Source organism: Lacerta agilis, chromosome 13, assembly GCF_009819535.1.
Source record: "Lacerta agilis isolate rLacAgi1 chromosome 13, rLacAgi1.pri, whole genome shotgun sequence".
Lineage (NCBI taxonomy): Eukaryota > Metazoa > Chordata > Lepidosauria > Squamata > Lacertidae > Lacerta > Lacerta agilis.
In genome coordinates this window covers 21772293-21844381 of record NC_046324.1, presented here as the reverse complement: position 1 = coordinate 21844381, position 72089 = coordinate 21772293, and the positions used below count along the sequence as shown (strand labels likewise).

Sequence of the window (72089 nt, the reverse complement as noted above, 5' to 3'; positions counted from 1 at the left end):
CACCCTCTTAAAAGATGTTGTTTAATCTCTCCTGCTGTTCCTTGTACAAGGAATACATGTCTGTGTAATGCCACCTCTCTCACTTATTTCATGTCCATCTTAAAACCCACCTTATCCAGCGAAGTCTCTGGCTTAATCCAGCCTTCCCTGAGCTTGCTGCCCTTTGCCCAGATCTTTTGCATTAGGATGCCCATCAGCTCCAGCCAAGATGGCCTTGTTAGCTGGGGTTGATGGGAGTTGTAGTCTACATCAGTTTGGAGAGCAGCAGCTGGGGAAAGCTGGCTTGGCCATTTTCCCCAACCAAAATCACTTATTTCCCTTGACCCTCTAGTAGTTCTTGTCTTCCACAGCATTGTAAGATTGTAAACAAGTGTTATGCCAACTTGTGGTGCTATAGAAATAATGGTTGATCATCAGCTTTTCTAAGGATGAAAATAGGGTGTGCTTTATGTCTCTACCCCAGTTCCAAATCCCCTGCTTTTGAGCCTCCAAACTTGGGGTGCAAGGTGCTTGTGTTAACTTTTCCAAAAGCTTGTCACCTGCTTTCAGCTCCATGAGTAATGCTGAATATCAGTCTCAAATAAATCAATGTTCTCTACAGCAAAATTTTGCCTAGAAGGGATTCCATCCAGACTCACACAGCCCCGGGCTACAATGGAATTAATTTGTTATTACTTTCTACAGGAGCCACACTGAGCTCACTTTAGAGTCTCCACCAGCTCCATGGATTCAGTGGGTGAATCTGACCCCAGTTTTACCTTTCTAACACAAATGGAGGAGCTGAATTTAAATTAAAATGATTTCATCCACATGGCAGAGACTTCTTGTGTGTGTAGTACCTTTTTTCCATACTTCCCAGAACTGTCAATTCAGGCTCAACTGATGAGGAGGGTTATAATTTCTCGGATATATGCAGGAGAAACTTAGAGCTTAACTCTTCCAGCTCCAAACAAAGAATTTTGGTAATTGTTGTGACCAATACCTGTTAGAGTTCCCTAGTCCATCTTGAGAACTTATCAGAAATCCTAGTGGAAATGGAATGTCTAAACCTTAATACTGTACTAAAAAGATGTTCACATAGCAATAGAGGGCTGGTGGAGCCTTCTAATAAACTTTCCAGAATTAGGTAGACACATTTATTGTCAATTTGTCATTGGAATTTTTTATCACTAGGTCATTAATGGAATATCCCCAAATAGCCTATTTTGGCTCTGAATGAAGATACGCTTTTTCCCAGGGGCACAGTTGGCACAGTATACCTGAAGGAGCGTCTCCATCCCCATTGTTCAGCCTGGACACTGAGGTCCAGTTCCGAGGGCCTTTGGTGGTTCCCTCACTGTGAGAAGTGAAGCTTCAGGGGACCAGGCAGAGGGCCTTCTCGGTTGTGGCGCCAGCTCTGTGGAACGCCCTCCCATCAGATGTCAAGGAGATAAACAACTATCTGACTTTTAGAAGACATCTGAAGGCAGCCCTGTTTAGGGAAGTTTTTGATGTTTGATGTTTTATCACTTTATTATTATTATTATTATTATTATTATTATTATTATTATTATGATGTTGGGAGCCACCCAGAGTGGCTGGGGAAACCCAGCCAGATAGGCAGGATATAAATAATAATAAATTAATTGTTGTTGTTGTTGTTGTTGTTGTTGTTGTTGTTTAAATGGGGCTTTGAATAGGGAGGGTCCCACTGAACTCAATATGTCTTACTTCTGAGTAGATATGGCTAGGATTGTGCTCTCAATAACTCAGCTTGGGTACATTGTATAAGAAGAGTCCCACTGGGTAAGACCAAGGGCCCATCCAATCCAATAGCCTGCTCACACAGTGGCCAACCAGATGCCCATTACGGAGAAACCCACAAGCAACAGCACTCTTATCATCTGCAGTTCCCAGCAACTGGTACACAGTGGCATTCTACTTCCAAGAGCTGAGAAAGAACACATCCATCTTGACTAGTAGCCACATGAAGAAAGATGGGTTCAAACTAACATAAACAAACCCTGATACTTACAAAACTGCCTTGATCCCTCATACACCCAGTAGACTGCTGTGATCGGCAGAAGAGTTTCTCCTGCAAGTTCTAAAGATTTCAGGAGCCCTCTCTGTAGCAGCTTGGAGCAGGGCTTTAAGTGTGGCTGCCCCTCTTCTGTGGAACAGCATTGCCGTAGAGTTACAACGGGCTCCCACTATGCACACTTTCTGGAAACAACTGAAGACATTTTTGTTCTGACGGGCTTTCCCAGCTGGATAAATGGGTATTTGCCAGGAGTGCCCACTCATTAGGGTTTTAGTCTTCCTTTAAATTTCTATGCTGCTTTTGTATTTAATTGTTTATTGTTTGTCTCTGACTGCTGTTAAATACAATAACTGTTGTTAATTGTTTGCATTTAACTGTTTTTAATTATGTGTAAATTGCCTTGAGGCAGCGGTTTAGAAGGCATTTAATAAAGCAATGGTAAAAAGAACCGTTAATAATATTGAGAGGTATGGCTGCGCATAGGCTGTCATCCTCACCTCAGACCACCCTCTTGGCTCGACCTATCGCAGATAGCATCCTTTTCTGCTTGAAAATCGGCATACTGGAAAAGAGGGCCTAACAACCCCCCCCCCCCCTTTTCACGATCAATTCCTGTTACGGTTATGTTTGTTTTCCGCAGTGCCTTTTATTTTGCTGCTGCTGCTCTTCTCTCTCTCTCTCTCTCTCTCTCTCTCTCTCTCTCTCTCTCTCTCTCACACACACACACACACTGTCACTCCCCACTCTGTTCCGACCCCTCTTCCCTCTGGCTTCCTTCTTGAACCATGTGCGCAAGGCCTGAGGTCCCCAGTGTCAAATGTCAGACCTTGTACTGAGCTGTCACAGAAAGAGAATAGGCCAAGATGATTGATGACTGGAAAGCCCGAAATCCAAACCGCGGCTGCAAGTGCTGCTTTGACAAAAAGGGGGGGGGGGAGAGAGAGAGATACCCACCATGGCTCTAGTCAAGGTCAGCTCACATTCCATTACACCCACTGCTTTGGGGCGTCTAACAAGCCAGCACATTCACAGAGACTTTGCTTCTCTCCCCCCCACAACCATCGCTTGTCCACACCCTCCCCTTTCTTAAATTTTCCTGCCAAATCTTGCAAGCACTTAATCCCAATTTTTAAAGAGAGAAGACAAGACTGGTTCTCTCCCTCCACCAACCTCTCTCTCTCTCTCTTTCCCCACACCCTTCGCTCCCCCCACCCCCCGGCTGCATTCACTCTGAGATGCCACAGGCTGTGTTTTTATGCCGCACAAGTCAGATGACAAGATTATTAATGGGAGCGGGGCAATGTCATATCTGATTTCATGCATATTCATGAACGGTGTCATGCAGCTGGGACCATGCGCCACGGGAAAAAGAAGGGGGGGGAGAGAAAGTTTTCCACCCTCTCTCAGCCGTGGAGAATCTGATGGTGGAGACTTTAAAGTTACATTTATTTATTTTATTTATTTCTTAAAAAAACAAAAGGGTGAAATCAGCAACAAAGGGGGCAATTTCTTGGAAGTGCCAGTGCTGCTCTGATTGCTGCAATTTGTGGGTTATTTAATTGATAGAGCTGCCCATTGATCAGTCTTCCTTGGGCAGCTCATATATGAGACAATGTTGAATATCACACACACACACAAACACCAAGAAAAAGCAATAAAAGACAACAACACACACACTTTCCCTTATTTCTTTTAAGTACTGCATTTCTATCCCACCTTTTTCTCCAAGTACCTCAAGGTAGTGGACATGGTCCTCCCCTTCCTCATTGAATCATTTAACCATCACAACAACCCTGTGTAGTAGATTAGGCTGAAAGATAGTAAGTGGTCCAAGCTCACCCACTGAGCATCATGGCTAAATTGACCTTTGAGCCCTGGTCTCCCAGGTCCTAGTTCAACCGCTACACCACAATGGCATCAGAGATAGGATAAACAATTGGTAGCCCATATTTTAAATGCAATGGTCAGCACAATCCTTCACATGTTTACTCTGAGGTAAGCTCGTTGAGTTCAATGGGACTTACTCTTAGGGAAGTGTGTATAATAGCCTAAAGAGCTTGGGGTCCAAAGGCTGCAATCCTAACTCCACTCACCTGGGAGTAAGTCCCATTGGATTCAATAGGACTTCTGGGTGCACATGGTTAGGATTGCACTATTTAAAGGTATTCATCTGACACCAAAATGAACATAGAGGAGGCACCAGGCAAATTCCTGGAGAGGTTATTCCATAGTGGGGATGCCACTACAAAAAAGGCCCTGTCCTTTAATTGATTGCTTAATTAATTTATTAATTAAGGCCCCATCCTTAATTAATTAATCCAAGAACAATGTTCTTAGGAGGAATAATGGTTATAGGCTCCCTTGTTTATTTTGCTTTAGGTTATTTTATTTCTGATGTGAAAGAAGAAATGAGAAAGAAATTATTCAAGATAGCATTCCTTCCTTGGTGATGCTGTGTGGCAGCTCCAAAGCTGACTAAATGACAGGTTACTTTATTCATTCTTCAGCAACTCAAAACATACCCAACAAGGAAATAACCCCATAACTGGCAAAAGCATTTCCACTGACGTTTGGGTCCTATGCAAAGTTTAAGTGATCAGTCAAATTATCAACTGGCAAAAAGTCAGCTGGTTAATCAATTACAAATTATTTAATTTATTGAGAGTCTGGGGGTGGGCATGAGAGGTGAATGAAGGAGCATCTTGGTGCTTCATCTTCACCCAAAGCAAATATACACTGTAGTGTAGGGGCAGAAGGTAAAGGTAAAGGACCCTTGGACAGTAAAGTCCCGTCAAAGGCGACTATGGGGTTGCAGCGCTCATCTCGCTTTCAGGCCATGGGAGCCAGCATTTGTCCACAGACAGCTTTCCAGATCATGTGGGTTTAGCATGACTAAACCACTTCTGGTGCAACAGAACACTGTGATGGAAGCCAGAGTGCACGGAAATGCCGTTTACCTCCCCGCTGCAGTGGTAACTGTTTATCTACTTGCTCTGGTGTGCTTTCAAACTGCTAGGTTAGCAGGAGCTGGGACAGAGCAACAGGAGCTCACCCCATCATGGGGATTCGAACTGCCGACCTTCTGATCAGCAAGCCCAAGAGGTTCAGAGGTTTAGACGTAAAGAAGGTCTCAGGCTCAGTTCCCAGCATCTCCTTATAGGGCTAGGAAGGTCCCTTGTCTGAAACCCTGGAGAGTCGCTGCCAGTCAGTGTAGAGAATGCCAAAGTAGATGGACAAATGGTCCTACTCGATACAAGACTGCTTTTTATGTTCCTGCTGAATATCAACCCTTGTTTTAATTTTGGCGATTTGGCACATTACATTGTATCTGCGATCATCCCTCCAGTAGCGGGTAATTTAAAGCACTAAAAATGCCATTTTTCTCATTCAGGCAAGCAAGGAAGGGAAAGGGGGGATTTCCTAACCAACAGATTAGAGCAAGGGGAAGAACATGACAGCAATATCAGAACAGAGGAAATAACATGTTAATGGCATTCAATATTCTCCGGGCGTCGCGTCATCAGCATTTTTATTGCCACTTTCCCTCTGAATAGAGTATCAGAATTTATTGAGCCAATATGTCTCCATCAGCTTTTATAAAATATATTTTATTCAATAAGATATGGAATAATATTTGTCTATGAACTAAAAAAAAAAAGGTTGCTGCCATGTGCAAAGATATTAAGAGATGGGATGCATGTGTATTCTAAAAACTAGGATGATGTGGTGGTTGCCACATGAACATGAAAGTTACTGTATATACTTGAGTATAAGCCTAGTTTTTCAGCACATTTTTTGTGCTGAAAAAGCTGCCCTCGGCTTATACTCGAGTGAGGCGGGCGGTGGGGGCGGCGAGAAAGAAGCCCTTTCTCTCCGCTCGTGCCGCCACCCGCTCTCCCCAGTCAACCATTCCTTAAGAAGCGTACAAGAATGGCGGTTCTTTACTCTCCCCAGGCAGCTTGTTCCATTCCTGAACTGCTCGCATAAATGCAAACTTGGCAAAGGAGGAAGAGGAAGGAGCAGCCCAAAGGGCTGCTTTTGGGCTGCTCGTTCCTCCTCCTCCTCCACAGCAGCAAAGGTGAACCGGCTTATACTCGAGTCAATAAGCTTTCCCAGGTTTTTGTAGGAAAAGTAGGTGCCTCGGTTTATATTCAGGTCGGCTTATACTCGGGTATATACGGTACCTTATACTTGGACAGTTGTCTGTGACTATGCAAGCTTTTGGGCTGTCCTAAGTTCCTCAGAACGCATAGGAGCTGCACACCACGATTTTCCAGCTCTGAGAAGCTGGACAGCAGAGGGACAAGAAAATGCCATTTCCTTCAAGCGCACCACTGCTATGTGTCAAAGGGTGGCCCATCCCATTTCACCACCTGAGGCGACATGGGAACATGCTGCCCCCACCACGCTCCACCCCCACCCCACTTCTAGCACACGCCAGAATGCTTCCCCCTCTCGCTGAACTTGACGAGGGGTGGGAGCATTCCACAAAAAGCAGGGGTGGGCGGGGCACCATCTCTTGTGTTTCTGCCGCTTGAGGTAGGTGCTTCACCCTGCCTCCTTAGTGGGCCAGCTCTGCGAGTGTCATTCCCAAGCATGCCATTGGTCACATCTCTCTAAACCAAAGGCAGGAACCTACGGGCCAGAGGACAAAGACAGCCCTCCAGGCCTCTCTGTTAGGGCAGCTTTGCTTCACACATTCCTTGAGGTTTTTCGTCTGGCTGGAATGTGTCTTAGAACTCTCATAATCAAGGGTAGAGAGGGGTGTGGAAGTGAGAAGAAAGCAGTCCACTGTGAAAAGGCAAAATTAGCATTTATTGATTTGTCCTCTGGCCCTTTCCACCTCTGGTATGTGCCCCTACTCCAAGGTTGTCCAGATAGGCATGTGGCCCTCAGGGTGAAGTGTTTCCTCACCTCTGCTCTAAATGCATCTGCCAGTTAATTCCCTCTAACCAAATGCCCCATCGCTGAATGGCAAATCAAAATTTTACATTTGTGACATTGGTCTTCACATATGCCACATTCATGGGAATGTTTGTATGCTCATCTCATGGTCTAAATCTTACAATATTATGACTGCCTTTTGCATCCCATCAGTGTCCATTAACCCAACTAAAGGAGCCAACTCTTAGGGACCGAGGTCCCTTCACCACTCCAATAAAATATTTGAGGAGGTCGGGCATCCAAAAAGCCAAGTAATGTGTACAAAATGCATTAACTAGGCTAATATGCACATAAAAATGCATGTGTTAGTGGAAAGATCCTCCAAAAATGCATTGTACTGGGGGAAATTGCTCTGCAAAAATATGTTTATTAGGAGAATTTTGCTCTAAAATGCTGGTGGACTGTAAAAAAAAAAAGTAAAAAACTGGGGGGAAAAACACATGAGGACTGTAAAAAACAACAACCATAAATTGATTTTGAAATGTGGGTACTGGAGTTTAAAATTGGAAAAATTAAAAAAAAAGTAGAGAAACAAAATTTGATAAATTTATTCATCCCTACATACACACACAGAAATATTTCCCACCCCAAATATATTTGGTCCAGTCACTGAAATCAGACATGTTGGCCCTACCTAACCTCCCTCACGGGACTATATTATTCAGAATTCCTTGGATGTGTGTGACTAAACCAGTCCAAGGGCCAAACTAAAAATGATGATGGGTGAATTGTGACCAAATCTTCCGTATATTTATTTTAAAGGTGGGGCAAATAGCATATTGGGGAGGGGGATTCAGGAAAATGGCGTAAGGGTACAAATTAAGCTCCAATATACTCCAGCAGTCCACTTATGGTGGAATCTTTACTTTCTCTCTCTTTCTCCGTTTTCAACCACATGGCTCCTTCCCAAAGTATTTCAGTGCCTCTGGGTCTTTCCACACCCTTTCTTGGCTGACTCCTAACTTACCTGGCCATGCCAGAATTCCCCCCCCCTCCCTGATTCCACTGACTTCCCTGAAAGCACCAAACTTGTCATTACAACACTTTCTACACCCTGCTGACCTTAGGCTGTGCTTCCTGCAAACAAATTTCAGAGGTGTTTTGGACAAACACACACACTAGATTTCATGGAAAGAAAAGCTTGAATAGATGTGATGTGATGTGTATGCATTGGAGAGAAGCACATCCCATGCTTCTCTCCAATGCATATGTGCTACATCTGCATGTATCGGATGTGGTATCTTCTAAAGATAAAATCATGTACCAATTGCTTGCTTCTCTCCCATCATGCTCCAGGCTGGGACATGCCAGCCCTCCTGCTGTTTTCCATCCACTTGTCACCAGGGTCCCCCTGTCTATCAAAACGTGTAGCAGAATGAAGCTCCTGGCACAATTATTGTTGAGGGGCTTTTTTTCATTACTCCATTAGAACAGAAGATAAAGTGCTTTTCACCCCAACCTTGCAATAACTCCTCTGCTGGTTTGTAAGCATCGGAGATCACTGAACAGATTTCCCATCACATGCAAAGTATTCTCAGAACAACTATGGGATTTCTGAAATGGGTCGGGATGGTGGCAGTTGGTGAGGAATTGATCAACTCTTCCCCCATTCTGCCACTTAAAAAAAATGTAAATCCCTACAAAATATTATTTCATGGTTCTCCCCTTCTTCAGTCAGTCTTCACAATAACTGTGTGAGGTAAGTTAAATTGCAAGTCCATGGCTGGCCCAAGGTCAACAAGTAAGCTTCATGACCGAATGAGGAATTGAACCCTGATCTCCCATGTCCTAGCTCAATACTCTAACCATGAAACCACACAGGCTCTTTTTGCCCCACTGGTACATGCATTCCCCCCCCCTAAGGGAGCAAATAACAGTGGGGATAGGAACAGTTTATAGTGGTGAAATGGCATGATGCAAAAGATTAACACCCTCCTCCCAACATTATGGTTCTGTCAACTTGAGAAGCCCTCACAGATGCTTTTAAAACAAATGTTAAGAATCAGGATATCTAGACATGGATTCCAACATCTAATTTAGCACCCAGAAATGTTAGGAACAATGGTTGTATTCAAAAAAAGTTATGCTGAAATTGATAGTTTAACTGAGTTATACCAACCCTGATTAACCCAAGTTAATAAGGTCCTTTAATTTCAGTGTATCTGCTCTGAGTAGTGCTCACTTTGGACACAACCCAATATATATTGTTTAGTATTTTCGCCGCCCCCTTATCTTCAGTTTACTTGAAGGATTGCCTTATCTTATATGTGCCTGCTCAACTGCTTCAATCTGCAGAACTGGCTCTTTTACAAGTCTCTCTTTTGAAATGCATGTTGATTGGCTTTTTCAGAACTGTGTTGGAACATTTGGGGAAATTGTTGAATGACTGAACTGTGATCTGCTCATTCGTCAGGGACATGAAATCAGGTCAGATCATACTGGGATTTGCAAAGATTAAATCCACAACGGATATTTAGACTGATCTTCTTGCTGCCTCCTTTTCGGTCAAAGGCAGGTGATGGTTCTTCAGGTTAAATGTAAATCTTCTCTCATCTTGCAAGCCTGTTGTGAGTTTCATTCCTGACACACCAAACAGAGATATGAGGGGAGACAAAACCCAGCTAGGTTGCCTTGGGACACAGCTTTGTTTATGCTTTGTTTTAGAAGCTCCTGACAAATTAACCATACTTCCAGTGGACACAAGTACCTATTAGGCTGACTCTTGAAAGGAACTCAGGAAGCTGCATTGAATTGAGTCAAACTATTGGGCCACCAAGCTCACTATTGTCCACACTGACTGGTAGCAGCCCTCCACAGTTTCAGACAGGGGTCTCTCCTAGCCACACCTGGAGAAGCTGCAGATTTAACCTGAAATGTTCTGCATGGAAAGCAAATACTCCATCACCAAACTAAGGCCTCTCCTCCAAAGATTGTCACCACAGGGAAAATAAAATGTCTCCCATCTAAACCAAAACAGAGAGAACGAGGATTGGCCAGGAAGGAGACAATTGACTTGAGGTAGTATAATTGTTTTCTTTAGTTGGAGAAGGAGCAACTGTTTCTTCCAGGAGTAGGAGAAGCATACGGATCAGGGCAAACAGGTCATACCCTGAAGAAACATCTAAATCTCCTCCGAATAGTGGTCGATGCAATATGCCACCTCGTACTATAAAAGAAAATAGATTTGTACAGGCAACTACATCCTTAGTTGTTTGACAACTTACCCTCAGTGTCACCACATTAATGTCCCTCTTCCCCTGAGGCAACAGTACCAAAGAGGATCCCACCTTCCTGATGAAGGCGAAGGCTAACTAACAGAGCAAGCGGCTGGAGTATGAAGGTCTTGTTGGTGCCAACTGGCAGACACACCCTGGAAGCAGCTGAATACACTAATCCTTTCTCAAAAGATGCAAATTGCTAAGTTGATTCCTAATGCCAAGTTGACTGATTCCTCCAAACCAAAGAATTTAATATAGCACCAGTCCCCTGAGAAGGAAAAAATAGATTAAACCCCCCTCTTGAAAACTTTGGTAGTTGGGTTTTACATACTGTGTGCCTCGGGCTTGCTACTTGAATTTCACTTCAAAGATTCACTGCAAAGTATCTGCTAATTTCCTCCACCACCCCCTTTCCTATCTGCCTGGTTAGCCTTTAAAGGAGAAAATTTCATTAACAAATACCATGGATATAAAATATGAAATCAGAGATCAGCTCCTGCAGTGCCGGAGCCAAACATTACTAAAAAGGATTAGTTTCTTTCACTGTCGAGAAATTTCTCATGGAAGACCTTGGCTGCCCTTTCGATATTAAAACTTCCCAACAAGTATTACACAGGAGTTTTAAATTAGAACACACTGTCATTGGGACAGTTATAAACTGTTAAATATGTCCTTTTTGCAGGCTGGTCTCCAGCAAAATGCAAGCCCACCATGTTGCGTGATCTGAAGTAACAGGGATATCAGTGGACATTTGTGGATGGAACCATTCACTGACTTTGCTGAGGGTGGTAGGCTCTTAGACTTAGGTAGTGTTGTGCTGAAATCTGTCCTCCAAATTCTCTCCAGTTTTCTTCCTCTTCAGAAAAGGTTTTCATTTTTCTTCCTCATATTCAGGGCATGTCAGATTTTCTTTAGAATTCTTTGGACTGTCTTTAGAATTCCAGTCAGTATGGGGTTTTGAGCTTACCTTACACAGTTGCCAAGGCTGTTTTGTATATTCCCTGATGTCCCAGCAAGCATTTCTCCTGCACACTTAAGTTTCCCTGGCTGCCCATACTTCTTGAACCAAGAAAGCCCCTCAGAAAGCTAAGCAATATCACCTCAACGTACAGCAAGAAAAATAAAGTATAAAGTAATAAAGTTTGTATGAGTGCCTGTAGGATGTTACAGTGGCTGTAAAACAATGTTCATCAACCTTGTGACCTCTGATGTAGCTGGACCAAAAGTCCCACCATCCTCAGCCAGCTTAGCCAATGGTCAAGGATCATGGGAGTTGTAGTTCAACATCTGGGGACCCTTGGTTAAAGATTACTGCTATAAAACATGGATTAGATAAATTCATGGAGCATGGGTCCTGCAATGTGTATATGCCACAATTATTAGTAAAACAACTTCCATGCTCAGAAACTGGATATCTTCAACCTATGAGTCTGGTTTGTGGCAGTCCTTTATCAGGCATGTTGGAGCATTTAGCTGAAAATGGAAATAGGAGCAGAATTTGCCTATGCTCGCTTATTCGTACCATGTCTGGAATGGAACTCAACCCAGCAAATAAAATCAACATTTTCTATTGTTGTTGCTGCTTTCAGTCCACAAACAATACATAACTGATTACATTCCCCTCCCTGATTTAAGTTGTGTTTCCTTTGCACCGAAATGAATAGGGTTTGAATGATGTAATGACAATGTCGGTGACGTAATTAACTACATAAATTATGCAGTGAATGAACTGCAGTGGAATGGAAACAGTACTGCCAACAAAGTTTGCAGAGTGGAACAGAAAACAATTCCTTCTTACAACCCTTAGGCCCTTATTTGCTCCTGTGACAGCTGCCTCCCTCCAACTCTGCAGCTCCTCTAGATGCTGACAACCAACAGACCAACTTAATGCCAAGGTGTCTCACCCACCACCTCTCCTTCCCATCGTCTCTGTTCTTTCCCTTTGTAATTGTCTACAAAGGCAGAAACTCCAGACTCACAAACAGAGCAAAACATACCCTACTCCGTTGCAAACCCCTCTATTTAATTTCCCCTCCTTCTTTGTTTGTTTTTGAGCGATTTTTCTGACAACAATAATCCCCTTTTAAATGCTGGTTCCGCCAGTCACATAATGGACCTTCCCTTCTGTTATTTGACCGGCAGAGCTGGTAATGAGTGTTTAATTATAGTTTATACAGCCCACTTTGGTCTGAGTGGGAAAAGCTGCTTTGTTACAGTCAATGAAGTATTTAAAGCTACGTCCAAGGTAGGGACGGGTTTATTAAACACTTGGGTAAGCAATAATAAACTAACATTGATCGAGCAACTTGATAGCTTTCTTTTATGTGCTCGAGGAAGAAGGGGGGGATCAGATCCAGGTAGAAGAATTTAAAGTAACTTGGCACAGGGAAAAGAATGTGTTCACATGGCTGCTTCAGGAGGCAACATTGTTTGGTGTAACTCAATCTTCCACTTGTCTAAAAAGAAAGTTGCTTTGCCACCATCACAACCAATGGGCAGGGTGGTGGGATCCTGTGTAAAAGGGGAGAAGACAGATTCATAGAGAATAAGGCTATTAACAGCCACTATGCTTCTGAGCACCAGCTGCTCTTGTACTCAGGTCCAGCTTGTAGGCTTCCCATGGGCATCTGGGTGGACCACTGTGAGAACAGGATGCTGCCCTATATGGACCACTGGCCTGACACAGCAGAACTCTTCTTCTGTTCTTATGAGGAGGAAGACAGTTCCTTCTCCAAGTCACTACACCGGCTGTCAGTACCCTGCTGTCCTCCAGCAGTTTTGGATTGGTGGGCAATGGGAGTTGTGTTCCAAAACTGCTGGAGGGCTCTGGGATGTTAGTAGTCTACTGTAGTCCTTGAATATGAATTATGTCTCAAATGTTTCATATACTTTTACATTGTTAATTTAAACTGAACTGATGGTATTAAGAAATGGCAGACTTTAAAAAACAAAAACTTGCTCTGCTTCAGTTGAGTTCTCGCAAACTGATGCAGACGTTACATGTTACATTGCAATGCGATATCACTGCATCTTGGGGAAATGGAATTTGCACCGCATGCTTGCTGCAGGAACCTTGGATAAATTTTCTATTGTCCGCTATCATTTATATCTAATATGAAGCGTTCTACACAGCTCATCTTTAATCCCCATGCTTGTTAAGGAGCTTAAGGAGTAAAAATCAGTTGATTTCAGGGTATTTTGGAGTTCAAGGTCAATATGATTATGTCCTCTTTCTCCTTCTCCCTCCCCCCCTTCTCTTTATTTAAAGGCACTGTCTCATCACAGTTTCCAAAGTTCAATTTCTTTTTTGGTCCCCTAATTAGAAGCTGTCCAGGAGTATATCAGGAGGCTTTTATATGTGAGATCAACCCCTTGCCCTGGGACCAATTATAGAAAAATAGCTTTACACATTTTACTGTTTGAATATCTGATGTTCATACATGCTGTCATGTTTTGTGGTGAAAGCGTGATAAGAAGCATACCATTATCAGCCCAGGACACAACAGCATTCTCACAGCATTAAAGCCCAGAATGGAAACATCAGATATTATTATTATATATTTATTTAAACCCCACCTTTTTTCCCTGACAGGTGCTCAAGGCGGCTTACATATAAAATAGGAATAGCTAAAAAATATGGGGGGGAGGCAATAATTTAAAAATGATTAATCATTAATAGAAAAATACAATTAAAAAACAAAATCACAGCACCAACCCTTTCCTTAAAAGCAGTCAGTTTCCAAAAGCCTGTTGGAACAAAAAAAGTATTCGTATTTTCGATGCAAGGACGAGAAGGAGGGAGCCAGTCTAATTTCCCTAGGAAGGGAGTTCCAAAGTCTGGGAGCAGCTGCCAAGAGGTTTCTCTCCTGCATCCCTACCAAGTGTCTTGAGAGGGTGGTGGGACCAAGAGAAGGATAACAGACAGCCCACATGCTGGTTGACAAACAGTTGGGGTGGACCAGGCTTTGGGGTTCCCTTACAGCAAAAGCTGCAACTGAGGATCCCTAATTGATCACTAGTAGAGCTGCTATGATACTCCAGCCCCTGAGCTTGGCATCTGGACAGGAAATGCTGCCCTCTGAGATTCCTTAAGGAGATCCCCCCCCCCGGAATGGGCCTGGAGGGGGCCCTACCCCACCTGTTTCCCTATAAAGACCCCACCCAATGCCTCTTCCACCCCTTGCATTGGTGACCCATGTCAACTTGCCCCCAGACCCATTATACCTGCAAGCATTCCATCAAGCCATTATGAATGTCCACCTGCTGTTCCACAGTCACCTGTTGTGACTGTTGTTAGTTTCTGATGAGTGTACTCAGTCTGGCCTGCACAGCTCCATCTTCGTGTGTAATCTTTGGGTGTTGAATCACCCAACTGTCATGTGTCTGCTCATTCCACCAAATCACCTTGTTAACTTTTTCCCAAGGCCCATTTACCTGGGCAGGGTCTGTCTGTGGTCCTTCTTCCAAACTTGCCTCTCAAGGAGCTCCAACCAGACAATTAACATTTGAAGGTACTTTGAAAGCAAAGCGTTCAGTTCGGCAACAGCTGTTGGACAAAGGTGAATTCATTTCCTCTTGCCGAACTCATTGTCCCCGAGTTGTACGACAAGCACATCTTGAGGTCCCGAAGGTGCAATCTGAGATGTCCCCAAGGGCATGAAGCTGTCCCACATCATGCCCCTCTGTCCCAATCAGAAAATGTGCATTTTGTCACCCAGCTGGAGGTGGGTTCTCCTGTCAGATGGTGCAGCATGCTAATGAGCCCAGTTTGCCATTCTGTGCCTGCAAATCCACACATCTCTGTAGTCAGGACCTGTAAGATTTCAACAAAGAGAGACAAAGCTAGGGGTTTGGTGTGGGTGAAAATATGCTCTATATCCTGCCAAATGCCCAAGCATGATAGCCTTAGTACTTAAAGATTCGGACGGAGGGCAATCTGGGCAATCTGGGCTAAAGAGCAAAATTTAAGAGTCTTAAATGGTCATTCCTAATTATTCTATTAGTATCATCCAAATCTTTATTTCTCTTGCTGTATCATTATTTATACTAATATTGTTACGATTACAAATGATGAAGCACTAGCCAAACTCAAAAGAACATGGAAAATATAGAACAGGGGTCCCCAAACTAAGGCCCAGGGGGCAGATGCGGCCCAATCACCTTCTAAATCCGGCCCGCAGATGGTCCGGGAATCAGCATGTTTTTACATGAGTAGAATGTGTCCTTTTATTTAAAATGCATCTCTGGGTTATTTGTGGGGCCTGCCTGGTGTTTTTACATGAGTAGAATGTGTGCTTTTATTTAAAATGCATCTCTGGGTTATTTGTGGGGCATAGGAATTCGTTCATATTTTTTTTCCAAAATATAGTCCGGCCCCCCACAAGGTCTGAGGGACAGTGGACCGGCCGCCTGCTGAAAATTTTTGCTGACCCCTGATATAGAACATGATCACCCCAAAGGTTAAGTCCTTCTCAGTCTGATTTATTTTAACGAGAGCTAGGCATGTGCTTAATTCTCTCCCCTTTCAATCAAGGCTACTTAAAATTATTTTAACTTCAGCTGAATAGTTGTGTCCCTGCTTAGCACATGTCCTTAGATGAAAAAAAAATCATGCATTTCTACTCTCTGCTGTGCTTGAGGAGAGTTTAAAAATACATTTTACGTGATACTCAAAATGCCATTTCATTCTATATTTCTGTTACTATCCCAAAGGAATTGACTTAATCATGGTGGATGTTTGTTTGGGGTGTGTGTGCAGGAAAGCATGTGCCAATGAAGGAAAAGTAGACAAAGAGAAATAGGAGACTTGAGATTATTTTAACTATGGGGATGGATTGGTATATTTATGTGGAGTATTTTTAGCAGTTCATCATAATGATCCCAGTTCTGCATGTTGCATCTTGCAAATTATAGAAATGTAATAGAACTACCATCCCCTCTAACAGTGATCTTTGGTCGCTGAGTTCCTATCAGTTTGGAAGCAAAATGGGGCTAACCATAGCAATGCAGGAAAGTGATTTTCACTGCATTGAAACAGATCAGGATGTAATGTATGCATTATGAATTAACTTTCTGGCAAATGTCCCCTTTAAAAGAAACAGGTATGGAGAGCTGACTCAGAGATGTGGCCAGGCAGGATCAGTTGGTGACTACTTTATGCAGACTCCCAGGCCTCTTCAGAAATAAAATTTGTTAACCATTCACTCCAGACCCTCCAAGTGTCCCTATTTTTCAGGGACATCCCTGATTAAGAGAAGCCGTCCCGGTTTCTGGTTTGATCCCGGAATGTCCCACTTTTCCTTAGGATGTCCCTATTTTCATTGGAGAAATGTTGGAGGGTGTGGAGTTATCTGACCCCCGAGCCTTCTGAAGGCAATCCTGTATAGGGAAGTCTTTTAAATGTTTAATGTTTTATTATGTTTTTATATTTGCTGGAAGCTGGCCAGAGTGGATGGGGCAACCCAGTAAGATGTGTGGCGTATAAATAGTAAAATTATCATTATGGAATGGGACGTCCCTCTTTTCATCGAAGAAATGTTGGAGTTTCAACATAATCCACTGAACATAGCAGTCCCAATGCAGTCAAGGTTCCTGTCTCCGTGGCAGGAAAAGTTAGGAACCCAGCCCACTGTCAGCACTGGCCACACCCAGCACTGGCCACACCCCCTTTTATGTGCCCCACCCCCCAGCATTGCTGCATGCAGGCCAAGACAATTGCCCACCTCTAGACTCGGTTAACATGGAGCAACTCTTACAAGGTTAAGGTGAAGAATATCTGAGCATGAGCAGGTGCCAGAAAAGGGGGAATCAGAAATTCACTTGTAATCTTATTTTTATTTATGAACATATTACAGTGTTGGTGGCTCAGACTCAAGGCTTGAAATACAGGTGGGGATTATGAACAGGCTAGATTTCTATTACAAGTCAGGTAGCTGCAAGTTTTACCAGTATTGCTAATTTGATCCACTTTGATCTCCGCCAGCCTACATATTCTCCCAGGAACCCAAGTCTGCAGAGGTAGTTCTATCCCTGCTCTGTCTCCCAGCCTGTGAGGTAGAATGGCCAGTCACTATCTCTCACCCTATAGTCACACAATGGATGAGGTTTTGAACCTGGGACTTCCCAGTCCTTTTTCAACACTTGCAATATTGGAAAGCATTCCAGGTGTGCTCTAGTGGTGCAAACTTAACACAGAGCCATAGCTGTCAACCCTCCCTGCTGTTCCCCACTGCCATATACATAGCTGTCAACCCTCCCTGCTGTTTCCCAATGTTATAATAAGGGAATTTCCCGAAAAAAAGGGAAAGGTTGACAGCTATGCACAGAGTGCATCTCTAATCAACTTACAATCAAGTTTAAAGACTTTTCAGATTCCATTAAATGCCTGGGTGGAGAGGAAAATCCTAACCTGGTGCCAAAAAGGATGTCAATGTCCACACCAGGTGGACCTCACTGAGAACTAGGGGTGCAAGAAGGCAGATGTTTCTGTCCATATCTGTATTAATCACATTCAGGGCCATTTCCATTCCATAGTTTCCACCAAATACTACATAATTTGTCTTGCTGCCCACAATTTAACTTGGATCAAGTAAGACCAAAACAAAGTAAAAACAATGTAATATCATTCATTCACAGATTTAAAAACAACAGCAATATGAATACCATATTTGCTTGACTGATTGCTATTCCTGTTCAAAACAAACATGCAAACTGTTGCAATTTTAGCTTCCTTTTCCTTTTCCATCAGGATTTCGTCCCTATCAGGACAGTGCTGGCAGAGGCAGGATGTTGGGGATTGCAGGTGTGGGGGGGGGGTAAAAATATTTGAGAAAGCTGCCTGTAATCTTTGAGAAACCTTGGAGAACAGGTGAGGTCCCTGAAGGCTGAAGGTGGGCAAACGTTGTCCCCAGGTTCATAAAGTGGGGAGAAGAGGACACAGGCAAATACCATCTGGTCAGTTTAGGTCAATATCAGGAAAGGTCCTAGAACACATAATTAAACTAAGTGCATGATCACTTATAAAAGGATGCTGTGATTACTAAGAGCCAGCATGGATTCCTAAAAAAAAAAGAGTCATGCCACAGTAATCTTATTTATTTCTTTTTAATAATGTTACAAGCTTGGTGGCTCAGGGGGATGCTGTGGATGTAACATATCCGGATTTCAGTAGGGCCTTTGATAAAGCGGACTGCCTGGGAAGGTGATGGATTCTCCTTCACTGGAGAGCTTTAAACAGAGGTTGGATGGCGATCTGTCAGAGATTCTTCACCTGTGATTTCTACATGGCATGAGGTTGGACTAGATTACCCTTGGGATCCCTTGCAACTCTATAATTCAGTGATTCTATCAGAGTGCTAAGACGTGGGTGTGGTCTAAACCATTGAGCCTCTTGGGCTTGCTGATCAGAAGTTCAGCAGTTCAAATCCCCAAAATGGGATGAGCTCCTGTTGCTCGGTCCCAGCTCCTGCCAATCTAGCAGTTTGAAAGCACGCCCAAAAGTGCAAGTAGATAAATAGGTACCGCTCCAGTGGGAAGGTAAACAGCGTTTCTGTGCACTGCTCTGGTTTCGGTGTCCCGTTGTGCCAGAAGTGGCTTAGTCATGCTGGCCACATGACCCGGGAAAACTGTCTGCAGACAAACGCCTGCTCCCTCGGCCTGTAAAGCGAGATGAGCGCCGCAACCCCAGAGTCATCTGCGACTGGACTTAACTGTCAGGGGTCCTTTACCTTTACCTTTTTTATCAGAGTGCTGTTGTGCTCAGCTTTTGCTTGTGGACTTCCTATAGGTATCTGGTTGGCCACTGTGGGAGCAAGATGTTGAACTAAATGGACCATTGTTCCAATCCAGCAGGACTTTTCTTATATTCACAGGCCAACATTCCATAAAGACTCTCTCTGTTCTTGCTACACTATGCTTTGATTAAGTTCAAACTCTTCAACTGTAATTCTTTGATTATTGTGTTTTGTAATGTTAGCTGCTCTAAGGGGTTTCAGAAAAGCAGGCTCATCATCATCATCATTGAAAGCATGATACTGTCATGGCAATGCACTTTTAAGCTGATCTCAGCAGGAGGGATTTCAGCACATGCTTAACCCTTCCAGTGACATTAAAGAGTCTTTGAAGTCCTTAAATCTGGCTGGGTCCTGCCCTAAGTCTCCCCTGTTGCATTTACAGGTCACTTCCATCATTCCAACTACTGTTGGAAAGTGAAGCCCCCCACCCCCTTTTGAGGAGTTTATAAATTATGGAAAACAAGTTGACAGCTTGTCCTTATAAATATGAAGATTGCCTTCCGTACCCTCATGAATCTGAAAAGTCACCACTTTTTTTTTTTTTTTAAGTGCAAAACTACTGATTCAGCAAACTGAATGAAACTAAGCATTCCCTGGGTAAGTTTTGCTGACCAGGGAATACTCCAGCAATTTGATTTTTTCTTTTTCTTTTTTTGGTGGTCCAACATTTGCTGTGCTTCCTCCCCCCCTTCCAAATATTATTATGTTTACAGAAAGAGTCCTCATTTCCCGCAGAAAGGTCCCATTATTGACAATATGAATATAACAGTGAAATATACTCCAATACCTGAATATGCTTAGAGAATCCAGTTACAGTCCCTGTGGAATGTTCCTTATTTGTTGCTAGCAAGGAAAGCTCTGGGGTGCTCCACATTTTCTGCTTATGCTCCCGACCTTACCATGATAGAGAATATGCACAGAAATTGCATCTGATGCCACCATTACTCCACAGTTCAACACATGGAAGATATAGCTCCTAAGGACTCATTCCATGGTAGGAACAGAGGAAGCTGTCTTAGACAAAGTCAACTCATCTAGCACAGCACTGACAACCCCAGCTGGCAGCAGCCTTCCGGGGGTTCAGACAGGAAACTTGCCCAGTTCTACGTGGGGATTAAACTTTGGGCCTTCTGCACGCAGAGCAGGTGCTCGATCACAAAGCAAGGAAGCTTCTTGCCATCAAGGAACATAAGAAGAGCCTGCTGGATCAAACCAATGACCCATCTAGTCCAGCATCCTGTTCTCACAGTGGCTGACCAGATGTCAGTGAGAAGGCTGCAAAGCAGGATCTGAACATAAGAGCATTCAGAAGAGCACACTGCTCTGACTGTGGAGGCAGAACATAGCCTCCGTTGTGGCTAGCAGCAATTTACAGACTTATTCTCTATGAATTTGTCTAATCCTCTCTTAAAGCCTTTTAATTTTGGGGGCCATCACTGTCTTCTGCAGGAGTGTTACACAGAATGACTATGCAGTGCATGAAGAAGTCCATTTTTATATGTCCTGAATCTTTTAACATTCTGCTTTATTGGACGTCCATGAGATCTAGTGTTGTGAGAGAGCGAGAAAAGCTTTTCTTGATCCACTTTCTCCATGCCATGCATAATTTTAGATGATCATGCCTCCTCTTACTCACCTTTTCCTTAAACTACAAAGTCCCCAAATGCTGCAACTGTTCCTCATAGGGGAATCGCTCCATCCCTTTGATCAAGGCTTTGACCACCATTTCATTTCCCCATTCCTTCTTGGAAGTCCTCCATTATTTTCACTCATTAAACAGTGCATGTAGAACATATCCATCAGGTTTAGTGGCCACTGATTACCTTTATCCTCCATGAAATTTCTGAATCCTTTTATTTCAAAAAAATGTTTAATTTGGGGAATTTGAAGTGACAGTTCCCTGTTGCTGAGATTCCAGAGATGAGTGTCAGTTTGCCTCCAAAGGTAGAATGGAAATTGTAGGATGGCAGGAGGCAACAATGGATGGTGAAAGTGGATAAGCGTTCTTCTGCCCCCTCAATTTGCTTTTGTAACCCAATGCCTCATGGTAGGGCTGGCCTTGATTGTCCTTTCATTTTCCTCTCCCAATTCCTCTCCTCCAAAAGTGCCCTGTATTTGTTCTGATTGCAGAATCTTGAATATTCTGGTTGCAGAAATTATAGTATCGGGTGGATCCCAACATGTGCAGTTCTCATACATATTGGGAGTGAATGAAAGAACAAGGTGTCTGGCAAGTGTTTTTCTCAAAACATAGACACCCCATCCTACTCTTGGGTATTTAATCACCCACCACTTTCAATTAAGTGCTTCCCACTGAAAGAGGGTGGGAAAGATTGTGAAAGAAATTGATTTCCTCCTAGCTAATGCATCTTTCCCAGTCTCTGGCCCACCCTTATAAGCTCCCCATTCCTTTCAGAAGGACACAGATTAGAAAGTCACTTGGTCAAGGGGCAGCAGAGGGCACTCCAGGCCAGAGCAGGTTAAGTTGTGGTCACTTTATCTCTTGTTGTTGACGCAAAGGCCCGAGGCCACGGCCTGAGGTTTTCCGGCAAAAAAAAAAAAAAAAGTGTTTACAAGCAGGTCAAGGACTTGTTAGCAGATAACCATTAGCAAAACAACTTTGCTATTGACAAAAGCAGCAAAGAAAGGTATGTTTGCAGATGCAATCCTTCCTTTCTAGGACAATAAGGTTAAATCAAAATGGCATTTCTGAGGGTCTGCTTACAAGAGCTTCCTCTCCCCTGCTCCCCTTGAGCTTTTAAGAAGTTGTCCTGCCCTCTCTCTGTCTGTCTCAAAAAAAGAGCAAACTGCTATGCACTTGTGCACTAAACTTTTTAGAAACTTAGAACTAAATCAATTCTGGGATTTACTGCTGCTCAGACAGTAGCCAGGGCTTGTTAATGTCTCTTAGCTTTAGACTCTGCTTTCTAATTAGAAAGATGCCCCCCTCCTTCCTTTCCCAACCCATAGCTCATGAAAACGTTCGGCTCTGAGTGAACCTCACCTGGTGTTAGCTTTCATGATTGCCTTCTGAGCATGCCTCCTCCCCCCCCCAACAGCCCAAAATCCAAAGCAGGTTCATCAAAAGGTTCCCTGAAAAGTTCAGGAGTCGTTCAAGCAAGCCCGAGCCAATTTATGGTTTTGTATGCCAGCAGCTGGGATTCAAAACCAGGGCAAGCTCACCAGACCAAATGAGGCTTTGCCTTCAAATGACACATCTGTTCAAAAGCCAACTAGCCTGGAATTTGCAAAAATGTACTGGGTTTTACACAGGCTTTTTTTCCTAGCAAAGGAATTGTTTTGATCTGCCCATCTATCCATCAATCTATTCATCTGTCTCATTCCTTCTAACTAGGACAGACCAACCCAATTTCACACTCCTGAATGCAAATCCCAGTCAGACTGTGCACTCCACTGAATTTTTCAATGTACTTTTCATGTGCAAAAAATGCACACAAAATGTATACTTTCTGTGAACAAGAAACACAACAGGCACACTTTACAGGCAAATGCATTGGAAAAACATTGAAAAGTATTCAATACATATGAATGTACAGTATGTATGTATGTATGTGTGCACAAAACACATGGAAAAGCACAGAGTGCCAGCAAGATTGAAACAGGATAGAATTAACATCTTGGCCCATCTTTATTGCTAATATTTCATGCAGAGACTTTTCTCACCCCAAAACTATTGCTAAGCATCCCCCCTCTGCAGTCATACCCTGGGTTGCGCACACCCTGGGTTGCGGACATTCAAGTTAAGAACGCCCGCAACCTGGAAGCATTTCCAGAGCGTGTGCAACCCCTGGATGCACAGAACGCTTCTGTGCACTTCGCACATGCACAGAAGCACTCAAATCGCACTACTTCTGGGTTTTCAGGGGGGTTGGGCGTTCAAGTTAAGCACACCCATATTATGTAGCATGATCCGGAATGGATCGCGTGCGTAACACGGGGTACCACTGTATTTTAAATGAAGGAAAGGCTCTGTTTTGCTTATAAATTTACTACTAGCAGCCTTGTAAACAATGCTGATCAAGAATTCGGGGGGAGGCAGTGCAGTTTAGAAAGGTACAATCTGCCATCCTTATTCAAAATGGTGTCCACCGGTAGCCAAACACAGAAGAAAACCTATTACTTGAACTCAGGAACCATTACACAAAAATTAGTTGTGATATTTTAAGAGGTGTCTAAATGCATGCATTTTTGAATAATTCAGTCCACCATCTTGAGTCATATTGTATCCAAACCCTGCTCCTTGATCACGGGAACCAGCATACAAAATTTGGTTAACATTGCGGCAGGTTTGATAGGTTCAGTCTGCCATCCTAATTCAAAATAATGCCCAAAGGTATTCAATACCTCCTCCCCAATCTCAGGAAACATCACACCAAATTGGGTGAAGATATCTTCAAAGGTCTCCAGATGCATAGAAGAGACAAACAGCTTCTTAAAATATCTAGGAGAACAGTGGAATTGCAGATTTGGAAGTGATCCCAAAGGTCATTTGTTCCACTCCTTGCAATCAGAAATCACAGCTAAATAACCCCTTACAGATGGCTATCCAAGTTCTGCTTAAAAGTCTCCAATGAAGGAAAGTCCACTACATTCCAAGGTAGTCTATTCCACTGTCAAACAGTGCTTACCATTAGAAAATTCTTCCTAATATTTAATCAGAATCTCCTTTTCAAAAATTTGAATCTATTGTTTGGGTCCTCCCCTATGGAGAAACACAAAATGAGCTTGTGCCATCTTCCATATGACAGCCCTTCAGAAATTTGAAGGTGGCTATCATATCACTTCTCAGTCTTCTCTTCTCCAGGATACACATACCCAACTCTTTCAACCATTCAACAAAAGGCTTGGTTTCCAGACCTTCAATCATCTTGGTTGTGCTCCTCTGCATATGTTCCAGCTTGTCAATATCCTTCTAAATTATGTCCAGTTCTGGACATTATACTTCTCTTGATGGAGTCTGGAATTGCGTTAGTTTGTTATTCAGTTTTTGCTGCTGTATAACACTGTCAACTCATGTTAAGCTTGTGGTCTACTAAGACCTCTAGATCCTTTTCACGTGTACTGCTGTCAAACCAGGTGTTCCCCATCCTACATTTGTGCATCTGATTAGTCCTGCCTAAGTACAGAACCTTACATTTGTCCTTAGTGGAATTCATTTTGTTAGTTGCTAGATGGAATGGAATGGAATAGCTCTCCTCCACCTATCTGGAATGCAAGAAGGTGAGTTTGCTAATAACGCTGGGAAAACATATTGTTATCCTACAATATATCACCAAGAGTTCAAAATATACTTTGCCAACTGCAGTGTTTGGAATTGCACATTGTGGGTTGTATTGTGCCTTACTGCTCATGTGTCTGTATTTACCCACATTTTTCTGTTACTGCTAGAATATCTAACACTATCGCAAATCCAATACCCATCCATCTTTTCCTCCTAATACTTCCCTCTTCCCCCAGTGTATGGATCTATAAAAACAGATTTGTGCTCAATAAACTCTTCCTATTAAAGATGACAGTTTTTTTTAAAAAAAATAAAACACTCTTGATTTTTTTTTTAAAAAAAAAAACATGACTGTGATTCCGCGTGAAGTGGAAGAAGTTCCTCCAAGTTCCTTTCCAAGCTGTTAAAGATTAGCTTGATGTAGATAAGCCTATTCCCCAAACTCATTATCTGTCTTCAAAATGCACCTTAAGGACTACTTAATAAAGTCAAGGTTATGTGAAGAGTATTTCAGTGAAAACCAGTGAATGACTGTTAATAAATCTGCATTACAGATTGGAGATTTTGTCTCTGTCTTTCATCCCAGCGATAGATGATCCCTCTGTTCTCTCCCTCCCTCCCTCCCTTTTCTCCTCCTCCTCCTCCTCCTCCTCCTCCTCCTCCTCCTCCTCCTCCTTCTTCTTCTTCTTCTTCTTCTATAAACACGTGTTGCTACTTTGCTAAGGTCACCAGTTTGAATCAGAGGCAGCTGCAGGAAAATAGGAAGAGCATTTTCCAGCATGTTTACAATTACCGTGTTCAATGCATAGCAAAAATATTTCCACTACTCCCTGAAAGAAGGCTACAGAGGGTGGTGAGGTTGGCCATTTGCTGTGGCCCCAAGTCCAATAAAGGGAGCATAGCCCTACCAGCACCATCATTTCTTCATTTGCTCAAAAAGTTCAAGAAGGTTAAAAGGTAGGGAAACAGAATCTTCCCTTTGGCTATACATATACTCTCTTTCCAATTGGGAGAGGTCAACAAAGCTGCATTCACATAGCAGTTTATTCAGTTTCTCTGATCTTTCCCAAACTGTTAATTTCCACATTATATTTGAGCTTTCAGAAGCCACTTCCAAAATTCTAGCGGAACTTTGGCAATTGTTTCTCGGGGGGGGGGATCTGTTTGGAACCCTGTTGACCCAGGAAATCACCCAAGTAAAGTCATGAAATTTGGGTAGTATACCAGGTATACAGTTTTCATGGGGGAATGGTAGAGGAACAGAAGTACGCATGTGCAGAAAGGGGCGGAACAGCAGCATTGTTTAATGATGTTTGCTGTGTCACTTTTTCAATCTGAGGGCCACATGCCAATGGTGGGTGGAGCCAGAGGAGGAAGTGTGCGGAGCAATTTTATTGTTGCTAGTTTCTACAAACACACACAGAGAGAGAGAGAGAGAGAGAGAGAGAGAGAGAGAGAGAGAGAGACCTCTCTCTATCCACCAACCAGGCAAGTAAGAGCCACTATCAAGCAAGAGTTCAAGGACACATTCAAGGACAGGCAAAAATAGGATGAGTAGTGTGGCCTGAAGATAGTTCTGAGAGCCATATAGAGAATCTTTCAGGGCCACATTCGGCCCCTGGGTTTGAGATTCCCCCGTACGCTTTATAGGATAAAACCAGAACCTTGAATTAAGTGTATTTCCATTCCCTGAGATCCTGGCGAGCTGTGCAGTTAAGAAACCGAGGTTAAGGGGAAGAAGAACAGAACAGATAGAATAAAGGACGGTGTGATATGAAAGTCCAGGCATCATTGCACGAAATGGCATTCCCATACACTTGTCAGGGCTCAGAAGTTTTATTACCAAGGAATTTCACTTCTGCCTCTTATTCTTAACACACTGCCCAGCGCTGGGCCTGAGAGGATTTGCTGATCTAATATAGATAGCGATTTTGTAGGTTTGTTGAGATTTATATAGACAGCACCTTGGGATCAGGAATTACATTTTAAAATGTAATAAAATGCTCCTTGGCATTTTTTTTCTAAAAAAAACTTACAAATACCCGTACTTAAAAAAGTAAACATCAAATAATCTCTGATATCTTTCAAGAAAATGTTGACATAGCTCAAGGAGCTTCAACCAGATCCCCGAGTCGTTTGCTAGAGTCAACTTAATAAACTCATTTTCTTCATCCTGCCATGAAGTTGCCTATCCCTGGGAAGATGGAAAGGTAAACCGAAGATTGTTTTCTTTTATACATGTATTTATTTATGTGCAGATCGATAGACAGATAGAATTTTTTTGACATGTACTGTATGTATGTATGTATGTGTATGTATGTATGTATGTGTGTATGTATATATTTCTTCCACACAATTCATCAAATCCTCAGTCATGGTAGGGGCTACTCCACTCCAGCAAATGGGCACTTTGCCAGCAAATGTGGTGTGCAAATTTCAGGGAAGGACTGTAGCTCAGTGGTATAACATCTGCTTTGCATGAAGGTCCCAGGTTCACTTCCCAGGTAGACCCCTGACTGAAACTCTGAAGAATAGCTGTTAGTGAGTGTCAACAATACTGAACATATATGGTACAATGATCTGGCTATAAGGCAGCTTCCCGTGTTCCTATGGATTATTATTATCCTCCATATCATTACTAATATAGTGTACCTCTTCCGAATGGGTCATCTCCTTGTCCTCCACCATCTTCTGCAACTCTAGAACTGGTGCTCTCCAACTGTCTTAGACTACATCTCCAATTAGCCCCGAAATTCTTCCAGAACTCTTCAGATGGCTTGCCTGAGAGCCAAAGTACATGAGGTGGAGGAGGAGGCTCCTGATTTTGCTTTTCAGTAAAATACACCCTTTTGGGGGGGGGAGACTGCAAAGTCTGAGCTTGCCTCAAGCTGGGGTGAAGAATTGTGAACTGGAAAAGTTCACATCCTGAACTCATCACTAGTCAACATCTACTTTGCCTTGAACTTTTTCCTTTAGGCAAAATTCAAGGCCAACCCTAGTACAAGAGAATTCCAAGTTTTGACCTATGAGTGGATGCTTTCGTAAGATGAATAGATAAATAGGTGGATTGATAGACTATTTTTATTATTATTATTATTATTATTATTATTATTATTATTATTATTATTATTATTTCTTACCTCCCATTTACTGATAGGTCCCAGGGTGGATAACAGCAATGTAAAAATACAACATTAAAGTTAAAACTACTTAAATAAGATCCCAGACACACCTCTGTGGGGAAGGAATGCCCTCTCCCAAGCCATTATACCCCAAACCTTTGAAGGTGGTGGAACTACCAAGAGGACTTCCTAAACATAGCTACTGCTGTATAATTTATATACCACCCCTCATTAAATAAAATCACAGGATTTTTAATTTTAATTAATTTACTTTTTTTGCTGGCCTTATCACAATTCTATTTGTTCCCCTCTGACCTTCATCAGATGTCTCACCTGAGCAGGATTCTCCAAATCCGATTCAGTGTACAGTGGTACCTCAGGTTACAGACGCTTCAGGTTACAGACTCCACTAACCCAGAAATAGTAGCTCGGGTTAAGAACTTTGCTTCAGGATGAGAACAGAAATTGGGCAGCAGCGGCACGGCAACAGTGGGAGGTCCCATTAGCTAAAGTGGTGCTTCAGGTTAAGAATGGTTTCAGGTTAAGAATGGACCTCTGGAACAAATTAAGTACGTAACCAGAGGTACCACTGTAACTCTAAGCACAGTCTTCTCGCTTTGTCTTCTCCAACAAACTTGCCAGAGCAACACTGGTTTTCTTGCTCCTGCCTGTCATGAAAGCATTGTATCCAGACCAGCAAGCCAGGGGGAGCAAGGAAGCATTATAGAGAGCCCTCTTTGCATAACAACTTTGCATGCTACCCAGGTCCAGGTGACAGCAGATAGGATCCACTCATCAATAGTATATGAACAGCTAATTAATCATTAACCAAAGCTTTAATAAATGGTTACTCACTTGTTTGTCAATGTGGAACAAAGAACCAGTTGCATGTGGGGTGGTCACATGACATTCTACAAAGGCAACTTCAGATGAAGATGATGATGATGATGTGCAGGCTACTTTTCAGTAGGGAAGTTCACCATTCTGTGCTTCCCTGAATAACAAGGGTGATTTGGGGGAAGACTCCCATATTCTCAAGTCAGATCATGTCATTAACAAAGTGTCTAGAGGCTGACCAGAGAATCTTAAAAGCAGTTATTTTGCCTCTGATTTTCCAAAAAGTTAAACACACAACAGGGGATGAGTGTCAATTTTTTGTTTTTGTTAGCTTCTAATTTTTCCAGCCTTAAGTTCAGTTCTTCATATTTCAATGTCAGGATTTTTTAAAGTATCTCTGTAAATTCATCTGCATTTTAGTGCAATTTTTACCTAACATGCACATTTTTGCAAAGCAATCCCCCCTTTTGTGTGTTATTTTCACTAACATGTGCATTTTTATGGGCACTTTACCCTCGTATAGCCATACATACAGACACTTTACCATAGTATAGGAAATGATTACCTGGCATTGCAAAATTCAGAGAAATGCAAACGTCAACAGATGACTATTTTGTTCTTATTGTTCTCCTAGTGTTTCAGAAAGTGTAGGTTGGGCAGGTTCTCTTTTAAATATGAACTGAATCAACTATCTCCCCCATCCCTACACACAACCTTCCCACCCTTTCCCTTTTCCTACCTTGAGAAATGAAAACCCTATTTACTCAGGAAACACCCAGAGCTTGAGAGGGGAGGGCTGCAGATGAGAGGGAGGTGATGGAGAAACAGGGGAGGGGATATTTTGCTTTGGCTAACAAGTCTAGCTTTTAATCACAATAAATTATTTCCCCGGTGCACTCCCATCATAGTCATTTGTGGAAGGAATGAACAGAGTAGTTCCTTCATGTGAGTTGCAATTCTCCTCCAAGTTTTGGCTGAGATAGCAAGGCATAAGTGGTGGTAAACAAAGCAAAACGGGAAGAAAATTATTGTTGTCTTACCCACCCTTCACCTTAAGGTCTCAAGCCGGATTGCAACAATTTGAAAATAGCAGATAGCCATTGCACTACAGAAGGCACAGTTTATTGTGTGGCCAGCAACCTGCTCATGCATTCTCTTGCACTACAACTGCCTGCTGGTGGAAAACTTTTTGCCAGCAGAAGAGGAATGCTGCAAAGTAATTTAGGATAGCCATGAGGACTAGAAACTTGCTGGATATCCAGCATGCCCTCTGTTCTGCACCAATTCCCAGACTCCGCCCATAAACTCACATCAGGGCCTCTGGCTATATACTGTCCTGATATACTTTGCTTCATAGTTTTGCAAAATAATAATTAAAAAAATAGGTTCGTTGAAATGAAACTAGAGCTCTCCTGCTCAAGAGCCAATTTGCCAGGACGGCCTGGGAATCCCCTTGGAAAGGCGGGGGGGTTGAAAGATTTTATGCTTGCTCACTCCAATTCCACTGACTTAAAGGATTAAAGGGTTGAAGAAAAGAAGAAGCAGGAAACTGAAGTTGACATGAATGCCGCACAACTGTTGAAGTGTATACTCTCCTCCCTCTAGCTTCCCCCTTTTCTTTCCCAGTTAATGAATAACTCTGGATGTTGTAACTTATCTTGCTTGTACTTGGGGGGGGGATGCACTTGGGCAGTATCCCTTAATTGGTGTCTTAAGCATGTCAGACATATCTGTCTTATCACAAAGCTTGTAAAAAAAATGAAGAGCAGGGCTCCCCCAGATGTAGGGGTAGGGGTGGGCTGCTTTGACTTTTGAGATTAAATACTTTGTAGAGATCAGGCCATGCTCTCTCTCTCTCTCTCTCTCTCTCTCTCTCTCTCTCACACACACACACACACACACACACTTTCTATTTATTCTGGGAAAGTTTGCCCGTACCAAGCATTGCAGAGAAACACATCACTTTTCTCCCAAACAGAAAAAGGAGTTGATGCTTATTCTTCTACTGAGCTTGAGTTCTAAGTGCAGCCTAGAAAACCCTCTTGGCATTGGCCAGCTGACAGCTGTTTTTCTTAGGTCCTGCCAGAAGGGGTCGCTGCGGCGCACAGATTTCAAAGCTAGATACGTGAAGGGGAAGAGGAAGATGCTTTGGAAACAGAACTAAAGGAGAGAGATATTTGGTAAGCTTCCCACCTCCCCTTCTTTAGAAATGTGATGTTTGGCTAAAGTCTAAGCGGAAGTCCTTCCATTGTTGCCACAGCCTTTTTGTGAGTCTAATCCCTCACGCAGGACATTCGATCCTCAAGCCCATGCTATTACCCCACAGTGTATTATGGATGGCAAGCTAGCTCGGGGATTAGAAACACATAAAATGCTAAAAAAAAAAAAAAAAAAAAAAACCATTTGTTGAGCTTTCCCATGCACACTGATGCAGATGGACAGTTAGATTCCACTGCTGGAATTCAAAGCCGTCCATTGCCACAGTGTGCAGCAGCGGCTATGGGGAACAGAGGTATTTGCAAAAGTAACATTTTCACAATAATAACTGCCTCTTCCGTTAATTAACTCTTTCAAGGGTGTGCATCAAACTAAGTTATACTCAGAGTAGACCCACTTAAATCAATACACTTCAATTCATTGTGCCCATTAATTTCAATGGGTTTACTCTGGGTAGGTCTAGCAGATATAACCCACTGTATCCCCTTCAGGTGGGTAATGTAGGGTTACCAGACATCCCTGGTTCCTGGGGACAGTCCCCGGATTTGCAAATCTGTCCCCGGACAAATTCCATCCCTGGAATGTCTCCAGATTTGCAAATCTGATCCCAGGAAACGTGGCAGCAGCAGTTGGCTCTGGCTGGCTTCAGGAGCTGCTCTCTGCTCACTGCAGCACAACACATCATATGGGGATTTCTGGAGAGAAAAAATGGCAGACACCATGGCCCCAAGCAGCTCCTGAAGCCAGCCAGAGCCAACTGCACTACCAGGCTGGCTCCAGGCTGCTGACTGCCACTGCCACTGCTGTAGGGGAACTGGGGACGTCCAGTGGTACAGATCTCCTGTCCCCTTCCCCCTTTGTTTTGACTGATTGGGGGAGGCTCGGGAGTTGTGGAGGGCAGGCGTTGCCCAGTTGTTTGTTTTAAAAAAATAAACAACTCTGCACATTTATGTTTCACAGGGTGCGAAAGAAGGGCTTTGCACCTTTGTACGATATGCATGTGTGCTTGGGCCCAGGGTCTTTTGCCTCACCATCCCCACTACTGACTCCCTGTTGCTACTCAGCTTCAAAAAAGAAAAGAAAAGAAAAGAAAAGAAAAGAAAAGAAAAGAAAAGAAAAGAAAAGAAAAGAAAAGAGTGTCCCCGGATTCATTGAAAAAAATATGGTAACCGTAGGGTAATGCTGCTTCTACACACTGCTCCTGGGGGGCCCCCCAAACAGGCAAAGGATATACTTTATTCAAGAGGTTATTGAAGTCAATGAGCAAAGAACTGGGGTTTGAGAGTGGAAATCAAACCCCAGTTCTTTGCTCACACATTTCTCTCCTGCCTCCATCCCTAAAGGTACTGTAGGGTTTCTTCAGAGCCCTCTCTTGCCTCAGACTTCTGTCATTTCTGCCTTTCCCCTCAAATTTCTTATATATCCCTTTTGCATCTCAATTCATTGTCTACACCAGGCATGTACAACAGGTAGATCGTGATCTACCGGTAGATCACTGGGCGCCTGTGGTAGATCACCAGCAGATCAACATCTTTGCCCTGCACCCCTAAAATGACTTAAACCACCAAAAATTGGGCTTTCCTTCCTAAAAAAAAACCCTCAATGTCGCTTTCCTCTTCTCTAAAGAAGCTCAACAACTTTTACGTGAACCCCCCAAAACAGGGCTTCCCTTCCTAAAAAAAAAAGCTCCACAATAAGGGGGTAGATCACTGTCAGTTTTTAACTCTGTGAGTAGATCACAGTCTCTTGGAAGTTGACCACCCCTGGTCTACACTGTCCACAAATCTACTCCTGTTCCTGTGGCCTCTGTGATTTTGTTAAATCCCATCCAAACCTACAATAATCCTGGACTGTAAACATTCCAGAAAACTTACTGTCTTTCCTGTGCTGCTGGAAAGCTTATGAACTCTTATGCCACCCCCACCAGATCAGCCAATCTGAGGGCATTGCTGTTTAAGCATGGGGCTTGTCCTGTAGGTCTTTGTCATGCTTCCATAGACTCTTGCTTCCTTCTTTGTAATCAAAAGAGGAATCACTCTTTCCTGTACTCAAGTGAGTAATATACATGTGATCCACATTTCTCACTGATGAAAAAGCTTCCATTCACTTGCCTTAGAACAACTTACCGGTATATACACATTTTACAGATGAGGAACTGAATCTGGGAGGTGTTGTACTGATGCTGAGCAAAGATGTGAAGCCAAATATTTGGTGCAGATCCACACCATCCATTTAAGGCCCACCCAAAGCACATTTAAAGCATATTACTTTCTCCAAAGAATCCTAGGAACTGTAGATGGTTAAAGGCACTGTGAACTGCTGTTCTGTGAGGGGGGGGACTACAGTTCGCAGAATTCTTTGGAGAAGTCATGTGCTTCTAAATATGTGTCGGATGGGCTTTCAGTGTATGGGGTGGATCTGCCCATGGTCACCAGCCACACATATGATCCTTAGATACCATTTTCTCTCGTTTTTATTTCTATGTATAACTACATATACACAAAGTATGCTTGTTTTAGAGCTCAGCCTCCCCTAAATAATTAAAAAAAAAGAATTTCTGACAAACCTTTTGAGATCTCTCATTTACTCACCCCATTCCAAAGGAAAGGCCACATTGCAGAGTTTTCTCATAATATATCACATTATTTTTGTAATGGCCCCCATCTCCCCTCTGCCACATATGTGCACGGTGTCCTCCAAAAAAAGCTAAGTCTTAGAGATTGCAGATGATGCACAATTGTTGTCAGGCATTAGTAGCAAAGAAAACCTGGCAGGGGGTAGGAACTGTGCTCTAGCCACAGTTGAAGAAACTATTGGAGAAACTTCTTGAGAATTTATCCTGTCCCTGGAGAAATTTGATGAAATGCTCCCCTGCTCACCATTTCTCTGCCCTCAAATAGGGTGGAGATTTTTGATCGGCCATTTGCACACAGCTCCTGTTTATTTGCACACATTATGAATCACTTTTTCGAATGAGCCTTAATCTTCTCCATTAGTTCCATCAAGGAAAAGCATCATCCTTCTCAAAAGAGGCATTACACAAAAACGAGAAGCCTGTCAGCCCGACAATAAGCACATTTATTCAAAAGTCGGCCCCTCTCCTTTCAATGGACTTTTCTGGTAAAATGTGCTTAGGTTGGCAGTCTATCCTTGCAATTCACTTTGCGCAGCATGGAATTTGACTCCAACCATTTGTGCAGAAAAGGCAATGAGGCAGGACTAATCTTACCAACTAAGATAGTTACCGTCCCGTAAAAACTAAGATCTCAAAGAGGGAGATAAGTTGGCTCTCCAATTAATCTGGCCACCAAGGGTGTTTCATTGAGAAGTAATTTAAAAAAAATAAAAATCCTTACATTTGGTAGATCCTTTAGCACATTCAGAACAAGCTTCAGATTCCTAGTCAAAGCCTTCATAGAGGTGGATTTGTGTCATAATTATATCATAGCTCTGAAAGAACTATGCCATATTGGAGAGGAGATGACTACCACCCAATATTGGACAGACATGAATGAATGATTTCATGGAAACTACTGAATAGAGTCAACATTTAGAAATCAACTTGCCAGAAAATATTTAATCCAATGGTGTTTAATAAATATGTGGTAATCAGGCAGGGAAATTGACTTCACTGAACCCCACCCATCATGATATTTTAGAACCGTGATGGGAAATGGTGCAGAGTAGGTTTTGTCTCACCACATCAGGAACATAGGAAGCTGCCTTATATTGAGTCAAACCATTGGCCAATCTAGTTCATAGAATCATATCATAGAGTTGGAAGAGACCACAAGAGTCATCCAGTCCAACCCCCTGCCAAGCAGGAAACACCATCAAAGCATTCCTGACAGATGGCTGTCAAGCCTCTGCTTAAAGACCTCCAAAGAAGGAGACTCCACCACACTCCTTGGTAGCAAATTCCACTGCTGAACACCTCTCACTGTCAGGAAGTTCCTCCTAATGTTTAGGTGGAATCTTCTTTCTTGTAGTTGGAATCGATTGCCCCGTGTCCGCTTCTCTGGAGCAGCAGAAAACAACCTTTCACCCTCCTCTATATGACATCCTTTTATATATTTGAACATGGCTATCATATCACCCCTTAACCTTCTCTTCTCCAGGCTAAACATACCCAGCTCCCTAAGCCGTTCCTCATAAGGCACAGTTTCCAGGCCTTTGACCATTTTGGTTGCCCTCTTCTGGACACGTTCCAGCTTGTCAGTATCCTTCTTGAACTGTGGTGCCCAGAACTGGTATTGCCTAGGTTGACTGGCAGTCGCTCTCCTGAATTTCAGACAGGGTTCTCTAGAAACCCCACCTGGAGATGCCGGGGACCGAACCAGGGGAAAAGTTATAGCCGGTGTTATATTTCCCATTACAGAGCATGGGAGAACACAGAGCATTGTTTTATTCAGAGCAGTCGAGGAGCTGAATCACAAACTGCAGCAGAGAATGCACAGAGCGACTCACAAACAGACCAGAATATTCACACACAGAGAGATTCATGGTGAATCTTGGGGTCTGTGCACACTCCTCATATATACAGTTCTTGGACATTTGTCGTTTGGGGCAGAAAGGAGAGCATGGATGCTCTCATATTTTTCTGCAGAGGTAGGGTGTTTCATTTGGGAAAATATTCTGTTCTCCCTGAATTTTGACGGATATTTGAAGAAGTGTGCATGCACACGAAAGCTCATACCAAGAACAAACTCAGTTGGTCTCTAAGGTGCTACTGGAAAGAATTTTCTATTTTGTTTTATCCAATGTATATGTTATTTTTATACTATAAATAATATCACGCTCAGCATACCACACTTGCTGACCATTGTGCAATTTTTTTTTACAATCAGGAGAAAGGTTGTTTGTGCATTTTTATCGATATCCTAAGATTGTGCCAAGCATCACGGTATTGCTGGAGTGAAGACCCTTTTCCCCTTTCCTCCTCCCCCCTGTCTGTGTGTGAAGGTTTCCTTTAATAGCTCTGAATTGTGGGGAAAGCATAAATATGGCTTTTCTGTGGCTAGGACTATCACCCATCTTATTTATGACTGACCTGGTTGGGTACCGGTGACCTTGGGGAGTTTAATTGAGGCTGGGGTTATATGACACAGCTTGAAGCCACCTGAATTTAAAGGGTGTGACACATATGCTCTCATTTCGATCCTCCTGTGTGAATGGCACCACTGTTCTTATCTCTTGGAATAATATCTAAATATGTAAGCCATATGACAGTAAAATGGCCTCCCAGTGCCACTGGAATCCTGCTGCCTTCCCCAGCAAATTCCCCCCTTCTTATATCAATTTTTTTTTACAGCCAACTCTTAACTTTTTTATGAATGTGATTTTGGCAAAGAATTGAGCTTGTAAAATATAGGTGGGGGGGGGAAGGAGGGGGGAGATACATGGACACAATGTACTTAGCTCTCTGCATTGAGATTGTATTTAACATCCCTTTAATTAAATTGTTAACATGCCTGATGAATGTCCCTTCCTTTCACCCTGCCCATTTCACTGAAAAGTAATAAATTCTTAAAGTCACTTAATGCAACTGAATATATATATATGTTGGGGGGTGAGATTGAGAAAGCAGGGAAAGCTCAAAAGAAAAAAAAGGGTAGGATAAAGTGGAATGGCTGAGATATCAGCTAGCCAGTGTGATATTTTCTCACTGGTGGCTGTCCCAAGATAGATATAAACAGCTCTACTTAAGCTTGCCTGAATTTGCAGGATAAAAAGAGAACACCGTTGCTGTTGTTTTGTTTTATGACACAGACAATTGCCACTAGACACTGAACAGATGATCTTCAACTTATATCATTTACATTCTCAGTTGATCTTCTTCTAACCAGAGCCCTCAATGGGCTTATATATATTTTTCCCTTGCAGCACCAGAAATCACTGGAGTCAAGGAACTACAAGGCCCATAACCCTTAAGAGCCTTAACTACCGAAGCTGATCATCACCATAGGGGAGATATTTTGTGCAGTTCACATATTAATCCAGACTTACTTAATTCACACTCCCCTCACAAAAAAGTGAATTAAAATGTTATGCTTTGAAATTTGCACTTCTCTAGAATTTGCATTGATGTTCCCCAACCATTTTCCTTTTCTTTTCTGAAGTATGTATATTAGGAGAAAGTCTGGGTAAAAATGCATGTATTAGTGAAAATAGCAGGTTTCGTTTTCAAAATATGGCCAACTGAATTCAAGATAGGAAAAAGGAAGAAACTTAGAAAAACCAAAACTGCCAGATTCATCCATCCCATTTACCATTTGGGTTCTTCCATGGTCTAGGCCATTTTCTTAAAAGACTATTTTGGGGGCTTCACCTAAACTGTTGGAGAATCTGAACCTTAGCTGCCCTTTGGAAAATAAGTGACAAAGTGCCTTCCCCACCCCAATGTGACCACCAACAAGAAGGGAGGGTAACTTCAGATACAACTGGGGATCCAATCCACTGTATTTCCATATTGTTTAAGGAAGCAATAAGCTTGAGTCCTACTCATTCCAAATCCAGCTCTGTTGGAATATAGGAAGCTGCCTGTATACTGAGTCAGACCACAGGTCCATCTAGCTCAGTGTTGTCAACAGTACATTGACTGGCAGCAGCTCTCCAGGGGTCTCTCCTACATTGACTGGCAGCAGCTCTCCAGGGGTCTCTCCTGGAGATGCTGAGAATTGAACCTGGGACCTTCTGCTTGCAAAGCATGGATTCTGCCACTGAGCCTCTCCTGAGTTATGGTCATTGGGAAGGGCAAGGGTTGAGGGAAGTCTTCAGAAATTGACACCTCAATATGCTCAAGGATCCTTGAAGAGGAGTCTTCACTTCTCCATATGGATTCAGTTGCCATTGTACTTTGTCTCTCCTGACCTATTTTTTGGGGGTGGGGGAAGCCCTCCTAAAAACTCACGAGAGCAGCTGGACATGTCTGGAACAGCAAGAGCCTGCTGGAGATGTGAGTGCTGCGAGAGAAGTTCTAACTGTTGCCAAAGTGTTGTGATCAAAATGGCTTGTGGTGTGAGAGCCGCAGAAGAGACTGTGGCTGCCAGCATCATTAGGACTCCTGGTGAAAGGAGGTGACAACAGGGAACTGGCATGTCCTAAACTGAAGGGATGTTGGCAGTAGTGTAGTGCTGGGTTCAGAGGTGTCTGGTTCCTTCATGATAGCCACAGCCACACACCCTTACAGTCACACCCCTTTCAAAGATTATACAACCTTCTGAGATTATAAAGGAATCTTACAATTATATATTAATAATAATAAGGGATGCATTGCAATGACCATTGCAGATGTCCATGCATTGCCTTTCAAGTAGATCTACTATTTTCTGGGCACGTACATGGGCAAATGATTTGGAGTGCTCCAATATCTTATTTTAGAATGATTTAAATTGTGTTTTCCTTGAAGTTCCATTGTAGGCAACAGAACTTGTACACCATTCTCTTGAAATTGGAGCAGCTTGTGCTTTCCATGTTCCTTAACGCTTTGTGCTGGAGCCTATAGAACAACTCCTCCTTGGTGTTCTCCCTCCATGCCTTCTCCAGAGTGACTCCAGGAGCCAATCCTCAGTGGAAGACTCACCTCCATTTACTCTGGTTGGCTCCAACCAGCACAAAAGGTGAGAAGACATCTTCTCAGTGGCTAAAAAGCTCCCCTTTCATACAGATTGGGATGCTCTAGGATGCTGCAGAAATAGTAAAGGGTCTTTGACCCCACTCCCTATGACTCCAGACCACTACATCTCTGTGTACTGCATGGGCAGAATGTCAGCGGACAAATAGAGAAGTCGGGTAGGCCAGATTAGATACACAGGCTAGAGGTTCCCCATGCCTGTCCTCGATGATATACATCATGATAAGATTTCTGTGTAGGCAAAGTGGGATCGTACATGTTGTTTTACTATCCAGGTTTAATAAAGCACTCCTTAAGAGTGCTGTGAAGCATTTACCATAGGTTGACCCTTACCTCTTTCAAGAGCTAATGGGAGAACAATCTCTTAAGAACAGACATGTTACACCTCTGAAGAAGTAAAGGAAACAACAAAAAGTATCTGAAAAAGCAGGTCTCTTATTTATTACATTTTAATAGAAACTCAGTGCTGGCCTTATCTGATGCTATTCGGGTTAGGTTCCATGGTTTGTGTGTGTTTGACCAAATTCCCTTATCTTCTCATTGCTTGTGTTCTGCTCTGCTAGCATCCAAGGCATGCTGATATACTTATCTCCTGTTTTATAATAAAGCTTTGGCTTCCATGAGCTGGAAGGGAAGGAGAGAAAAAAGGGGGAGAGCAATTTAGAAGATGCCGAACTTATCAGGGGTCCAACTTGTCAAATCCATCGGTATTTTTAGTCAAGCTGAGGGGGGGGGGGACACCCAACACTTGTGCTGGAGTAGATTTATGCAGTGAAGTGAATTTAGCTTATTTAAAGGTTCAGTATCAGGAGATTGGATCTCAAGGGGTTTTTTATCTTCTTCTTTTCCTGATTCAGTGAAGTATATACAGAAAGTCCTCAGAGGCAGATTTACCAAAATACTAACTAGCTAATCCACCCAGCAATAAATGGCAAAGCAGAAATGGACTGAGCATCCAAGCGAAATGCCCCAATCAATAGAAAGTTAGATTGGTTACTTTTATATTAAACCACCTCATTACCTATGGTTAACAAGCCCACTTCATACCATGGTTTGTGAAGTTCGCTTGCTTACTTGGCATTGTGTTGAGACCTATTCTCTGAGGTCTTGAACGTTCTCTTCTCCTGTGAAAGAGGTTTCCTTTTTACTCTTATATTAAGCCATTTCATTACCAACGGTTAAGCCAGCTTCCAATTATGGTGTATGAAGCTGGCCTGTTTCCTTAGCACAGTGCCAAAACATGTTCTCCAATTTCTAGATATTTATCTAGGAAAGAAGGTTCCATTTTTTTGTCATATTCACAAGCTGCTTTATGATTCCTTTAACTTATCATCTTGTAGGGTGGTCAAGGACAGTGTATGCCTGCTTTCCTTTCCAGTAAACACATTTACCTAGCACTATGAAGCCTCCCCAGTGACCCACACTTCTTCTGAGACCTCTGCAGAGTTTTAGATAGGAGTCTTTCTCAGCCTTACCTGCAGATGCCAAACACTGAACCTGGGAGAGCCTTTTACCTGCAAAGCACTGGGCTGTAAAGACATAAAAAGCTGTTTTAGACCATCAGGCCATTGGTCTATCTATCTCAGCATAGATCTTTCTTTTTAAAATATATAGATTTTTTCATGAGTTATAGCTCCTTTAGATAACTCTAGAAGTTTTAAGACCTGTGAATCTTTGGGGCCACACTGAGTTTTGTTCTATGGTTGTCAGTTCTCTGTTTTATGTGATGTTATGGTTTTATTTTTGTATACAGCTGCAGACCCTCCAAGTGTCCCTATTTTACAGGGACAGTCCTGGATTTACAGAAGTTGTCCCAGTTTCTGATTTGATTCCAGGATGTTCCGCTTTTCCTTAAGACTTTCCTATTTTCATTGGATAAATGTTGGAGGGTATGGAGTTATCTGACCCCAGAACCATCTGAAGGCAGCCCTATATGGGGAAGTTTTTTTAATGTTTAATGTTTTATTGTGTTAATATTTATGTTGGAAGCCTCCCAGAGTGGCTGGAGCAACCCAGTCAGTGGGGTAAGGTATAAATAGTAAAATGATTATTATGGAATAGGACGTCCCTATTTTCATTGGAGAAATGTTGGAGGGTGTGCAACTCTCTTCTTTTTTGTAAGCTACTCAGAGAACTTTAGTAAATGGGTGCATAGTGTAGGTAAAATAAATGAATAAATAAAAATGACTATATTATTAATTAATTAGTACTCTGTAGATTTATAACCTGTCTTTCCCCCTGACAAGACTCGAGGTGGCTTACAGATTAAAACAAAAACTGTAGATAACTGTAGAAAAATCAACCATTAAAATACAATTAAACACGGATAGAATTACAACCATATACAGACTTCCGGCGGCGACGACATCGCGGAGCGGTCGTGGGTTGCCTCGGCTGCGAGGCGACCCAGTCCGTCCCGGGGGTTGGAGCCCCGCTACCGCAAAGCGGGGCTCCGATGGGGTGCGGGAAGAGCGTCCCGCACCCTGGGCTCCCCGGCTATGCCCACTATGGCTCCGAACCCTTCCCTCGCTCCCCCTGTAAAGGGGGAGTGGGGGTGAAGGGAAAACGGAGCCGGGCTTCAGGGGACATGCCCCAACCGGGACGCGAAGCGGCGGTTGCCCCCGCGATGAGCGTTAACGTTCTACCTGTCAAAGTTGGAGTTTAAGAATCCCGGTGTCGTGAGTATTGGATTGGATCTGTTTTTGTGCTTTGTTGACGACCTGGGGGACATTTGGAAAGGGAGCCTGCCTTTTTCCCCTCGGGAGATAGAAAATAACCAGCTTAAGAGACTGCTGTTACAGCGATGGCTACAAAGTATTTAAAATTTGACAAGTGAGACTTTTGGATTTCCCTTTGGGGATTAAACAGGAGGACAGTATCTCTTTTTAAAATTTTCGATTCTTGCGCCCTGGATTCAGGGAAAATGGCCGTGAAAGACTTGGACTGAATGGAAAGTTACTGGCAAGATGGAGAAGTCTGAGAACCGAAACTGCAATTTGACACCTATGCCCGCTTCTGCCATGCTCGGCTTTGTTTTTGACTTGGTTATGAACTGTGAAAGGACCCATGAAGAAAGGATTATTTTATTGAGACTGGAACTGCTCAACCGAAAATTGGAAATATTGAACTGTCATATGTCAAAAAAGCTATATCCCACAGAGGAGACTGTACAGGAAATGGCTGTATTGGAGGAGAGCCTTGGCACAGAACTGAAGGGGCTGATTGAACAACAGGATGAAAAGGTATGGCTACTCCGGAGTAATGGATCGTCTTTTGGGGGTGGCAGACCCAGGACGGAGAAAATTGTTATATCTAACTCCCAAGGTGAGAGCTTGGGAGCGAAGGTGAGAACTTTATGTTTATGTCTACAAATAAAAGAAGAATGTGATGATGAACCGGAGAGGCTGGGAGAAAAGGTGCGCACCCTGATGTTCTATGCAAGGACTATTTTGGATTTAGTCTGGATCTGTGGTTATGTAAAGAAAAAGGATACTTCGAGGAGCAGCTCTGGAGCAAGACGACCAAAGAAAATGGACAGAAGGGGGATAGGGTGAACGATATTAAGGTATAAAGGCAAAGAATGTATTATGGTAACCTGAAACCGGTGTGTCAAGACTTTAAGCTTTTAGAGAAAGAAAGACGTATTTTAAATTTTTGTTATTAACAGCAGTTATAGTGAATGAAGATATTTGTTATGATGCATATTGAAAATAAGGGGATAAGAACTAGAATCTTGTGTGGAATTAATATGAAGTTATAACATGTTTTGATTTATGTTAAGTTAAGAATGGGAAAATATTGTTTATTACGAAACAGGATTTGTTAAAAAGAAGCTTTTGAATTTTAATTTTTAGATATTTGGATTTTTTAAGATTATGATGGTATAAGATGTTATTAAAGTAATATTTGGGATTGGAACCGAAGGTGAAAAGGCAGGGGAAGTCTGTACCAAGATTCGACCAAGAATTTTTTTTTACAGCATAAGAAGAAGAATTATTGGTATTTGTGTATTTGTTTACTTCTAGTTGGGGGTGGGTTAATGTGGGTGTTATATTTGTATGTTGTTTGTTGTAAAACCAATAAATTCTTATAAAAGAAAAAAAGAATTACAACCATATACAGATATAAAATCTGTTTTAAACATACCAAGAATTACAATAAAAACAGCACAGCACCAGCCATTTCATCAAAAGAACTCAGTTCCCAAAAGCCTGTTGGAACAAGAAAGTCGCCACCTATCAGCAGAAGGAGAGCTAGGAGGGAGCCAATCCAGCTTCCTTAGGGAGTTCCAAAGTCTGAGAGCAGCCAAGGAGAAGGCCCTCTCCTGTGTCCCTACCAAGTGTGTCTGTGAGAGTAGTGGGACCAAGAGAAGGGCCTCCTTCCAAAGGGGAAGTTCATATGAGGAAATATGGTCTTTCAGATAGCTTGCACCTAAGTCTAAACCTAGGACACCTTTTACCATCTAAGCACCCCCTACATTTCCCATCAGCCGCCCTCTGCTGTTGGTTGAGGGTTTTGTAGTCCAAAGGATATAGAGGGTGCTAAGGTGGTGATGTCTCTTCTACAGCAACAGGCAACTGTCCTGTGCCATATCAACCTTTTAAAGTCATCTTGAGTATGCACCTCTGTTTTGAAACAGATCCATTCATGACATCAATGGGTCATGCATTTAGAAGTGGGATGGCGGCACTGAAGCCCGAGGAATTCAGAATCGAAAGGGGAAATTGCATTATCCACAATAGCTCATCAAAAGCAGGGGGAGGCAGGGGAGGCTTTGTCAAAATTGGCCTAGATTTCTCATTAAATCACTCTCATGGGTTTCTCAGCATTTCCTGTTTCTGGGAATCTGCAGATGCAAAAGTATGGGAAAATAGCAAATTCTCAGAAGTAAAAGAGAGAGAGAAATGTCATTAAGCTCTAACGTTTCCCCAGTATAGCAAAATGTAGCCAGTTTCTTACATCACATTAAACAGAAGCTTAGAACCGCTGGCTTACAAACAAGAAATCTTGATGATGGGTTGTATCCAGCTAAATGCTGCTGAATACCAGTTGCTGGAAGCCACAGGAGGGGAGAGGGCTCTTGTGCTCAAGCCCTGCTTTTGAGCTTCCTGTTGAGGCATCTGGTTGGCCAACTGTGAGAACAGAATGCTAGACTAGATGGGCCATTGGCCTAACCCAGCAGGTTCCCCCAATGTTCTTATATTCTTTGTGCACATGGAACAACTTCCATAAGTGCAGCAGAACTCCCCACTTCTCTCCCTGTAGGTCCCACAATCTGCTCTTGGTCCGTCCGTCCCCCATCCCTCCGGACCAGATTTGGGAGTAGCGTGGAAGCATGCTGGGGGTAGGGGTGTGAGAGAGAGGAAGTTCTGCTATACTCACGTCAGTTGTTCTGCATGAGTGTAATGATTTTCTTGGATAGAACCCAAGGTTTTCAAGAAATAAAATACATAGATGTGCTGCCAGATCTAAGGGAAGCTGTAGCTCTTCACTCTTGAAGGAGGCAGATGATACAGTTCTGTTTTTAAAGCTAAACAGGTCTGCTCTAGTAAGTTATTTGGATGAGAGACTACCTAGGAACCCTACGGAGGCTACTTTAGCTACATATGGAGAATGAACTTCAAAGCAAAGTATATGTAAGAAACAGCAGGTGAGCCCAAACTAACCACATTACTTTCCCACCAATATTTTCAGTGCCACTTAAAAAAAAAACAACCTTAGTTTGAGGCATGGGGCAGTTTTTGATCACCCCTTGCATAAACGTTTACTTATCTGCTTACAGTGCCCTTTCTTGATCTAAGCTTCATCTGCCTGTGCAGATTTGTGACCTCATTCTCTGTGCTATATGCATTTGTAACCTCGCCGTGTTAGCTAAATGATCCCCGATTGGCTAGACCGCCCAGGTAACTAAGCCAGGAAGGTTAAAGTAGCAGCAGTCAGAAGGAAAGTAACACCCAAAGGAAACCACGATACTGGACAAGAACTTGGGGTGGAGGGAATGAATATTTACTCCAAACAGTATTTTAGGAAATGGTTCTAAATTGATATATTTGAGCTAAAAATAGAAAAAATAGATAACATACAGCCATAGAAATAGTTGAATGCAATCTATTCGATGAGTAGCATGGGAAACTGATCAGTTAGACCATTTGCCCATCTACATAGGAGCATCGGAGCCTTTTACCAGGTGAGACCACTGTTCTATCTCTCTCAATAATGTTGAGACATATCCATGGTTGCTCTCTAGGGTTTTAGGCAGGAGTTTCTGCCAGCCCTACATGGAGATGCTGGGGCTTGAACCTGGCACCTTCTGCATGTAAAGTAGATGTTCTACCACTAAGTTGCAGCCCTTCCCTAATATAGTGTCTGTTTTGTTTTGCATCAGTTTTCTAGCATCCCAGACATCGTCTTTTCAGATAACCTTTTACATTAAGTGGAGATGGAAGGGATTGAACCTGGAACCACCTGCATGAAAACCATGTTATCTGCCACTTACTACCATAACACAAATATGAGATGATGATGATTAAAATATTAAAATCCAAAGGCCTATGTGAATAAGAATCATAGTACAGTGGTACCTCGACTTACGAATTTAATCCGTTCCGAATGCACATTCGTAGGTCGAAAAATTCGTAAGTCGAAAAAAGTGATTTTCCCATAGGAATGCATTGGAAACGAAAAATTGGTAAGTCGAGTAAACCGCATCTAAAATTCGTAAGTTGAGTAAACCCCATCTAAAACCGCCAACGGGTGTCCATTCATAAGTCGAAAAATTCGTATGTCGAGTAATTCGTAAGTTGAGGTACCACTGTATCATACTCCTGTAGAGTTGGAAAGGATCCCAAAGCTTATCTAGTTCAACACCTTGCAGTGCAGGAATCACAGCTAGAGAATCCCTGGCAGATGGCCATCCACACTCTGTCTTAAAACCTCCAATGAAAGAGATCCCACCACTTTCCAAGGTCGTTTATTCCACTGTCAAACACTCTTGTTTTTGCATGGTGCCTAAAATCAGATAGTGATGGCACCAAGCATGCCTCCCTGGGAAGAGCATTCCACAAATGGGGAGCGACCAAGGAGAAAACCCGTTGCCACCCTCCACCCTTTCCTCAGAGAAGGCACACAGAGAAGGGCCTGAGATGAAGAGTGCAGGGTCCAAATACACAGCTGATCCCCTCTGGACTATCTATGTTGTTTTGTATTCCTCATCAGCATATTTGAAATGTTGATGGCCTACTTTACGATGAGGCAAGGGGGGTGGTGATGGCTAGTAGCACTAAACCTCCTCAGTTATCAGAATTTTCCAAAAGTGTTTCCAATAAGCATTTAACTTCCTTTGATAACCCCATTTGAAAAAATAAGTGAAAGAGAAATGTTTACCAAGAGAAGATGGAAAGGACCGTCTTGATAACAGTAAGGATATAGCTCCAGCATAATTTTAGCAATGTGGGGGTCAAATGGCTGTACTGTTAGTTACCAGACCTTGAGAATGGGGAATAAGGGTAAATAAGAGGATTGCTTTGATTCCATTGGAGTGGAGAAATGAGAAGGCCCAATGTATATTAGTCAAAGAAAGAAAAATAATATCCTAGAAAATGAATAAGAGATAAGTAGCCTTGGAATAATGCTATATAAATACATTTGCTGTAGGTCACATCAAAGATTCATGACACACACATGTTCAGGTCAAATTACCTTTAAATATTAAATGTCTTCCCAGCGGTGGAGAATTTCCAATTTATGCTGTTTTCACAAGGAAAATGGATGCAACCCGTCCATTATTATTTTCTGTCAACCACACGGCCTCCAGTTCAGTCCTACTCTAGACAGTCTGGCGGGGGGTGGGAGGAGATGGCGACTTTTCTCATTAGAAGGTTCCAGTTTCTGAAGCCCAGTCAATGAGCATTGGTACACCATGAAGCTACTGAAATTGGCTGTGGTTAGAGTCAACTTGGTCAATGTACTGATAATGATTTCTCCATCTGTTCAGTTCCCCATCAGTTCCAGGGTATATATTTATACTGGTATTTAAAGGTTTAAGTAACGAGTTTCACCTGTATAGAGTTCTTGTATCATGTGAACCACCCTGGTGTTGGCTGGTGCCCATTGGAACTGGTAGGGTGAAAGGTAGGAGCCCAACCGTAGGCAGAAGTGGCGCCAATAGTTGGCAGTGCCAGAGCAAATCAGAGGCAGATCCAACTAATTCTAGTTCTGTTCCCCTCCTCCACCCTCCTGAGTTCTACAAGGGACTACATTGAGTTCTACATTGAGACTAAGGAGGAGGAAGACAACATCAAGACCACCCACTAGTATGGGGCTGTAAGTAAGAAGGCAGACAGGCAGGGAGCTGGGGGCTGACTGAGAGCAGGGGAGAGGGGCCCCCTGACAACTCTCAGCACTATCAACAAATTCCTTGGGGGACACCATAGCTGTTAAAAGTGGTACAATGAGTGCTTTAAACATGTGGTGTGTATATGGCTCCAGAGTGTTGGTATCATATTATATTCAGATGAAGAAAATATCTGGCAAATTACATTTGACCAAAAATGCTTCTCCCTCTCTTTTGTCCTCCTTTATTTTCTTCTAGCCCCAAACATCTAAAGTAGCCTTGCACAACCTGGTGACTTCCAGATGTTTTGAACTCTCATCATTCCTGACCATTGGCCCTGTTGGCTGAGGTTCATAAGAGTGGTAGTACAAAATATCTGGAGGGTACCAGCTTGGTTCACCAGGGTTTTAGACAGGAGACATTCCTGGTCCAACCTGAAGATGCCATCAGGGATTGAACCTGGGACCTTCTCCATGCAAAGCTGATCCTCTACCACTAAACTATGACTCTTCCCCTAATTTGTCAGTAGGAAGTCTAGAGCAGTCTTCATCAACCTGGCTTTGCTAGCTGAGGCCAATGCAAGTTGTAGTCCAAACCATTTGGAGGGCACCAGGTTGAGAACTGCTGACCGATAGCACCAGTTTAGTATTTCCAGCTCACTGTGGTCTTTCCCCATGGTTTCTTCTTTCATTCTGTACCGGAAAGTTGTATGTTTGTACATACAAACACATACACCCACACACGAAACAGCATAGAATTCCTCACGATGAGCATTTTGTTCCTATACATTTCACTGTCTGTGTTCTGGCATGGGATGGCTATCATCTTCACACTAACATTATACCTTGCTAAATGATAAAGTCACGTCTGGCGTAAAACTAGACGTTTTATCAGCATGTTTGAACTATCGCCTTACTGTGCTGTACTTGCCAACTGTACATCCTTTTCCTAAATAAAGACATGGTGCTCATTTTCCAAAAAAAAAACACTCTCCGGAGGTGGTGTTTGCTTCTAGATAAGGTGAGGATTCTTACCTGCTGGATCAGTTCCCCTGGCTGGTTCTTCTGTCAGACAGGGAAAGAGAGAAAAGAGGGAGGGAGGGAGGGAGGGTGCTTGGGAAAGCCTTGCAATAGCCTCTTAGCTCCAGGTTGATTTGTGGCTGTGCATCTCCAGTAGGGATTTGTGAAACTATCCATTTCAGTTTCTCTGTTTCTCATATTTCCAACCTTAAGTTCTCCACATTTCTACATCAGTTTGCAATTTTTTTAATTAAAAATTTGACATCAAAATTCACCAACATTTTAGTGTGAATTTCTGCTAATATACACATTTTGGCATGCAATTGCAAAATGCACAATTCTTTTGCAAAACAGTTTCCCAAAATGTAATGCACACGTTAATCTTAGTGTATGACTTTTTTATAAAGTCGGCTGGATAACTGCATTGCAAAATTGGAATAAGTGTGACAGATTTCGAAGGATGAGACTATGCTTCAATCTGTACATTGTTTCAGAAAGTACAAATTAGGTAGGTTCACCTTTAAATGAGAACCAAATCAAAATAATCACCCATTCTCTTGGGCCTCACCAAGGTTAAAGTAACACATAGATGGTGGTGTGCTTAAAAAAAATCCTGTTAATTATTACTGTTAATTATTGTCAGGTGTCTTTAATTGTTTTTGTCCGCTTTTACTGATAATTTAAATATTTCTTGTAAACTGCGTAGAGGTTTTCTTACACTCAAGTGGTATAGAATTTTTGTTAAATATAAATAAATAATGAAACCACTACAAGGCAATAGATTTCTTTTAGCAAATTTATAGTCCACCTTGAAATCTGAGGACACCCGAGACAACTAGCAATATAAAAGCTTAAAAGAGCATCTCTATCAGCAAAGAAAAAAGAAAAAGAAAAAGAAAAGAAAAGCAGGAATGGTCAAGGACAGTCTTTCCTAGCCTGATGCACTCCAGCTGTTTTGGACCACAATTCCCATCAGCCCCAGCTGGCTGGTTTGATGGAAGTTCTAGTCCAAAACAGCTGGAACACTTCAGACTGGAGAAGGCTGGCCTTGACCATTCTTATTTTCCTTTTTCTTCATTTATTTATTTTTTGGGGGGTGGAGGGCTGATAGATTGAGGAGAAGACTATTGATGGAGGACAGAGCTATAGACGGCTAGTAGCCATCATGGTGGCTACGCTCTGCCTCTACAGTCGGAGGCAGCAGTGCTTCTGAATACCAGCTGCGGGTATTCAGAAGAGGAGAGTGTTCTTGTGCTCAAATCCTGCTTGTGGGTTTCTGCCAGCTGACTGCAGCTCCACTCCCAGGTCAGGCCTGACCCAGGGTCAGGGAGGCAGCAGCAGTAGCAGCAGCAGCAGCAGCATTGGCCAACCCCAGTACTGGAGTCCAAACCCAAGGCAACCTGAATGTGCCCTTGAAGCAGCTGTGAGGGATGGGCTGGTGCAGGTGGCAGTAGGTTCCCTCTGCTCCCCCCCCCCGGGGTGCATCCTGCATGCCTGCCCCAGGGGGTGGTAGCATCCACGCTGCTGCTGTTTCTCCCATCTTTTCTCAGAAAATATTAGGAACAATTGCTTGCAAATTTGTATATTAGGGGACATGCGCACTAAAGTATTGACAATTTTTGTGAGGACTTCCCCCCCCCAAGAAAAAGATCTGGAGAGGCAATGAATTTAACTTAAGGGGGGGCGCTGAAATTAACTGATTTTTCAATTCTTATCAAGCACTATGGATGTTCTGATCCAGCAGGGATCTTATTATGTTCTTATAAACATTCTGTCTCATGGATTGGATCTGTGTTAGTTTGTTTATATCTGCACTTTGTAACTTGGCAGTGCAGACGTGTCTCCCGAGAAGTTCCACTAGTTTTCTTGAAACACTTTGGGCTCACTTTGAAATTCATCCAATGTTTTGGGCAGGGATGACCCCTCAAATCTATAATTAAATAAATTCAGCACTCCTCAATGAACTAGTTTTCAAAATACTATCCATCTGTATCCTCATAAGATACTTGCACCAAAACAATCCTCTTCCATCTCCCTTATACATAATGAGGACGCCCAATGCTTAATGATCTCCTGATTTTCCTAGCAGTGACCCTAAAACAACCACTCTCTACCAAAAGCAGTATCATATCACCTCTCAACACTTCCCAGGAAAATATAGAAATTTGTGCAAGTGTTATTAATGAGAGTGAAGGTGGGGGTGGGGGCTGTTAAATCAGGTCCTCCATTAAAGAAGGCATGTGTTGCGGTGCGACCTGGCCACCTGACCCAGTGTTGAGGGTGGGTAATCTTGGAACACCCACAACCCCTGATAGGTGGGTCCTGTGTTATTTGGGTACAATCTGGCCAATGGGATGCCTTCAAGAAGCAGCAACGCGGGACCTATATAAACCCATGCAAGGCTTACAAGCTTCCTCTTTGGGGCTTTCACATCAGAATACCCGCCCACCTCTCCCTATATCTAGGGCTTGCGCTTGACCTTGTTATGCTGTCGTGTGTCGTCTGCTTTTGGGGCAGGGGCATGGTAGGAATTTTCCCCACTTGGCTGATTGGCTGGTGCGATTTGGGTTTCCAGGGACTCACTGGTTTGGCGTTCCCCTGAAGGGGTTTGGCCCGCACCCGAGTCCAGGGGACATCAGGGAGGCTGTTTGGTGTTCCCTCCATCAGCTGTCCCTGGTGTTCATCCATGGCTGTCCTACGAACGTGGCTCTGGGACACCTCTGCCTGCATGGGTGCAGGGAGATAGTCGAACCAGAACCTATGCAACCACTCACTTGATGGTAATCAATAAAGTTGTGGCCTAAATTTCTGCCAAAAAAACAAACCAAATATCTGACTCCTGTGTGAATTTTATTCGGGGAAAGGTAAAAGGTCTAAACACGCAACTGTAGATCGATGTAAGGTTTTGATTAAAGCTCCTTCTTTTCTACTCTTTACATGGAAGCTTTATTATTATTCCCCACACTCAGGAAATGACAGGAGGCATTTTCTAAAGGCAATATATCTGTTTTGCGTGCTACACTTCAGTAGAGCCTTGTTTTATCTGATTTCTTAATGTGCCAAGAGAATGACAGGTAACATTTTGTATCTGCATAAGAGCTTATGAAACAATGCTTATCAGCTATCTTCATCATTGCCGGCATGTACACGAATCATCCTTATCATTTAGGACATAGCTCCACTGAAGAGGGCAATTGCATGGCAGCTCAGCATTTCAAATGGAAAAGGAATCTGAACATTGGTCTCCTAGTGGCCTGTTCTGCTCTCAGCTTCTAAAATGATAGCAACAAAATACAATATCCCACTGAGATGACATTGAAGCCTGATTTGCAAGTTACCAGAACAGAGTGAGATTTGCTTGCCCCTAGTAGATCACATGCCTATCAGACAAGATCTATTAGCCACATGGACTCCCTAGATTACATAGGCTGCATTCCATCCTGGACTCTAAGAGAAGGTTGGAAATATGATTCAATAAGGATGGATGGGTTGGCTTATTTCTGTCACTATTGTATGTGTTCATTCATAAGCCCAGTCCATCCAATTTCTGCACTATTCCCCCCACCCCCCAAAAAATGTGCATGGAAATTGGCATTTAAATTTCATGCAATATCCACCCTATTCTGTGTTTGTCAAAGTGCTGTTTCTGCTCTGCTACACTTCGACTTCTGCCAAAGCCTGCATTAATTACCTTGCTAGTCTTTATGACCAGAATTTTCCCTTTGAGGGAAAGGATGTGCTTGGAATGTGCTTTGAAATTATTGTGTGTATGCAGTCTAAGGCTGCTTTGATGCAGCAGATCATTCCATGTTCCCGACATTTCCGCATTATATTTGAGCTTTCACACGATGGGGGGGAAATCACTTCCAGAAAACTAATGGAATATAGTGAGTGTTTAGCACTCCGTTCTGTGCTATTTGATTCTAGGAAAAGAATATTTTTCCATCCCCCTTAATTCAGGAAATTGCAGGAGAAATAAATTTGGGGTGGTATACCAACGTATGGTTCTTTCTTGCTGTTTCATGGGGAGTAGCAACATTGACCAATGACATCTGTTGTTATGTCACACCATGCCCATTGCTGTGAGTTAAATGTAGCACAGCATGCCAGTATATCGGTCAAACAACCACCATTCCATAATGCAACAGGTGCTACAGTAGGAAATGAATATTATAATTGTGAAAACTAACACAATATTCTCCATGTCTAAAGGAATCCTATGTCAGCATGAAACTGAAGAATGTTCAGTCTTCATAGGGTTGTTTTGGGGCTTAATCCAAATTTGGGAGGATGTTCCCACAATGAACGTTCCCCACATCAAATGGGGTGCGCGTTTTGTGTGGTCGCAAGTAGTCCCCTTGGATCACGGAGCAGCTCCTGGCAGTTGGGCCTGCCACCACCTTCCCAGGTTGGATACCTGTGGACTCCACCTACTCCAGCAGCTGCCCAATCCTGGCTGGGGAGGTGTTGCCGGGGGGGGGGGGTTGGCCAGGTAGAAGGAGGGATTATACAGCACACACAATAGAACTTGAGTCATACCTGGGAAGTGGCCGTTGGATTCAGAGCTTCCCAACCCTCCACTCCCTTGCAGTTTACTTGCAGGTTAACCATCTTTTTTCCACAGCCACACAGGCACGCAGGCACTGCTATGTCAAGGTCGCTGTTGAAGAGCCAGAAAGGACTTTCCCTGCAGTGGCAGGTTTCGCCTTTCCCGTAGCAATTCGTCACAACTTTGGCGGTTGCAGGCCTTGGGTGGAATCCTTTAGTCATCTACAAAATTGGGGGGCATGTGGTCCCCGCCCCCATTGTGGCGTCGATAACAGGGTTCCCATTAAAGGGGTCTCAGGGGGAGGCATTGGCCATACGCCCAGAGGTCGTCACTGCCTTCCCCCTCCAGCGGCGGCGAACAGCAGGGTGGGCTATCTGCTTGAACATATGTTCTCCAGAGCTAGCCCACTCCCCACTCATGCTGGATAACCCTAAAAGTACCCAGTACCCCAGCTGGGGGCTGGGAAGGATAAACTCCAATGCCTGAGCCAAGGTCTCCCTACATCTGAACACAGTGGTGCCCCGCTAGACGAATGCCTCGCTAGACGAAAAACTCACTAGACGAAGGCATTCGTCTAGCGGAAGGCTGCCCCGCTAGACGAAAAAGTCTATGGGGCTGCCTCGCAAGACGAAAAATTTCCGTCTTTTTTTCCGTTTTGCGGAGCGCGGCTGCCATTGCCTCTCCACAAGACGAAAAACCCGCTAGACGAAAATTTTCGCAGAACGAATTATTTTCGTCTAGCGGGGCACCACTGTATTAATAAAGTTGTGGCCAATTTAATCCCATAGAATGTTGTCACGTGTCGTTATTTCCCTCAGGGGCTGCCTGGGGTTCGGGGGACTCTGCCCCCCCACTGTAAAACTGAGAGATCCCCTGTAGCCTGCTGATTCCTTCCTCTTATAGGTGATTATGCTGTCTTGTGTACTAAAGCAGAGTCTGAACAATAGAACGAGATACTGTTATGTACTGAGCTGAATCCTAGAATAGGATCCCTCAGAGTATATTTCAGATACATAAGCAAAATTTCTGTCCTGACAACCATTTTGTCCACCATATTGGCTCCAAGCCTTATCAATAGGGAAAATGAGGAGGTGGGGTGGCGGTGGGGGAGAGAATACCTCTTTTTAACATTATCTGGCCTTGAAAGTGATCCAGAAGGAGAAGAGAACAACAGCACGGGGCAGGGGGAGGGAGGGAATAAGAAACAAACCTTTTACACAAATAGAAACAATATTATTCTGGTCTGACAGCCCTGCCCTACCTACTAACCTTGATAAGCACTTAAACCTCTATGAGGAAAGAGAGATAGAGTGAGAAAGAGAATCAATTTGCATTTTCCTTTCTGGAGGCAAGCATAACGCTGTATTTTACAGTTGCCATTAAGGGTTATTGCTATCTTTACACAACACATTAGACAGTTTGTGGCTATTGTTCTTTGGCTGGCCCATCAGAATGTTTCAGGGTGATGGTGTTTTTACACTGATGTTGCTTTTGTCCCATCTCAATGCTATTATCTCCAGTGTGTTTGTTCCAACAGGTCTCCTGAAGACCTGAAAACTGTCCTCGGTGAAAACAACAACAACAACATGTCACTCATCACCTCCTCGTATAGTCAGATGGAACAATGCTGAAGGTCTCATCTAACACACTTGTATAGGAGGAAAAAGCTTACCTGTGTGGGCAGTGGGGTAGGGCTGGGGGGGGGGCCCCACAATATAAAGCTTCTTCATAAAGTGACAACTATATGCGATCGGTGGTACTGAATGGAAAGGAGGCATTCAAAAGCTGCAAACATCAACATCTGAATCTACATTTTGTTCCTGATCTATTATCTTTTTTCCCTTCCTTTTATTCTCCCGCCCCCATTCCTGGCCTCAATCTGGTGCAATCAAGGCTGTTTAATCTGAGCTAAGTACATCCGAATTCTACAAGAAAGGGAATCCAATTGCCGGGGGGACAGGGAGAAAACTCTCAGTTTAGTACAGTCAAAGCGGTCTGTTTTGTCATTTGTTTATTACATTTCAAGGCCGCCATTAAACCAAACCAGTGTCAAATACAGGTCCTGGAAAGTGTGTGTGTGTGTGTGTGTGTGTGTTGTGTGCAGGGGGTAGGGAGCTATCGTAAGAAATGTGAGAGTCCTGAGTTGCTCAGCTACTAGCTCTTTGCCTTTCTCCTCCACAATTTGACCCTTTGCCTGCCCACAGCCAGTCCCACCATTCATGCCCCCTTTAAGCAAAGAAAATTTCACCCGCTGATACCCTTTGCTGCAGCAGTTCAGTTTGGTGCAATCCTAATTTGCCTCAAATCACAAATCCTGTAGCTCAGTGATAGAGCATCATCTTGGCATTCAGAAGCTCTCATGTTCAGTCCTCAGCATCTCAAGGTAGGGACGAAAAAGAACCCTATTTGAAACTCTGGAGAGCTGCTGCCAGTCAGTGTAGACCGTACTGAGCTATGTGGATCATTTTTTTTCTGACTTAGTATAAGGCAGCTCCACATGCTCCTAAACCAGGGGTTGTCAACCTGGTCCCCTACACCCGCTAGTGGGTGTTCAGGATTCTAGGTGGGCGGTAGGGGGTTCTACAGCACAAGCTGAATCCTCCTTCCATCAAGCACTGGTGGGCGGTAAGGAAATTTTACCATCAAGAAGATGCATTAGTGGGCGGTAGGTATAAAAAGGTTGACTACCCGTTCCTAACAAAGGACATGGCATACCCTCCACCAAAAAAACCCAAATTGGGACACACATATTCCCCTCCATGCTCCTGCACAGAGCTAGTTCACAGAGCCCCAAAGACAAACATTTGGGTGGAACATGCTCTCATGGTGTCAAAAAGTCATGTTTGGGGGTGCGACACGATATTGCGACCCCCTAAAAAACACTCTTTTTTTCAGGGCAAGAGCTTGGTGTGAAACTGTGCAAGACCATGGTGACCAAAATGCTGCCATTCTCTCGTAAGGGAAAAACAGGATGTTGCGGGGGTTTTCAGTACACTTACAGGGGGAAGGCTGTGAAGTTTCAATCATTGGCAAGTGCAGGTAAGGCTGGAAAGGACAGTCAGTGTAGACTGCCAGTCATTGTGGGCAATAATGAGGTAGATGGACCCATGGTCTAACACTGCATAAGGCAGCTTCCTCTGATCCTTTCACCTTTTTCTGACTAAAAAAAAAAAAAGGAGGGGGAGAAAAAAAATGTTATTAAAAGTTTACTAAGGAATGCTAGTGCTTATAAAACCACCATCTGTCTGCAGCAAGGTATGGTTTGAAACCTCCTCAGGCTTTTTTGGCAGGGCTACCTCCATCCATCCAGGCAACACTTCTTTGTCTCACCATTGGATCGATTATTCCCAGGGTTGGGGAAAAGAGAGGGGGTGTAAAAAAAAACCTGCTCATTGTTTCATGTTGCAGATTGCATAGAACTGGCCATTTGAGATTAGCTGAGATCACCAAACATGTTACTTACCCACTCCATATAGGACGGATGATTTCATTTTAATTTTTTTTTTTCATTCCATGTTGTCATCTCAAACACAACCTATTATTTACAGCCATAATGCTTATCATTACACACAAGGTCATATTTAAAATTATAACGCTACGGTAAAACATATGTTCCGGGGTTATGAGGCGAGCCTGTTGCTGCAGATTCCTTTTTATAGGAAAAACCCTAAAAATAACAAGCGCTGTGTAAAGTCCAGGGGCCTTTTTTTTTTCCACAAATGGGTTTCAGCCCAACAAACTGCCTGCTGTATTGAATGAACACCCCTGTTATAGTCGACAATCATTTGGCAGCATAGGTTATTTTAATGGACACATCACTTTAAACCAAGCCTTCGCCATCTGTTCTGCCCTCTAATTACAGATGCAAAAAGAACATAATTCACAATTGCATCATAAAAAGTAAGATATAAGTGATTTAAATGCATGTGTATGTTCTTTATTCAACGCAGCATGCAGCTGTTACGTTGTTTTCATGTTTCAGACACAAATCAGGAAGAAAATGACTCTCCTTTGATGGAGTGCATTTTCTTGCATGAGCCATTTAGAGTATGGCAAGAGAAACAAAGACTTCGGCAAAGATGGAATTCAGACTCGTGTGGAGGCCTAAATCAAACAGTATGTTCTGCCGAGGTGCAGAAAGCAAAAATAAACATTTGGATTGAGATGTGTACCTGCAGTGCATCATAAGTTCTTTTTTCCCCTCTTTTTTTTTGTCCCCACGGGCAAATTATCAACACAGCTATGGGTTCTATTCTTTGAAATGAGGGGGGCAATAAGATAAATATTTATTGCTTGTAACCACAGGCTGTTACAAACCATAGACTATCACAAAAGAGGGGCTGTAAGTTCACATGCCCACCTCAAAACAAAAGAAAAGGAAACCCTGTAGGTAATAGAAAGGTTGAGAGAGCGAGGCAGAAGTGGGTAGAACTTTACTTTTGAATGGTAAGCTGGTTTCTGCACACATACCTCTCCCTAACTTCCATCCAGGGAAGGCAAGAGGCATTCTCGGAGTTCAAGAACTCATTTTGGCTAGAGGAAAACACTTAAGGAGGTGGCAAAGCAGTGCTGTGAGGATGTAGCCTAGGAAGAGCATGAGGGCCTGAGAGAGAGAGAGAGAGACCTGAGCCACATGTATACCATACATTTAAAAGGCTACTGAGAGGAGACCCCTATTCCTCTCCCAGAGCTACATTTCCCAGAGTTCTCTGTGAAGAGGGAATGATTATTAACCCCAAACAGTCGATTGTAGCTCTGGGAAAGGCCGGATTTAGGTTTGATGAGGCCGTTTCCGTGCGCTGCTCTGGTTCGCCAGAAGCAGCTTAGTCATGCTGGCCACATGACCCGGAAGCTGTACACCGGCTCCCTCGGCCAGTAAAGTGAGATGAGCGCCGCAACCCCAGAGTCGTCTGCGACTGGACCTAATGGTCAGGGGTCCCTTTACCTTTACCTTTAAGATACTGAAGGTAACGGGACCCTTTATATGCCCCGCTGTCCTTTGTCAACAACAAATTGTCACTGTTTTTTGTGTTGAATATATGCTATATGGTAATTCATGGACCTAATAGGTATCTAAAGCCATTTGCCCATGTTGCCATGCAACCAGTCCATGCAGAATGTAGGCAACCTATATATAGAAATGAGCAAACCAGTGATATTTTAGGGAGCAGGCTAGCTGGCGGGGTCCATTACTTACATCATAGGAGCCTACACACACAAACACACTGCTGCTGTATGTAGGTTTTATTTTATTCATTTTTTATCTTATATTTTGGAAATGTACAGCCAGGTGTTTTTATTCCCTTTAATTTGGGGGGGGGTGCTCCCAAGAGAGTGGAGCCCTAAGCTATAGCTTGTTTAGCTTATACATAAATCTGGCTCTGGGAGTGGGACAGGGGCCTCCCCAAAACTCCCAGCACCCTGAAAAATCAAGAGCTCCCAGAATCATTTTGGGGGAAGCCACAGCTGTTGTACCTGGTATCACATTGCTTTAGTTATATGGGGTGAATGTGGCTTTCGCACCCCCACCCCCAGGCCTGAGGTTCCCTACACCTGCCTTGCACCTACAACCTGGGGACAAATGATATTTTCTATCCCATTATGGGCGGAGAAAGCAAGGGATGGGATTTCGTCAAACTCCTCCAAGGTGATGAGAAAACCTGCCGTAGTTTCTCAGATGTGGTGTTCACCACTATCAATCATAGGAGCACAGCTTATTTGCTCATTTCCCCAAGGTTCATTTTGCTGCTTTCTTGCTGTTGCCACTGCTGGTCCTCCTTTTTCCAAGCGGTGGTGGCAACCTGGTCACCCTTCAACATCCTCTGCACCCCAGTGCCATTCTGGGGCATTGCAGTGGGGGAAATGGCCCAGAAGTGGTGGAGAATATCCAGAGAAAATTCTGCAAACTGATGGTCTTTTCTTTTCTTTTCTTTTGCAGGGGTGGGGGTGTTAGAAAACTTAAAATAATAAGTAAATAAATTGGCCATTTTCTCCAGAAGACATTTCCCCTTGTCTCCTGCTCCTTACAAATTTATTTATTTATTCAAAACATGCATAGACTGCCTTTCATATAAAATCTTGAGGCAATTTACAGAGTAAGATCTATAGAGTAAAATAATAATTTAGCAATGCGCACCCACATAAATATGGCAAGGATATTCAGTATTTCCAATAGAAGAAGAGACTACAGGTAGTGCTTGGGAATGTGCTTGTGAATAGGTAACTTTTTAATGATCCTTTGGAATACCATGACAACCTGTGTCTGCTGTATCTCTTCTAAGGCAGGGATGGGGAACCTGTATCATCCTGAGGGCACATTCCCTTCTTGGTGGCTGCATGCCAGTGGTGAGTGGGGCCAGGGGGGGAAAGGGGGCAGAGCTACAGATGTAAATTTTGCCTTTTGTTGTTTCCTACACACACACACAACTACCTCTCTAACCTCTATCCAGGCAAGCAAGAGAGTTCAAGTAAACCAGGGTTGGCAAACTTACCTGGCCTTGGGCCGGCTCCTCTGGTGCCGATCGCGCAGTGGGCCGGAGGGTGGGGAAGCATGTGCCCATACATGCACGCACTCTCGTTTTCCGGCGCACTTCTGGCATGGCACGGCACCAGAAATAGCTTGTGTGCATGTGCACGGGCCTCTGCAGGCACGGAAGTGCGCCGGAAATGACGTGCATGCTCACAAGCTATTTCCATTGCCGCACCGACCTGGAGATGCACTGCGCCAGTAAGAGCGGGTGGCGGCAGCAGCGGGCGGCGGGGGTTGTCGGGGGCCAGATAATTTGCTTGCTCGGGCCGTATCCAGCCCACGGGCCTTAGTTTGGTGACCCCGAAGTAGACATTTGTGCCTGGCAAAAACATGAAAGTAGGGTGTGAAGCAGAGTCTGTAGGAGAGAGTCCCAGGGGTCAAACAGAGGTGCTTGTTGGGGAGCATGACAATAAGAGGTTTTTGACAATTCAGTGGACTGCCTTGGACAGTGGTGGAGTCTTCTGCATTGGAGATTTTTAAGTAGAAGTTGGATGGCCATCTGTAAGGGATTATTTAGTTATGACTCCTGCATTGCAGAGGACTGGGTTACATGACCCTTGGGGTCACTTCCAATTCTACAGTTCTGTTATTTGGTCCTTAGTACCCAACCACTGCTCGAAGAGAAAGTGATTTTTTATCTCAGACCCACCACAATCACAGGTATGTTTGGTGAGGGCATGAGATAGGGCCTTCTTGGTGGCTGCTTCCCAGTTGTAGAACTCCCTTCCACTGGAGGCTAGCAGCTCCCCTTTCCTTTTAGCAGCCAGGCAATTACTTTTTTTGTTCCTTGGCCACTAACAGGCTTGTTGTGGCAGGGTCTTCTCCCCACCCCCCTGCAAATGAAAAAACAGTTTTCAGTCCTGTTTTTAATAGGGTTACTCATTTTTGCAGGGCCTATCCCACAAAAAAGAATGTTTTGTATTTTAGTTGCACCTGTTTTGATTTATGCTGTGAGCCACCTTCGGTCCTTCACTTAGAAGAAAAGTGGAATATAAATTAATCAACTCAACGTATAAATGAATAATGTCACATGCCCCGTGAAGATGCTTGAAAATGAATCATCCTATTGATCCATCTACCAAAGTGGCAGACACAATGTTGCCTTCCAGATATTGTTGTATTCCAACTCTCAGTGTGGCCAATGGTCAGGGATTATAAATGCTCTAGGTGAACAACACAGTGACCCCAATCCCAGCTTGTTAGTCTCTGTTCTCAATTGCAGAGGCTTTCCAAGGTGCCACACAAAGAGGTCTTTCCCTGTACTGCTAGTCAATGTCCTCGAACTGGGGATAAAACTGGCCAATTTTTTAGTTCTGCATTTGAGCTGCCATGGGATGAACACGTCTATAGAGCACCTTTGCCCAGTGATACAGCTAGCTTTATGGAGCATTGGGGAAGGGGCAATTTTACCCACTTCACAGCCTCCCCCCACCCCATGTCTATTTGGCTTTAGCTGTCAGGGTGAGGCAAGGAGAGAAAATGCCATCTTTACACCTTAGCGCCACATGTTTCCCACATTGAAGACCAAACCTAGAAAAGCAAGAAATGGTGTGGTGAAGTGCACAGGACTGTAGCTCAATGTTAGAGCATTGGCCTTGCATGACCTTGCATGGTTGCAATGTTAGAGCATTGGCTTTGCATGACCTTGCATGGTTCAATTTCTGGTGCAGGGCTGGGGAAATCTCCTGCCTGGAAACCCATAAAGACACCGCCAATCTGAATAGACAACACTGTGCTTGACAGTCGAATGGTCTGCCTCAGTATAAAGCAGCTTCTTGCATTCCTAGGATCTACCTTCAGAGGAAGGAAAGAAGCTTCCCTTCCTCTTTCAGCTTTCCACTCCTTTCGGAATGCCTTGCAAGCCCATCTGTGCCCCAAGTGGGTTCTGTGCCAGAGAGGCAATATTGTATTGGCTCCCTTACAGATATAAGGTATCAGGTAGCATGTGGTTAAATTGTGTGACTGCTAGGAAGGAAATGTTATTTTTTGGGATGGGTGGATAAGGCGAGAGGGGTGTGAGAGAAGGCAAAGTTGTGTGACTGCATTAAAGTCAACACTATTTATTTACACCTCTTGTCATAGGGGACAACAAAGGGCTGCAACTGTTAGGCTCAGCCCTTGGATGGAACGGCAATGAGGAGAGGGCAGGGCCTGGCACTTTCAAATGTCAGTCCTTTTGTGCCGCTTACTACTTTATGAGGCTGATGTCAAGCATCCTACTCAATGAAGCTTTTGTCCTAGGTGTATCGGGCAGGACAGTGGAAAAACCACCCTGTCTTATATCCCAGGCTCATCCATCTTCGGCTCAGCCCGCATCTCCATTTTCTTAAGCCTCCCCCTTGCCTGCAGAGCGAGGTTTCTCCCATCCTGGGTTAATGTGCTGGAAAATTGCTCTGCATGTTTATGAGGGGGTCCCTTCCAAATGAAAGGGAAATAGGGGGGATATATATATAAAAGGGTGAAGTGTGTATATGTGAGTCAGTTTAAAAGGGAAAGGGGTTATGTTAGGAAGATGGATTTTCCCCCCACTGAACTCACAGGGCAGTCCATGGCTTGTCGGTTCTGACCCTGATTAAGAGAATTTGAAAGACTTGCTAGGAGGGTTATTGTGCCTTGTGGCAGAATGCACTTCCGAATGATTCCCCCCCCCCCATATTTATAATCAGTGGGGTGGCTCTCAGTGTCCAGCATTTGGTAACCCTTGCTCCATAGACTCTACTTTTAAACAAAACCACAACTCACATCTATCGGGTTTCAAACGTCTGCTTCTCCAAACACATCACACTGATTTCTGGGGTTGAAAATCCAAACATGCTTACTGAGGGAACAAGGCTCTTTGAAAACAGTGGGATTGATTTCAATGTAAACATGCATAGGATCGCACTGGGCATCTTCTAGATTTCACACCGGAATAAATCCCACTTATTTTCATTGGAAACATAAGCACCTACTTCCTTTTGCTCAACACGTTTGGTGAATTCCAGCTCTGTGAGGATAAATTGGCTTGGTGTTGACATGGGCTCAAAGACCGCCACAACACAAATATATTTAGCCATTAATTGCTGGCCTTGGATAACTTCACAGAATATGTCCATTGATGGAGATTTTTGCTGTTGCTGCTGTCATTGAAATGGATATTCACATGTTGGCATATGAAGAGAAATTATTGGCTGGCATACCTGTATATCTGGAAACACCTCGGTTGTGGGTGAAATGGCCATAAACAAACTGAAAAGCTTCTTTTAAAATGCATTTTCCCATCTCATAAAGATTGCAAAATCCTAAAAGTTAAATAATAATTTGGTAAAATAATGTTGTGGTGGTTTATTGAACTTGTTGGTCACTTGCTGTGCAAGAGGCTTACAATATATTTAAAAGCATAAGCATGAGTAAAACTATGTTATAATATAAACACATTTCCACAAGAGCACATGTATTTCATAAAAAAAAAATACACAGTGCGGCCCCCAATGAGAGCAGCAGAAGCTTTGGCAAAAGTTTTGCTTTGAGTGACAAGAGAAAGACAGCTAAGATAGATTCACAAATAGTGATGATGGGGGGGGGAATGAATATGGTTCACATTTAAAGGCAAACAGAAAGTGTGGCCCAACTCACACATTCTGAAACAGTGAATTTTCAGAAGCCTCCAGATTCCACCAGGCTCTAGAAGACGGAGAGAGGTGGGATGGCATGCAATGTCCTGCAATGTCAGGTTTCTCCTCTCCTTGGAAATTCCAATTCTAGCTGGTCATTCCAGTAACTCTGTTACTTGAGTCCCATCTTCAATGTACAGTTAAAGCAGCATCACGCCACGTTAAGCAGTCGCAGCTTTCCTCAAAGAAAACTGGAAACTGTAGCTTGTTAAGAGTTCCATGGGAAGAGGGATTGACTGTTAATCCACTCTGGAAATTGTAGCTCTGTGAGGAGAATAGGGACACCCTAACAACTCTCAGCATCCTTCACATTTGCCAAGATTGCTTTTGGGTGCAGGGGTAGCCATGACAAAAGTAGCATGACACTGTTATACACACACACATATACATATATATACATACATATATACATACATATATATTCTTAGTGTTTGGTTTTTCTTTTTCCTTCCCTCCCTCCTTCCCTCCATCCTCCCAATCCCTTTTCCTTTTTTATTGTGTCTTTTAGACTGTAAGTCCAGGAGGCAGAAACTATTACATTTGTAAGCTGCTGTAGGAGACCTCCCCCCCACACACACACTTTTGGCTAAAGAGCAGGATCAAAATGCTTAATAATAATAATAATACTAATAATAATAATAATAATAATAATAATTTATCATTTATACCCTGCCCATCTGGCTGAGTTTCCCCAGCCACTCTGGGCGGCTTCCAACAAAATATTAAAATACAATAAAATAAACAAAGATATAAGTGAGCCTCTGGAATCTCTTGTGAAGAAGCTCTGCTAGCATGTGGTAGGAGAAGCATCCCACTTTTTATCATGAGAGAACAGAGGCCATTTGGGTTGCTGTGATATCAAGCGATTTCACACTTTCCCCCTGGAAAAAAAGAGCTTTTTCAGGGCCATGATCTCGCACATGCATTTTGGGGCACTGTGCCTGAAAAAATGTGGGGTTTTTTTGGGGGGGAGGACACCATGACATGAAATTGCATGAGATCACAACAACCAAAAAGCCTGCTGTGCTCTTGTGATAAAAACCAGGGAGATGGAATGCAGGAAGATGGCATCCCTGAATTTGGTTTCAAGGTATTGGAAGGTACATTCCACCTATGTCTATTCAGAAGGAAGTCCTACTGAATTCAGTAACTGCAGTAAGGACTGCAGCCTTAGTATCTAGGGCTGGTCTGATTCTTACCACTACAAAACCAGGAATTAGGAAGTCTGTGTGTGAGAGTGAGAGTGAAGAATAAGCAACAGTTGCATTCCTGTGTGTGTGTGTGTGTGTGTGTCTGTCTGTCTGTGTGTGTGTGTGTGTGTGTGCTACATACATTAGGCAAAATTTCAGTGTCAAGTACCAAATTTCTGCTCTCAGTTTAAAGAAATTCTTGCTCTCTTGCTTAGGCTGTTTAGAGAGCAAATGGAAACAAGCAAACTAAACACACCACCTAATTCACAAACTTTTTCCGACTCACCATAAATCGAGAGGGTATTCGGACGAGGCTTAAAAGGATGCACACACTACCCCCCCCCTCCGCGCCTGGTTTCTCCCAGACATTTTGGCCTGTGATGACTTTTAACTGCCAGATTGAAGCTCATAAACATTGTGCCAACCAGGAATGGCGATTTGGGGACGACGACGACCCAAAAAAGGAATTGATGGGCTCTGCCAAATCAGCCCCAGGAGAACCAAAACTTAAGCTCCAGGCAAAAACATAAATGTGGATATGAACATCTAATCTTTTCATTTGTGTGTCCCGTCCCCCCCCCCTTTTTTTTGTAAGCAGAGGTCAGGAACATTTGGTCCCCGGAGACCCTTAACAAGCAGATGTTACTGTAACATGCTCAAGGAATCAAGCATAAATATGACCTCTGACCTCACTTGTCAGCTGATCCACTGAGACTCTTAGAAATATACTCTTAACTTTTAGAAATGCCCACTTTTTCCCACCGTCCCACTCCATTCTTTCAACCAGCTCTCCCTTCTGTTTCCAAGGCCTGTAGCCGTGGCGCTGGCGCTAACGCAGTTGCTCCGAGTCTGACCCCTCTCTTCACGGAGGTCAAAGGCCTTCCACCCAAGGGCAGAGCCTTTTTTTCTCGCTGATGAATCATTCCCGACTTGAAGGGAACAGAGGCGGAGGGTGGAGCTTGGGCCTCTCAAAAGGCCTTCAAACAACAGCGGCCTATATATCAGTATTTTACACTGCTCCTGACACTTTAAAACTCACTTTCCTTTCTGGGAACGGTAGTAACAAAAGAAGGGAGAGTGTGTTGGTAGAGGGAGGATTAAAGATGCTGGAAGGTCCTGGCTGACCGGATGGGTAAAAGTCTAAATGTCAGGCCTCAGAGCGATGTCACACAAAACATCCTTAAAGTGCACACACATCACATGGGCAGCTTTGGGAAGAAGAAGCTGCCGAATTCAGACGGGTCGACAGGATGCAGCTTCAAACTTTGCACAGAATGAGAGGATCCTTGTGCTCTTGCAATCTCTCCGTTCCCATTGCTTGAGTTTCTGGTTGTGCTTTGTTTGTTTGTTTGTTGAAAACAGGGGTGTGGAAACCTGTTTAGCCTGAGGGCCACATTTCATTCAGGGCAAACTTCTGGGGGCCACATCCCAATGCTGGGTGGGACCAAAGGCAAATGTGGACAATGCCATAAAGATGAATTCCCTCACAATCAGATATCCCACTCAATATTTGAAGCTAGTTTCTACACGTGATCTTCTCTGTCCCCCCCCCCCCATCCAAGCAACCGAGAAGTATTATCAGAATTGCAGTTGTTGTTAACATGGATTTATTAATCGCCTTCTAAACCACCACCTCAAGGCTATTTACACCTTGGATAATTAAAAACTTAAAAACACAAAAACAACAAATGCATTTGAAACTTCACCAAAACCCTAACAAGGGGACAGTCACAGAGAAGACCCATTTATTTATTCAAGCCTGTTGGAATGAAAAGGTCTTCAATTGTTTCCAGAATGTGCAGATATTAGGTGCTAGTCATACCTCAGCAGGAATGTTGTTCCACGGAACAGAGACAGCCACACTAAAAGCCCTGTTCAGCTCCATTAACACGTGACCCTGAAATTTCGGATCCTTCCCAAACTGATGCCAAAGTTCAGTGCTAGTTTTGTGGCGTTTTGTGCCACGAACCCCACGTTCTGTGCCACCCTCTCTGAAATGAGTAATTAACACAGCAATTCAGAACTGACATTTCAGAGCTGGCCTGCTCTGAGTTACTGGAGTTCTTTGGAAACTGAAGGAGAGATTCTTCCCACAGACTGCAGCAATCTACTGGACCTATAAAGGATAAAACAGTTTCTCAAATAACACGGTTCTGCACTGCATAGGGACGTATATGTTAGTACCAACACATTGACCTGGTGGCAGATTGGTAGCCAATGCAAATCTCACAAGCAGAGTGTGATATGTCCAGAGGTAGTTTGCCTGCACAAGCCACATGACTTCAAAGACACATTCCAGCCAGGCGAGAAACATTCAAGGAAAGTGAAAAGCAGGGCTGGTGAAGAAAGACCAGATAAATGGTCCCCAGGACTTGAGATTCCCCACCACTACATTGCAGTAAGTAGGAGGATGCCCTGTTTCTTATTCTATCCATACCAGAGTCCAGGAAGGTGGTGATACAAGACAGGGCATTCTTGGTGGTGGTGCCCTGTATGTGGAACCGCTCCCAGTGAACATATAACTGCCCCCCCCACACACACAGTGGAAATATTTTAAATACAGCTCAAAACAGGCTTTTGAATCTAGCTTGAATTTGGTATTTTACCAGGACGGTATTACAGAATTATGCTGCTAATTGATAGGTTTCAATTGATGGTTTTATTGTGATAGAAATGCATGCTAAATATATTTCCTGTCATTAGCCACCCAGTGCTTCTGTCAGAGGAACAGCGGGTCTTTAAATGCTGGTAAACTAATAATTAAATTGAACAGGGGCCCTTGAAGTTGGAATGGACAAATCAGTCTGTTCCCAATTTATATCACCTTCACATGTCTTCATTCACAGGTTTGTCCCGCCCAGTTCCCTCATTAATCTGTGATCGCCATGCATTGCTAACATACAGTTCAGCCAGGCAAAAACACTAAGGGGGAGAAGCAGGGCCAGTGAGGTATGTGGTCTGGGAAGAGGGCGTGTGGTCTCAGTAGGGCCTCAAAGGCTGCATTTGGCCCCCGACAATGAATCCCCGGTCTGGATCTGTATTAAGAGGCTGGGCATTGAAAAATTAAGTGTTCTGTGCACCTCCCTAAACTAACCCTAAAAATAATTTCAGAGGTGGTTCACTTAACTGCCTTTTCAGATAGATAGATAGATAGATAGATAGATAGATAGATAGATAGATAGATTTTAAAAAAATAAAGTTGTCCAGTAGCACCTTAGAGACCAACTAAGTTTGTTCTTGGTATAAGCTTTCGTGTGCATGCACACTTCTTCACACGAAAGCTTATACCAAGAACAAACTTAGTTGGTCTCTAAGGTGCTACTGGACAATTTTTTAATTATATATATATATATATATATATATATATATATATATATATATATATATATATAGACTGCGTCAGACCAACACGGCTACCTACCTGAATCTGGTTCCATTGAGAGGCAAGGAGTGCAAGTGAAGCAGGAAATTCTACTTGTTTCTCCCTTCAGTGATTTAGTGGGCATGCTACATTCCCTTTGGGTGATGCAAGAAATGCCTTTGTGGTGTCCCTGTAAGCAATTTGCGACAGAAACACATGTTTGCATGTGTACACACAGCTTGGTTAATGCACAGAAGAGCATGGTGTTTTGCTTTGCATTTTAAAACATGTGTGTGTGTGTGTTTGTGTGGTGATATATATATATGTGTGTGTGTGTGTGTGTGTGTGTGTATATATATATATATATATATATATATATATATATATATATATGAAAGATGTATCTTTCTTCCAAATAAGTACAAGGATAGGGTGAGCCTCCATGCTGCTGGATTCCATCACCTTAATTAAAGAGGGGCTGATGACATGTAACATGATAAATAATGTAATAACCAAAATGCAACATTATGCTAAATAATACTAAACAAAAACAAAAACAGAACCCGACAACAACGCAATGCCCTCAAGTAATTTATTAGTACCATGTGACAGAATGATCTGGTACAAATTTGCTCCTGCGGAAAATAGCAGAATTAATCATAACCTGCTGCATTATTCCTGAATCAATGGGCCTAATTCATTCACAGCTCCCATGCTGGAAGTTCTGGCTATTGTCTTCTATAAACTCTTAAGAACATAGGAAGTGGCATTACAACAACTTAGACAGCTTGTCCTTCTGGCTCACTGCTGTCTTGCTCTCACTGGCAGTGGATCTGCGGGGGTTCAGACAGGAGTGTTTGCTAGCCTTTCCAGCACATGGCACCTTATGCAAGAAAAAGAGGATATTCTACCACTCTGCTTCAGCCCATGAGCTACGGTTGTGTTCCTGGCTTGTGGAAAGTCAGACCACTGGTCCATTTAGCTCAGTATTGTCTATGCCAGAGGTTGGCAACCTAAGGCCCATGGGCTGGAAGCAGCCCATGAGGGTTGCTTAACCGGCCCATAAGCTGCCCCCGAACCGAGCCGCTTGCTCGGCAAGTCCCCGCATGCTGCGCTAAACCAGCACGGTGCAGCGCGGCGCGGCACGGGGACTCTCTTCTGCGGCTCCTCCCCATCTTCTTCAGCAAGGTATCACCAAACCAGTCACTGGGAAGATTCAATTCTCAGTGCACAGTGGATGAGGACAAGAAAGAAGCTGGTATCATTGTCATTCCTATGCATGGACATCCTTGTCCCTCCCGCCTGTGCTAAGAACAGAACATGCTGTGCTTCTAAAACAATGCAACTGCTGGGGGGGAAAGCAAACAGTGATTGAAAGACAGCAAAATGTGGGAGGAGATGAAAGTGTCACCATGAACCATCTTTACACCAGTAACCCTCTTGCAAGCCCTAGAATCCATGCATAGCCACAATGTAAATACACTGTGGTGTCTCTTCCCAGGGAAGGTTAATTTTCATAGACATCAGGACAGCCTTTTCACAGGGCAGCAAAACTTTCTAATATCATTAAAACCCAACTGAATGGAACGCCTAGCCGCAAAGACGTTAAGGCCAGTTGTGTGACCTTCTCAAATACAAATGGCCTGGCTGTTTGCCAGCACTTAAAAACACCCCAAACCTGCTAAATCTCTTTCTTAAAACAACTGTAACTCTTCCCTTTCAAGTTTTTCAACCTTTCACCCGCCAGGTTCCTAGCCCTTCACCCCTGACCCACGGCTGTGTTTGCTTAGTATTGTGCCAATCGAGTTTAGAAAGGTGAAAAAACATGATGGTGCAAAGGAGGGAGAAGCATCCAGGAAGCAAACCTATGCAAAATCCCAACACAACTTTCCCTTTTCAAAGATGTGCAACTCTGATGGAACTTAAGAGATAATTCAGAACTGTACATAAACTGGCTGTTAACTAAACACAAGCGGCATGATCTAGTCCAGTGATATAGTGGACAGGTGCACTTAGAGTTCTTGAATGATTCCGGTGGAAATGCAAGTGGAAATTGCTGGTGTTTGTTTATTTGCCCCATGTTTGAAATGGAAATCAGTCCAGTGAATATGAACAGTATTTGCAGTTGTTGTTTTCAGTTCACAAATGATACATAATCAATTACACACCACCACCACCACCACCACCACAACCCATTTTCATTATATTTCCTTTGCATTGAAATGAATGAGGTGGGAGGAAAATGAACTGCAGTGGAATGGGAACACTGCTGCATGTGATGAGAACATGGCAGTGTGGGAAACTATGCTTTATTACATCCCTAGGTGCACTTCATGAGAACCCATGCAGCCAAGCCCCTTCCAAGACTGTGCAACTTTTGACCAGTGCAGCCATTTGGGACAATGGCATCTGCACAAGTTCTACTGAGGGACAGGGAGTGCAGGGTTGGGGGGCCTTTAACCTGGAACAGGAAGTCCATGAAAACCCAGAATTCTGTCATGCCCTCTATGTTCCTCTTGGGTACTCCATTCAAAATTTCAATGTTGCTGAGCCCCCTTGCTGATTTGGAGATCTAACTGTGCCATACTAAGGACTACAGATGCCTTTCACATTCTTGAAGCTTCCACGGAAGCCACATCAATGTCTTCCTGCCCATCTCTCTTTCACCTCGGTGTGCGAATTCGATACGCCAAGCAATCACTTGGCTAAGTGTCATCACAAGCCCGGGAAAATTGCCTTCCCTCCTCAAATGCCCTCACTTCCCCAGCACTCTAATTATAAGTAATTACCTGCTCTTTTTCCTTTAAGAATCAAGCATCAGCGGCCAGCCCACCTCAGGGAATAAATATGCATTGCACTTTGATGAAATTTTCACATAATACAGGTCAGGTAGTTAATGAAGCCATAAACTGTAATATGTCCGCGGCACTAAACATCACCTCATTCATCTGGCCTCGGCGTTTAAGAGAGCAAGCGATGTTTATTGGCGTGAGACACCCTCTTTGCCTTAAGGATCACCATTCAGAGCCAGCTTTTTGTAAATAAACATATAACCTTTGCAATGGTAATTTAAGACTGTGCAGTAAAGGAGCCACAGCGAGTACATCGAGATAAACATCCTCATGAATAAAAGCTTAGAGCTCCGGGCTAAGGTGTTTATTAAGTCCCAAGCTGTTTCTTCATCTTCCTCCACCCCGCATCTCAGCCTCTTCAGTTTTCTCACTCTCTTTTTGAGCGGAAAACAAAACAATTGTGCTATAATGTTCTAGAATCATAGGACATTTCGTTGTGTGATAGATAGATAGATGGATAGATATTTGAAAAGGCAGCTTAGCACTGAACTTCAACAATGCAACTGAATAATAGGTGCAGAAAACAGTTCTGCTCTCAGCTTGCCCCCTCCTGTTATGTGTAAACAGGCAGTCAGAAATCAAGAGACTAGCTTGCATAATAGGCTTTTGCATTCAACAGCAGGAAAGTTATAAAGGTGCACTTTAAAAGAGAGTCAGTGTTACCTGCGGCTGACTGGTTTCTTGGTACAGTGGTGCAATGTGAAAAATGGGCCTCTTCCAAGCCACAGTCATCTTTATGGGAGTTATGAATAGATGGACAAAGGATGGAGGAGATTTGAGGGTTTTTTTTACTTCTCTCTCAATTGTGCCAAAAACTCACCCAGATTAGGGACAGGGAAGAAATTTGTTTTGGATTTTATGTGAACCTGCATAATTCATACTCTCCAAGGGAACACAGGAAACAATTTTGCGCCTCTCTGAATTTTGCAAAATTGTATGAAATAACCTGCACAAAAATGCACACATGGGGAAAGTGTGCATTAAAAATGCTTATCGTATTTATTTAATTTCTTACATTTACTGTATATACCATCTTTTCCTCCAAGAAGCCTTAGGTGTTTTACATGGTGCTGCCCTCTCCATTTTATCCCCACAACAACCCTGTGAAGTGGTTCAGGCTGAGAGACAGAGACTGGCCCCAGGTCCACCCAGTGAGATTCATGGGCTGAGTAGGGATTTGAACCCTGGTTTCCCAGGTCTTACTCCAACACTTGGACCTAAGTTGTTAAGAGCCTTGTCAGTTAATACACAAAACTTGAACCTGGCCTGAGAACACATGTATTTGCATCTGATTTTAGATACTGATGCTATAGATACACCACCAAAATGGAATCATGACTTTGCCAGGTATATGAAATATACCCCATCAGAAAGCTGAAACAGAAGATTTGGCTCACTCTCCCTTCTTCTTCTTTTTTTAAAAAACCAACAGATTCAGGAGTTAGAAAGTAATACATCTTCCTTCCACTTCTCCATGAACCTTGCAGCTGGCAAAAAGGACTTTCTGTTTGTAATTACCACAAGCAGATGAGGGAACAGGATATTTGTGTGTGTGTTTTATTTTGACCTGCAGTTATAGAAAAAGTGCCCTCTCTCCAATCCTAATTCATTTCAGAACACAAATGCACAGATTCCTAATGTACTTGGAAATCCATTGCATTTGCCAAATCCCTTTTGGAGCCCTTTCCATAGCTTCTGCCAGCTGTGGAGAAAATATCAGACCAGGGAAGAAATGTGCCCCCCCCATGAGTCTCTATCTGGCCCTTTGTGCCCCAGCCATGTCCCTCACTGCTCTTTGAATATTTTTGCCTGGTGAGACTGTATCCTTGAGCTGTGATGAACCTCTGCCTGGCTGAGTACAGAAGTGTGTTCTAGAAAACTTTCAATGCCAGGAATGTAGCTTACAGAAAGCATCCCATCCATTGCTTTGTCCATTTCTTCCTCTGGCCCCATCTACCACTAGAATGCTGTTCTGGAAAGTTGCCCATGAGACAATGTGGCTCTAAGGCTGAAAAAAGTTTCCAACTTCTATGATCTTACCTTCAAATTTTCTGTGGAGTTTTCAGCTTCCCAACATTGCCGGGGGGGGGGGTACTTTTGAGTTTAAAGATACCATTTTATGGCCATTTGCCATTCACCTATCGGATCAGGTTTCTTCCTGAGATGAAGTGAGGCAGACAAGTGGGCATTCCATCCCCTCCTTTAGAAAGAGAGTAAACACAAAAAGCAGTCTAATTGAACGTGGTAGAAAAGAAGCACTGGTAGATTTGGCATGGCACAGTGGCTAAAGTGAGTGTGCTCCAACTCAGGAAGTCGTTGGTTCAAATCTCACCTCTTCTATGAATGGACTGGGTGGCCTTGTCCCTCTGAATCAGACCCCTGCCTCATTTGAAATATGGGGGGGGGGTGCAACCTTACAGTGTTTTATAAATATTATGCATGCACATGCCCCCTTTCAGATGTTACAATCCATATCCAGCAATGCCAAAGGAATATTAACACAGTTTGAGTTTCCAGATTTCTTTTTGCAGGTATTTTATTTCTCTTCCGCAACTCTTTCCAGCGAGCTCAAACTATTT

The 72089-nt window shown here is 43.3% G+C and overlaps 2 long non-coding RNA genes across 2 annotated transcripts; one reads left to right on the top strand and one right to left on the bottom strand.

The window, feature by feature from the left end:
• Positions 1-25866: 25866 nt before the first annotated feature.
• On the top strand, positions 25867-53601 carry LOC117056894. The gene is made up of 3 exons (XR_004427773.1): positions 25867-26426; positions 30252-30355; positions 53463-53601. It is a non-coding gene; the product is annotated as an uncharacterized LOC117056894 (long non-coding RNA).
• LOC117056895 lies at positions 38459-39091 on the bottom strand. The gene is made up of 2 exons (XR_004427774.1): positions 39047-39091; positions 38459-38649 (listed from the first exon to the last, which is right to left on the bottom strand). It is a non-coding gene; the product is annotated as an uncharacterized LOC117056895 (long non-coding RNA).
• Positions 53602-72089: the final 18488 nt, after the last annotated feature.